This window comes from Vidua chalybeata, chromosome 13 (genome assembly GCF_026979565.1).
Source record: "Vidua chalybeata isolate OUT-0048 chromosome 13, bVidCha1 merged haplotype, whole genome shotgun sequence".
Taxonomy (NCBI): domain Eukaryota; kingdom Metazoa; phylum Chordata; class Aves; order Passeriformes; family Viduidae; genus Vidua; species Vidua chalybeata.
In genome coordinates, this window is record NC_071542.1 from 16,105,639 (window position 1) to 16,176,938 (window position 71,300).

At 44.5% G+C, this 71,300-nt stretch overlaps 1 protein-coding gene across 3 annotated transcripts; it reads left to right on the top strand.

The window, feature by feature from the left end:
* The first annotated feature begins 36,894 nt into the window (after window positions 1-36,894).
* On the top strand, window positions 36,895-50,663 carry NR2F2 (nuclear receptor subfamily 2 group F member 2). 3 transcript variants are annotated; one of them, XM_053954779.1, is made up of 3 exons: window positions 36,895-37,451; window positions 45,243-45,770; window positions 49,003-50,663. In XM_053954779.1, exons 1-3 carry the CDS (start codon window positions 37,409-37,411, stop codon window positions 49,275-49,277), a joined length of 846 nt encoding a protein of 281 aa, XP_053810754.1. In that variant the 5' UTR covers window positions 36,895-37,408; the 3' UTR covers window positions 49,278-50,663. The 3 variants fall into 3 exon arrangements, with proteins under 3 accessions (XP_053810754.1, XP_053810752.1, XP_053810753.1); XM_053954777.1 differs by lacking the exon at window positions 36,895-37,451 and adding an exon at window positions 41,378-43,412 and having other exon boundaries at window positions 45,222-45,770; XM_053954778.1 differs by lacking the exon at window positions 36,895-37,451 and adding an exon at window positions 41,379-43,412.
* The last annotated feature ends 20,637 nt before the right edge of the window (window positions 50,664-71,300 follow it).

Here is a 71,300-nt window from a genome sequence, read left to right on the forward strand (position 1 = left end):
AAATAATGGCTGCTTTGTCTAGTACATTTACTGATTCAGAAGTAAACTCTGTCTTAAAGATGCAGAGTGTGATCCCGTAGCCTTCTGGACACTGTGACTAGCCCCTATAAAAACTCACATCCTGCCCAAAGAAGTTGGAGACCATTTTTAGCCAGGTGATTCAATACTCTTTGCAAGACACTTTCATTTATGATGAACCTTAATTGGAAAATCCTCCTAATAACCTTGTGGAAAACAAGGTATGTCCATTTTACAGAAAGGAAAACTGAGGGGCAGATGCTGAACGCGTTACACAAGCCCACACAGGACCTTAATAAGTACTTAAGAAATCCTACCTCCTTGAAGGTTTTTTCAGGCAATCAGAAGCTCCCTTTCCTCCCTCTCGTAAAGTTATTAATGCTGTCATGGATGGGTCATGGAGTGGCTCTGACCTTAGTCTTCCTCAACGGCGTACGGCTCCGTGGTGTCACGGTTGCCTTCACTTCCACGTGACACACACGGCTAAAGCTCTTTCACCTGAATCCAAGGTGGATGTGGTCATGCCCGTTCTCAATATCGTGTGGTGGATGTTGGCTTTCCCAAGGCTCAATTTGAGCCGTCAGTCTGAGCCAAGGAGTGATGTTGTGCAACAGTGTTAGAACGTGGGGTTGGTGTTCGTGCAGTTGAGCTCCAGATAAAAATCTGGGAAGAAAACTGCCATGTGATGATAGCTCTGGGCATATCTGCCTGCAGAGGAAAGGTGCCTCTGCATTAGCCTTTCACTTTGGCCCAGGAGTGCACTTTTGAAGAGAGTCCTCCAAATAACCCTGCTTACCCCGTCCCACCAGGCCAGGCAGCTTGGAGCACGCAAGCGGAATTCTTTAGTGTGGAATTAAAGCAGGTGATGTGGTCTGGGAGCTGCAGCAGCTAACGGGAATTCAGTCCACAGGAGCATGATAGGGATAGTCTGAGTAAACCTCTGCCATGCAGCGACCTGGGGCCAGTCCCTGCTCCTCAGAGCATGGTGTAGACAGACCTTTCTTTGCCTATTTGCTGAGTGGAGCAGGGCTCCTATCCAAGTTATGACAATCTTGGGTAGTATGGCAGGGAGGACATGTGAAATGGCCTGAAAATCCTGCCTGAGGAAATGTACTGCTTTATGTATAACCCCATCAGTTTGCCTGCAATAGAAGTGTCTCCATTTAGTTTAAATTCTGTGTGAGAGGGGTTCTGTAGGGGAATATAACAGAGCTTGGAACCATTTCGCTAAGAAGCACTACCAGTGCAAACCTTCAAAGGGTAACTCTGTACATGGCTACAAAACCATATTCTGTTTAAACTTGTTCATCATTGTCTTCTTGCATGACAGCCCTGGCATTTAAAATATGTTAGGGGTGACACAATACTTTCACCTGGTGCAGGCATATATCACTGGAAGGATGTTCTCATAAACAAAGTGCTGCAGGCTATGATCTTATCATTCTCCTCTTCCTTCTTCTCAGCTCAGTTCAATGACAAACACGTATTTCTCTTCTTTGCTCCAGTTTCTGCTCTACAGGAGCCTGGTGTTGGAGCAACAGGTGATGTTGCAAATCAGGAATGACAAGCGTTGGTGGTGGCCTGGTGAGGGGAAAGCATCAGAGGGGACAGAAAACAAATGCAACAAATTCTATCCCAATTCAGCTGGTGCTGAATTCGTGGCACGGGCAGAAGAAGTGCACTCGCGTGCGTGCCCGCACACGCGTGAGTTTTTTGAGAAAGACAAAGCAAATTAGAGCGTTCATGTGTAATTAGCTGACTATTAGTGCGGTTCAGCCAAGGCAATAGGCAGACAGTTAACTTGAAGATAGCTCGCAGATAAAAGGGCTGGGAAGGGTGTTCTGGGGAAAGCTGGAGGTAATAGTTCAGAAGATAAAATCCTGACAAATTGAGCAGGCATCTCAGAAGTTCTTTCCCCACACCATTAGCACAGTGAAGCTACACAGGCCTTCCCTCTCTGCCCTACAAAGCTTAACCCTTCACGGCATCTGGGGCTCTTTTTCCTTGGATAGCTCACTTCTAAATTATTTAATTACCATTTCCTGTTTAAATGCATGAGTTTGAAATAAAAGGGTGAAGTTTCCTGCTCATGCTTCCCGCCCTCCTTCTTGTGCTAGCATATGAAACAGAGATTATTACCCCTGTAGAGGCTGGAATACTTCCAGCTCTTTATCTGAGAGTGTGGGTGACCAGGCCTAGTAAAAACATTATCATTAAATATCACACCTGGGGAGAAACCAAAAGTGTGTCCGAGTTCAAGTCTTTGCAACTTCTGTGAAGATGTGGGTGTATTAGTAAATCTCTGTGCTAAATGAAAATGTCATTATGATTTTCACTCATTTTCTAGCTGACAGGGAAGTGCTTTTTTCTGTCCTTTGGGAGTTTTCAGGATTCCATTTTTTTTCAGCTAATTCTGTGGCTAACCAATAAGCTTCTAAAAAGTGAAAAATCTAACTGAGCCATTTGCTTCAGTAGTTTCAAAATATTTCATTTTTTTTACTTTCACTTTTAAATTAAAAATTTAAATCAAAATACATTTCAAAGCAAATATATGTTCACTTAGAATAATATGTATTGGAACACTTGCAATTTTTTTTAAAGGTCTTTAACATCTTTTTTTTCAGCGCAGAAGCCTCATGAAAACTGCATTATTCAATCCAAACCTTTTTGTTTGTTTGGCATTTTCCAGGACAAAGTTCTCATGGAAAACCCTAGCCACAATCCACTTTTATCATTAATTCAGTATATCAGGGTGTTCCTGTTTGGGATGACTTCTGGGAAAGAATAATTGAGAACTTCATGCTGAGTTGATCCAGCAGTGAAATTCTCAAATAGTGCTGTAATTATCCATACTTCTGAGTATCCATTCATGAAAAACTTACATTTCTCAAAGGTCTATATGCCTATGCCCCCTTCCATTCCTCTCAAACGGGATGGATTAAAAGTTCTTTTGTTGAAGTAAAAGTTTATCATGGGTTTTGCACAACCTGTGCACTGTTTCTCTGTCAGTGTGTAAACTCTGTAGCAAGACTGTTAGAACTTTTTCCTGCAAGGAAAATGCACTCAGGGTATTTCAGGTGAGATGTTCTTTTCTGTCGTGCCAGACACAGAATTCACCAAACAGAAAGGAAAACCTGCACTGTTGGGGTGGGTAAAGCCATATTCACTGAAGAACACCTTATTTTTTGCAGGCAAAAAAACACCTCTCAGGGTACAACTTCTGGTTGATAGCTATTCTTTAACTCCCAAAAGAAAATTCCCACTGCTACTTTTAATGCTTGTTTGTCCAAGCCTTGTGTAGACATTTGTCACGAGCAAAATCTGGAGCAAATTCTCTACAGAAGAAATGCGGAATCAAGAGTGGGCAAGACTGTGTTGGTGTTTCTGTTCATCTTGAAGGAGGGAACCTTCTGCTGCAGATCTCAAGTGATGCTCGAGGGGAAGAACAGCACGTACATGGAGGAGAGCCAAGTGCCTGCTACTAGAGAGAAACCCTGGGGACAGTATCAAGGTAAGGGCCCTCACCAGCCACTCAGCAAATGCTTTCCTTGTGACTTTTGCTGCCCCACTTGCCTTCTTCCCATGTCCTGTCGTTTCCCTCATCCCATTCTGCACAATGACAGGAAAGCCTGAGGTTTCACACAGGTTTCTGGAGAGAGGAGCAAGCCTTCAAACAACTGCTTGCCTTGCCTAAAAATAGCAGCTGGGTTACACCAGGGGTCCTGCAAGCCCTTCACCATCTCCTCTGAGGAGCAGCTGAGGGAACCTGGGTGTCTATCCTGGAGAAAAGGAGGCTCAGGGAGGACCTTATCACTCTCTACAGGAGGTTGTGGCCAGGTATGGGCCGGTCTCTTCCCCCAGGTAACACGCGACAGGTCAAGGGGAAGAAGACTCAGCTTGCACCAGGGGAGGTTTATGCTGGATATTAGGGAAAGTTTCATCACTGAGAGGGTGGTCAAGCACTGGAACAAGCTGCTCAGAGAAGAAGTGCAGTCAGTATGCCTGAAGGTGCTCAAAAAATGTGTGGATATGGTGCGTAGGAACATGGTTTCGTGTTAGACCTGGCAGTTTTGGGTAATGGTTGAACTGATGATGTTAGAGGTCTTTTCTCACCTTAATGATTCCATGATTCTATGGCCCCCTGTGGCAGAAACTCCCAGCAGATACACAGAAAAATGTCAGAAGTCAAACTAATTCTTCTCATGAGGTATTTTCCTTGTTCCTATCACTCAGTGCATTAGAGACTGGCAATAGAAGTTGCATAAAACAAGAATGTTTAATGGTATTTTAAGTTGATTATATTTTTGGTATTCTTTTGGCAGAAAGTCCTGCAATTTAATTAACTAATTGTGCTGCATGACAAAATTTTATTCACTTTAAACCTCTTTTGCTCCTTGTATTAGCATAGTCTATAAATATTCCCCTCCTAAGAGCATTCTCCATAACATTTGCCATGGTATAAACCTCAGTCCCCTCCTTCCAAAGAGTTCTAAATTTATCTAGTTTATCCTGGCATGGAAGCAGATACATACAATTACTGACAAGACAACCACTATCAAACCCAACTGTTGTTACTGAGACTGAAATTCTTCCAAAAATTAATTATTTAAAATAATCCAAACGGTGCAAATATCCAAAGATCAGACAGATCTATAAAACTTGCCTGTAGCAAAATCATGCAATTAGAATCATGCTCATAAGTGTTGCAGTCTTAAAACATTAATGGAAGGAGTTATTAAAATTGTATTTGATTTGCATTATTACAACACTGAATGCACTGTGGAAAACTGAGTCCATGAGTGAGGTGCAGCACAAACCAGAGTCTTATTATCTGAGTTGGAACTTTAAAATAGACTGTGCTTTACAGTTCTGCCTGAATTTTCTTTAGTTTTTTTACTCTTCTAAATTGATAAGGATTTCTGGTTTTATATTAGAAATAGAAAATGAGGAGGAGGATAAGAAAATAGTTGTAGATAAAGACTCAGAAAAGCAATTTGAGAAAAAAACAATCCTTCCCAAAGTAAGTAATTTTTATCAGAAATGAGATGTGTTGTTGTGATCATAACTGCCATCAGAAGCCCCAAGAATTGCAGGGTTTCTGTAGACAACCTAGGGAAAATTTGCCCCAAATGTGGAAGCAATTATAAAGAAATTCATGACTCACAGTAAGAATTCCTGGTTTTATTTCCATTACAAATAGACTGTAATTTGTTCATCTCTATCTGACATCTTTTTATTGGGCACTTACCCTCCCTGACATGTTTATAAAATTACCTGTTTCATTAGTGGGACATCACCAGGAAATCTGATGCACAGATATTGCCTTTAATCCAGCAGGAAACAGAGTTTGCTAAAGTCAATGGAATAATTTCAATAATTTCCAACAGAATTTGAGATAAACCTGTGAGGGTTAAAATATATATATATATAACCACTAGTACGAAGTGTAAGAAGGAATACAGGGAATTTTCTTTGCAACTGAGATATTTTTAGGTTTTTTATTCTTTAGAATCCCTGTACAGGCACGTCCCTCATGCACAGTTGTCAAAAATAGTGTTTAGACATTTAGACTCAAGTTGATTTAATCCAGTACAGAAGTGCGCTCCAAATTTTTCAGGGCAGTGAAAATGTATAAAAATGGTGTCTTCATGTTCAAAAGCTCCATTTCATTTAGAAGAACAGTGCCAATAGATTTTAAAAAATGAGATTATTTCTATTAAAAATAGAAATAGTGTCTCGTAGAAAAAACACTCTTTCTTCTGAACTTAAAATATGTTTTAAAATTCAGTATTCAGATCCTTAGCAGGTGTAAATCATCACAGAAATTATGCTGTTACACTTTACATGATATTACCAAATTGTCTTGCTGGTAATTAAGAATATCCTCTACGGAATAAGGACCAATGACAGGAGAAAGTATAAGTTGATATTGTCTCAGCACGCATAAGTGGTAGACAGAAATATTCATGTGCATAATCTTGCACCTTCCCTACATGATACCCAGTGGGCTAAAGTAATAGTGTACAGAATTATCTTGGAAAAGGCAATTCTCAACAGTTTCGTTTCAACAGAAACTAAAAAATCTTATGAGTTGTCTGTGTTTCTCATAATTATACATGGCAAAAATGAAGATAAAATTAACAGGCATGCTCTTGGAAAATGTTTCTTTAAAATTTTTTTCTTTATAAAGTTTTTCTTTAAAGTTTCAGCATATTGTAGTCAAATGTTTTCCAAGCTCAAATTTTCTATATTTCATTCCAAGAAAATCAGTATCCCTTTCTCCACTTCTTTTCATGGCTCTGTCATGTCTATAACATACAGCCCAGGGAAACCAATGTCGTTCCTATTACTCAGGAAGGTAATGAAGCTGTTCTGATCAAAGATGAGATTTCTGAATTTCTGGTGTAAATTTCAGGGGAAAGACTTGAATTCAACAAACACTTCCATGAAGAGCCAAACAGCCACCCTGTCTTCTGCAGCACAGCTCCTCTAACTCACCAACTTTTCCAGAGAGAGTCTTTTCCAGAATCACACTTTTCTTTAAAATCCAGGTGCTCTCCTTCCTCAGTATTAAAAGTGATTCTCATGAAAATTATTTTCTTCTAATTCTCATGAAATTTATTTTCAACAGCACCCTTAAGGAGATGGCCATTATGAGCAGCAGAGGCTCAGGGCTGGAATTTCAGGTTGGAAATTTATCATGAAACATGCTCTGACCTATGTGTTCAGCTCATGGCCCTCCCCAGTATGCTTTGGGCTTTAGAAATCACTTTTCTTTAATTCCAGCTAAGTTACTGTGAGGATACAAGATCTAAATTCCATGTAACATGATGTTATATCTGTGGAACATCAGCATACAGCTGATGACCAAGTCCCTGTTTTCTCATTTTGGATAAAAAGGTCAGTATTGGTTTCACTATCCCCCCAAAAAAATTTGGAAATAGTCAACTGAGAGAGGAAAAAATACAATGCATAGTGACGCATTGGATGATGCTTGGATGCATGTGTTTAAAATGTCCTGTACATGCAGAGTAACCAGAATCATCATAAACAAATGACATTAAAAGACCAAACATATTAAGACCGAAAAATATTCTGTATAGATTTCTTGTGGGCATCCTTATGGCAGACACTGAGGGATATTCTAGATTCTAGCAGGACTCAAGAAAGAATTAGGCATGTACGTATATAGGAGGAGTTTTTGATCTCATATAAAATGTAGAAAGCACAAAATACTGTGTATTAGAGGTCCCCTGAGCAAGAACTATTATCTCAGAATCTACTGCAAACACATTACCATCAGAAGACTTATTCCAAGGTATGAAAAAAAATCCACTAACAGCAGGAAATAGAAACGTTTGAAAGCTCCTCTGGAAGCCCTCAGAACCAAACCAGGATGCCTCTGTGTAAGGCAGGCTCCAGCAGCACGGTCCCTCCAGGAGCTCTGATCAGGCACTTTCCTGATCTTCATGTCTGCACACTCCAGGTAAGGACATGCTCAATATTAGCATCTTTCTGAAGCTGCTTAATGTGTGAGGCTCTGTTTTAACCTCTTGGTATCCTGTCTGCTCGTGGAATGCAGAGAGCTGTAGTTTTTTCCTTATTAATATAGAACTTACAAATGAAACATCACCTGTTGTAGTGCAGGAAGAATTTTTTACAGAGGGAAAATTCTGTGTCCTGCATACTTAATGACAGGCACAAGCAGTTCCTTCTGTACAGCCCCCAGTGATCACATCCCATTTTGTGCACATTGGAGCTTTTCAAACCTCCAGAGTTTTGTGTTTAGCAAAGCAGATGTGCAAATGGAGATCTGGGTGACCTCCCCTCTGAGAAGCAGGCCTTTGACACACATTACTCCCCTGCTGACAGCACAAGAAGTGTGGATCAGTTGGCATTTCACACCTGCAACTAATGTAGAAGTTGTAACAATATGAGTGAGCATTAGGAAGAGAAGGGATCCTTTGGACATAAACCAGCTATATTTCACAGGAAAGGTGCAAATCCACATTATGGCTCAGGATATGTATTAGCTGCAGCCCTTCTGTAACCTAGAAAGAAAGAATTATATCCAAGGGAACTTACCTCAAAGAGTTTCTCTTTCCTTAGGCAGAAGTGATGATTAGGCTAAAACTGGCCATTTGTTTTATCTGTGGGTCGGGAATAGACAATTTAGTCCTTGCAGCTTCAGCTGTCTTGGCTCGAGATCCTGACCTACAATAAATACCTCTTCCAATCAATAGAGCACTGAACTTGGAGCAGAGCCGAGGACCTTTCCCGGCAACTTTGGCCTGGACTGGGCTGACCTGGTAAATCTGAAGGGTTTGGGGAGAGATCTCACTGAAAATCCTGAGTTCTCCAAGTCCTCTCTGCCTTGGGAGAGTCTGTGTCTCCAGTTAGGCTGCTGGGGACAGGAATTACAGCAGCTTTTCACATGCTATTTTCTCGGTGACAGATGCTCTGCACTGCTCCTTGGGCTCTTTGGACTTTCCTAATGCTGCAGCACATATCCTACAACACTCATCACTGCTCAGGGCTCTCTTCACTGAAGCAGATCTATCAACTGCAGAGCATTTGGGGTTGGATGTATTTGCTCCCCCATTTAAGAGTAGCAAATCTTGTTGTATGGATAGGAAAGCACCACCATCCTTTGTACCAGCATGGTCTAGCCCTGAGAGCTCATCTCCTCTGGATGAGTTCTGGAGGTTTCTTTGCCAGTGTCTAAAGGTGGCTGCACTGATCCCTCCCTACAGCCTGATCCCTTCTGCCTTTCTTCCTGCCTGAGAAATGTCACGGCTCTGAATGAGCAGCTTCAGCTCCTCCTGCCAGGGTGGGAAGGGGCCACAGCAGCACCTCTCTCCTTGAAAAGTCAGGGTGCAACCCCCACCAAAGCGGGCCCCTGGGCAGTTACGTGACATTTCCTTGAGAAAGGAAACCGGTTTGTCACCTCTTGCTTAACGGCGTCACCTCAAGGCAGAGCTGAGGAGGACCTATGGGCACGAGAGATAAGATTGCATTATTAACACTATATTCATCTTGTTCTGAAGATCATAGAATCATAGGAAAGCTTGAAAAAGACCTTAAAGATCACCTTGTTCCAAGATATTCTATTTTCCAGCCTCAAAATGTGACACAACATTAAAAATGTTGTGAGAGTCTCACTTACATAAATGTTAATTTATAGATTCTCCTACCAAAGAAAGTAAAGCATCTCTCCCAACTCATCTTCCTGATTTCTCTTAGAAGATATGACAGCTCCAAAGTAGATGAGAACTGTCATCACCCATGACCCCTTGGGCTGAGAACTGTATGAAAACATAGAAAAGGTGTTCTTAATCCAGAATAACATAAACTACAGATGAAGTATGTGTGAATACTTTTGTGTAAGGTACATACTCTGCAAAATGCATTTTGGGTGTCGTTGAGAATAGTAGTGCACACAAAGTTACCAGGAATATTAAAACAGGTGGGAAGGGCACAGAATAGACAAAGGAAATTGTAGATAAAGGCAGGAAAAAAGGAAAGATGTGGATAGATGTGGAGACAGCTAAGAGGATGACAGGTGTGACAGGCAGGATCAGGTAGGAAAAATCCAAATGGTTCATAAGATGGAAAAATGCCTCTCTGGCATTAGTTTGTCTTTCCACAGTGGTGTTACAGTTCTTTTTCTACTGCTATTACAAATGAAGCACTCAAGTTCTCCTGATTAGTTTTCCCCCCCTGTGTAAGATGTCCTTTACGCTGTGATGAGATCATTTGTGTATTAGTTCATTTTAATCTTTTCAGAAGGAATCCAGGAACTGTGGTGAGGTCATGGCTGCAGTAATGTCTAAAATGATGGTTTTATAGAAGAGGAGAGAAATATTCCTCTCATTTAGCAAAACTGTAACACAATTTGTGGCTCTCAAGTGTGTTGGAGAAGTTAGGGTTTTGGGGTTTTTTCTGTTGTGTGTTTGCAAAGGATAGCCTGCTTCATACTCTTGTTTTTTCCCTAAGTGTTGCATAAATCTAATAAAGGTTGCAGACAAAGCATCCTGTTAGAACTCCACCTGAACAATTCTCTAGCATCATCCCAGCCCATGGCACATCCCAGTCTTACTATAAAGAGCAGGGTAAAAAACCCAGATTCCTCTGATGGCCTGAATGTCCTCACATCAGACCTTCTGCACCACTGAGAAGGCAAATGCCTCACTGAGAGCATCCTTGCTCCCGTCTCTTTCAAGGAGAAAAATCCTTGGAGCATCCTCCAGGGCCATGGTATCACTCCTTAATATGACATATTTGTGCCTCATGGGTCAACAGAGCAATGGCAGGCATGAATTTGGACCGTGACATTTCAGGCAATGACCCAAAAATAAAAGTGCCAAAATTTCACTGCTACTCTAATTTTCACCTCCAGTCTTTTCCACTCTCTGTGGACATGACAAGACTTAATGATATAATTCTGAAAGGTCTCTGGATGGATTTAGTACTGGAAAGAGACATGTAGACAGACGGAATCACGTGCCTTGCTTTGCCATGGCCAATATATTGTATTTTAATGTGTTCTAATAAACTTTAAAATTACTCCCCAGCAGTCATTGGTCAGAGGGGTTATTCTGAGTGTGCCATCTTCCTTGAGATCGTTCCCTCTGGATCTGTTGGATCAACAACAGAGTGGTGATAACAAATACAGTGCCGCTTTAACCCAGCACTGTGCTTTCCCCCTCTTTGCTAAGTGGATTTGTGCATACCAAGAGTTACACTGCTCCTCTTTTAGCAACTTCAGGGCATTAGTCATGTGCTCAAAACCAGTTCCCCTTTCATATCTAGAGACCAAACGTCTTGGATGATCCATGGGACACAGAAGACACCACAGGCCTAGTTTTGCTCCAGGGGTTTGAGAGATTTAGTTACCCAGAGAGAGGAGTGGAAGATTAATGGTGCTCATTGATGGTGACAGGGACCTGTGTGCTCTAAATCCCATCACAAGCAAGAAGAACCCACCTCTACACACTACTAATATGCATAACTATGGAAAGCCTTTCAAATAAAAAAGACTAATTAATAATGCTTAGTGGTCTAGGTGTCTAAGTATGAATTGTCAGGGATTTCTGCAGGCTTAGGGAGGTGGGGAAATGGGTTAACACCGCATTGTTTCAAATTACAGGGTTTTAGCTTGCTTCAAACGAGAAGCAGAGAGGGTTTCCACGCCAGATTTGAGACGTTTGTTCTCCTTTATTTGTACTCAAATTTCGGCTTCAGCTCACATTGTCATTCTACCCAGGCTGCTTCCCAGACCAGCTAATTTGTCTACCTGTGCTCCATTTTAGGCCTTGGTTTTAATTTGAGGATGATTCCTGCTAATACCAAAGACTGGATAGGACATCCATTAAAAGTCTACACAGCAATTGAAATGGAAAATTCCAAAAGAAACCCTATTAGAGTTTTTCTCCATCAAATCAACATTACAGACTTCTTATGCATTTCTTAATTAGACATTGATATTAACTGGACTGTTGCATGATTTAAATCTAGCTCTTAATCTCAGCTATTCTATGCTGCTGTAGTTTTTATGACATCCAACTAGCGACTGCTTTATGCATTAATCTATCTGGAAAACCACCTTCACTTTTTTTTTGTCTTTTTTTAGAAGAATAAAGGCCCCAAGAAGGAAATGAAAGCTTTTGGGTTCAGCCATTAGTAATTTTCTGCTTAGTATTTGAAAAATTGCTTATTTTAATTGCTTCATAGAAGAAAAAGATATCAAAGCTAACGTTCTTTCTCTCCAAACTTTGTAATTATTTCTCTCAGACTCTTATTTGAAATGCCTTGAAAGGATTTTCATTGAAATGTAGATTTCTTCTCTTTCAAAAGTACTTTTATTCCCCTGTGCTTCTTTCCTTTTTTTTTTTTTTTTCCTATTGACTTCCTCTCTAGATTTAGAGCAAAAACATAGTCTCCAATGTCTGGACACTGCAGCATGTGTCACACGGATGTCCCTAAAGTGACATCTTCTTTAAACCTAACCTTCCCATGGCCTATAGACTGTGCTGACAATTTGCCTTAGGTCTTAGTCTGGTACCCTTGGGCTTCCTCCAGGGATAGCAAAGAAAAGTCATAGGTGTTAAAGGGGTTTGCTCTATCAGACTCTAATCATTCTTAAAAGTATTGTGTGATTTGCTAGTTAATATCACCACCAAAATTAGGAATCTAATGGAAAAAATTCCATAATATGAGTGAGGGTGTTAGTGAGCTGAAGCCAAGGCACAGGTAAACCTTGTATAGTTTTGGGTTCTGTTTCCAGCAGTGTAAATCCTGAATATCCTAATCCAGAAGGGAATTTACTAACCAAGCCCTGTAGTTAATTCTGCATTGTATTTAAATGTCAGTAGCACAAAGCCTCAGGATCATGTTGGCCTCCACAGTAATCCTTGATACCAATACAGCAATAGTAGCAAGTTCTTTATTTCACCTATACTTTCAGAGAGCATTATTTACTAATAGATTATGATCTGGTCAAAATGATCTATACATTCATTACATCTGGAGTGGGCTTTCATAACTCACAGGACCTAAGAATGAGGCAAAACTCACATTTGTTTATAGTGCTGCAGTTCTGCTCAGCAAGAAAAGGTGCAGAGAAAACACTGTCCTAAGCACTTGTGGTCTGCTCTGAGTCCCAGGTGATTTCTCGTGCCAGCTCACAAATATTTTTAAGAGCCTCAGAAGTGTGGGGACCTGGCTGCCTCCAAGCCACCTCAAATTACAGCTGTTCCTCTGCAAATCAGCCACCCCACAAGCCTCGTGCAGTCACGGCTGAGGTTATCTCCCAGGGGAAATCTTCCCAGTGGAACAAAACATTTTGAGAATAGAAGATGGAAATGAAGCTAAAGCATTCTCAATATCAGATTTTGCACACATTTTTTTTTGCAATAACACAGAAGGAAGAAAGAGAATAAGAAAATGAGTTAGAGGGAGATAGAGACAGAGATGGTCTATTAAGCAAAGCTACTTTTTTACTCTCTGATTTACAGTCCTGATAGACATCTTTTTTCAAAATTACTAATTTTTTATATTCAGATACTACAGCTTTCAGTACTAGGTCCTAGATTTGTCTGGACAGATTACCCTCTTATTTCCACAATGAAACTTAATTATCCTTTTTATGTCTTCAGATACTTCCAGTTATTTCCTGAACTGTTTCTGGGGACAGAGAGCAGCTGATGGGTCAGTCAGTAAAGTAAATACTGTGCATCCCTACTGTTTTTTAAGGTAAAAGCCCTTTGGTCCCAGGTCTTTTTAGAATATTTGGAGGACTACTACATATAAGATCTACTTTTCTGAGCTTTTTTCTTTTTGTGACTAGGCAGAGACTCATCATTTTCTCAGCACCTTTCTGTGTATTACTTGGAAGCATCTAAATGTGACTAACTCACCTGGAATCCATAGAGGGATATTTGAATGCGTCATCTCTGAGACAAGAATAACTCCTCCTGAAATCCAGGCTGGAAATGACTGCGTGGCTTCAAACACCCCTCCCTGCACCCCTGCTGTTGCAGCAGGAAGGAATGCATCCGAGCACTTAAAGCCCAAATGAATAAATAAATTGGTTCTAAGCAATGGTAGGAGCACAGAGGGGTGTGGAAGTTGCTGGTATTGAGTTGTGCCTGGATTTTAGAACACTCTGTAGATTTCATCTGTAAAGAAACCTATAACACATGATCCACTGTCACTGCCTTCTGTCTGAGCAGAACTAACACAGAGCAGTCAACATGAAAATGTCATCTAAGATAACCCAGGACATGCAAGTACTGAACAGAAAATTATAATGAGTATCCATTCAGACTTTGAGAGTTATTTTTTTAGCTTTTACTTTTTTTTTTTTTAAGTCTCAGTTGTTCAAATTAGAAAGTAAAGAAGTGTTACAACTAATTAAAATATAAATTGGCTAGAGAAAATCACCCAAATCATCAGGAAGTAGAGAGAGAGCTCAACTGGGCATGTGTTATAGAATTCTTTATGAATTAAATGCTAAATCCTAAAGGGCTGACCTGGCAAAATAATCTTAATATATAGATAGAGCAGGTGTTGCTGTGGTACTCAGGTACACTTTACTGGGTTGAATAAGTAGTGGTCAAATGCAATTTAACTAGGCTGGGATGAACAACAGACTTTGTATGGACTTAACATATTGTATACACCCCAAATTAAACAAAATTTCTCTTACCCTGGCACAGTATTCACACTGCAGTCACATCTCTGCACGGAAGTTTCTTCTTCCAAGTCCAACTTGTGGCCCCAGCCTGAAAGCAAGAACCAGGATGGTTCAGTATCACAGAGTCTGTCATACCAAAACCAGAAATTAAGATGTCACTGAGGTATAAAACACAAGTTTCTCTGTCACACCCAACCTACATTTTCTCCAGATGAGTTCATCATACTCGGTTTCCATTATCCTCAGAGAACAGATAATGTGTTTCCTATAAATACAATAAAGAGTGCTTCAAATGACACGACATTTTTTCAATTCATCATTTTGGTGATTCAAAATAAGTGTGAAAAGAAAACATGCCGAAAGCCACAAGCAGCAGGAGCCCAGGACTGAGGCCCTCAGGAGGCTGAGTCCCCATTTTTGTTGTTGATGGATTCTCCCATCTCAGACCTGCCACCTGAACCTTCAGCCTGGTGCATTTACCTGCCTCCACAGGGTCCTGCAGCCCCATGTGCTGCACACTCTGCACAGCAATAAACTGGGTCCTGATCTCATCCCTGCCCTCACTCCCTGCAACTGGAAAAAGAGAGATAAAAAATAATAATAAGCCCAGAATAATTATGTATTGTCTTTATAGTGAAACAGGGCTTGAGCATTGTGAGCTCTCCACTGGGAGAAGTCCCATTTAAAAAATCTCTCTGGCACAAAAATGAATCGGATCCTGTTACATGAATGGCCTGTGTTTACTATTCTTTTCACTTACCTTCTAGTCGTTCATTTTCTGAGTTGACTTGTGCCTCTTCCCCTGTTGTCAGCAGGAATTGGGTAACAAGAACTTGCTGGAAATGGAGTAGTAAACAAATAAACAAACACAGAAAAGAACCTGCTGACTTGGCAGATGCAATATTATAACCATGATGTAAAACTATCAAACAACAAATGTAACTTCTGAATGTCTCATGACTCACATCACAAACAGAAAGGGAGGAAACTGAAAGAGGATTTTAATCAGTGATGAATTTGGAACAACACTGGATTTTCATATCATAGGAAAATCAGGACGATTCTGGGTTGAATTCTTGGTCTGAATCAAATATTCTTCTTCCTGTAGCCATCAATCACTCCATCTATTATCTGTAAAAAGGCAGCACTTGGACTACCCCCATAGCAATGACCACTCTACTATAACCAAAAAGATCAGTCAGCATCTTTGCTCTAGGGTAAGGAAAATATTTGACACTTCAGAAGTTCTCATTTCTCCTCCCAAGAGCCCAACACCTCTAAGTATGTTACCAGGGCTCCTTGCTTCATCTGTTTCAATTTTGAAGCTCTTGGAAAAGGTAACAGTTCACAACTGCTGCAATGCTCTTGCCCCAGGGAGATGGACAAAAGAGCAGGGCAGAGGCAGAAACACCACAAGGAACCTAACGGATGTTTTCTTGGGATAAAGGGGAGATTAATTAAAGGGGAAAATCTGCTGGTCATTAAGTGTCCTGGAGCAACTATTGTGACACTGAAGCAGTGAGTTTCTGTGTGGCTTTAAGACATCTGCCCTAAGGAAACATTTGCAATTGAAACTGTGTCCTCTTTTTCCCAAGTCTCCGATTCCCATGGGCCAGCAGTTGCCTTGCTGAATGAAATGCTTCTATAGGGAGACTGGCTGGCCCCAGGGACTGGTAATGCAATATTGAGCCTTTCATCTCTCACCCATGAACCCAAGTCAAACAGAGTTTGGTAAATGGCCAATAACCCCTACCATTCCAGGGCTGTTTGGTGACCTGTGTGAAATGAGGAGGGTCATCTCTGTGTCTGTTTACTAGAAGGCAAGTGTCAACTTCACCATAAAAAAAGGACACAGTTACTACTCATTATCACCCAATTTAACATTCTGAAGACAAGAGAATGAGCCTGGAAAACTCAGCCATCTTCTGACCCAACCATGGCGGTCCCAGTACATCAGGGCTTGAAGAACATTAATGAGGACAGTTGCATTGTAGCAAACCAGGCTGTGCCTCTCCTGCCAACAAGAAATCCAAGTCTGAGCTACTCTCAGCTGCATGTGATTACAGTCCTTCCCAGATCCACATGGAAATCCACAGGGATTCAGGCCAATTTTTTGGGTGCATCAGGCACTAAAGCACAACCATGAAGTCACAGAATGCGGCAGACTTCTGCAAATCTGCATTTATGGTCTTAAATAGGCACAGGCAACTTGCACAGGGACCCAGAATCCAGCACTGACAGAGTTAATGTGCTGAGAAGCCCTGCACTGAAAGGCTCTGTTCCTTCACCCATCACGAATATACTGTTCTGGTTACCAAAATAGCTGTATTTGGCAGGGTTGAAGGCCAGAAGCTCACTGCAGTACCCACTCTTGCCCTGTGCACTGCTCATTTTAAGGTCAGACCTTTAGCATCAGGAATCTGTTAGAAGAAAGAGGAATCGCTTTAAAAGTTGTTGCCACTCTGGGGATTACCCTGGAAGGTCTGAGAGGGTAAAGGAAAGGGCAGGGGCAGATAAACACTTGGCCACATGAAAAATCAGCTGCCCCCAAATTTCAATACATCTGCATAAACCTCCCAAAACTGCAGCCAGCTTGTTCTTCCTCACAGTCACCACTCTCATTTTGCAGCCCTTCTTATGCCACAGCAATGCTAACTCTGTCGTTGTCAGCTGAGTTACTGTTTAATCCCTCCTATCTTGATTAATTGCATTAAATTGGTATACCTATGTTAATTAAACAGAAGATGGCAGAGGCAGTTTTACTTCTTGTTCTTTTGTGTAGATCATTTCACAGGGCTTCACAGGTTGTGGAAAAATAACAATACAGACACAACACACATCATATTTCAGCACAGCTGATAAAGCTATTTTACTCATACAGTAGTCCATGATTCTTTTTGCATATCACAGTATAGGTTTAATTACCACGCTGCTGCTGCATGGCAGCTCTTCTCGCTTTTTTTTTTTTTTTTTTTTTTATTTTATTTGTATTATTTGCAAGTCATAATCATGTTTTCCTGTCATCCCCGAGCAATGTGCATGCGTGCGTACAGGCAAATGCCAAGCCTGGAAAGGAAATTTGATGCGTGTCCATGAATTAGAGTTTTCAAACTTTGGCTGAAGATTAGTACATGTAAACATAGCTCTGCCCCCTTCATCTTGGATAATTGGCCACAAATGCTACTTGACACTTCTCAAATCAGACACTTTACATACTTCTGAGCATAGCTGAACTTTTTTGGCAGGAATTAATTTGCTTTGCAACTTAGCTGTTCATTCCTGGCCCGATCCCTGCTCCAGTGATTTCAGGGCAATGTTCTGCCAGTGTGAGGAGCACAGAGGCAGGACCGGATCTGTTTGCTAGCGCAGACGAGCCCGGCTTTGTTGACTCCCTCAGAAAAACAATTACTGCAGCTAATGTTCTGCCCTTTGCCAGCCTTGATTAACATCGGGATTTTTACCTTCAGGCCCCTCTTTCTATTCCAGTTACTGAGCGAGTTACAATGCATCAGGGGACATCTCAAAAGAAGGGAGAAGGTGATGTAGCATCACCAGAAAATGCAAATTCCGACACACCAAGACCCTTCCACAGCATTTCCAGCTTTATGGGAGATGGTTACAGACACCATCCGAGGAGACTCTCTCACTTTTTTTCCTACCCCTCCTGCAAACAGTGCACGCTCCAGCAGAGAAGAGAAATCCATTTCTGGAGTAGTGATGGAGTTTGAAGCAGGCACAGAATTCCGTGCTATTAAAGAGCCCCCTGTTTGCTCTGACAGTTCAGCGTGTTTACTCACCATGCACCAGTACTGCAAGAGCTGTGCAGACCATATGCTCACTTAGAAGGGCTGCCAGGTCTCAGGGAGCACTACTGTGCCTATTCCAGGAGGGGTTTGGGGCAAGAACACATTCCATAAAGGATTTCACTAGGAATATTGTATTTTATCTGGTGATTTATTTCTGTCCGGTCTGTGGACTAAATGGCAGATTGTCAGCATCTCCATGTAGATCTGTGAATAACCAGTGGAAAATCTCATTTGCCCTTTATTCACTGGGTTGTTGATAAGATGCAGCATATTAAAAAAAATTTGTCAGTTTGTTCTTCTCAGCTATCAAGTGGGGTATAGGCCAGCATTCCCTCCCCAAGCTGGCTGCTTTATCCAGAAAATGGAGAGAAAATGATGAAACAATGTTGGTTCTAGAGGAGGGTGACCATTTGAGTTATTTTAGGATTATTGCCTTGCTTCTAAACTAAAACTAAATCCATAAATTAGATTGAGCTCCTACCTGCAGAAGCAAAGGGTGGAACTTTGTGCTGTGCTTCAGGTGTAGACCATGAGAGGAGCAAATCCCTGGTGATGCACTCGTGCCGCCTTGGTTCTCAGGGCTTCATGCAGCTCAAAGCACTGATGAGGAGTAGCCAAGACAGAAACAGTCCCCACCTCTGGTCTCTGGTGGCTTGTGCCATGAGCAAGAGCTGACCACAGCCCAGGGCCAGGGAAGCAGCTGCATCAGCCAATTCCCTGAGTGCTTGGTCCCCATCCTTTCCAATCATGGTCTTGTGATGTTCATCCCTAGAAAAGAAGGGTAGCTCATGTTATCAGAAATATGGCAGATTCACTGTGGAGAAGCAATAATTGCCCCAGAATTTGCCATGGAATAACTCAAAAAAAGACATTGTATGTTAGTGTGTCTTGAGTTTTTATAGATTCATACTTTAAAATAAACAAATTGAGATGTATTTTGCTTCCTTCTGTTTGATATTTGAATCACTGTGGGAGTGGTGGGTATGATATTTCTAGGTGAACAAGAGAACAGTTGGCCAAGAGATGCAGAACAGCTCTAAAGTCTGAACTAAAGAGGATGCTTGGTTTCCATTACTATTATCTATCACTATAAATTTAGCTTTCATGTCCTAGACATTTTAAAATAACATGTCTAGTGTTGGAATAGGAGACTATCAGAAAAAGTGAATTACAGGTTACAGGCTTCCAGGATTTGCAGTAAAAGAACTATTACGGTAATTACACCTGTAGAGTACTCACTTATGTTGTTATTAGGGGAAAGGGATGGGATAATTAGGATGTATGGAAAGAAAACATTGCAGAAGGGGAGCTAAATAGTTTAGCTGGGACAAAGCTCCTGGTCACGCTTCTGTTTTCAGCATGTGACGTCACCATGTGCATGTGAACCTGCAATGTCCAGGGATTTAGGTGAAACCACTATGGATCACCAATATCTGCTACAAATGGACACAAACCTCAGGCCCCAGAAAGGCCCAGCCTCACACTCAGCCCCCAGACTGAGAGCTGATACCTTTTGTACCACTGAACATCTCCATGGTCTTTGCTGGGTGCAAATGGGGATTGATCAAGTGACTCCATGAGCTCCATTCTTCAGAGACAAAAGTCCTTCCCCATCCTCAAAGAAGATCAAACCCAGATTCTTGAACATTTGAAATGAGACTAGAATAAAGAAAAACAAAATCTTTCTTTTTGGGGGAGAGGTGAATCTCCATTTTGACTCATTATTTTGCCAGGGCTAAGTGAGTCCATTATTAGTCCATAGGTACTTGCTGGTGTCAATCCACTGTGTCACCTCCTGGATGTCATTACCTAAAGTCAGCAAACTTGTGCTTCAGTGGCTGAAGATTTGCTTGCTTAATGCCTGTTTTCGTCAACAAATCCAGGCTGGCAATGACTTCCTACTTGTTTAAGCTAATATACAGACTTGCACTGTCCTTGTTTCCCTTCCCATTCAAACTTATGGCTCAGCATCAGTGACTACCAAAAACCAACATTAAGCTGAAGAGAATGAAGTGATGAATGAACATCAGGTTTGCATGTAGATAATTAGAAGTCCGGCTGGGTAGATCACATTATTTAATGTATCATCATTATGTTTGTATTTAAAAAGCATTTAAGATATATTATTTCTTCTATTACTCCATCTCTTCAGTGCTCTGACTCCAGGGATGAATCGTGCTGTGTGTTTTGGTAGAGATTTGTTTTCTAAAACATGATGGAACCATGTGGATCTTAAATCATTGCTGTAATAAGTGAGTTGTCCCTACTTAAGGAAACTCTTGTGTCAGGAGTAAAAGTCCTTGTTTAGCTGTTCTGCAAGAAGCAGGATAATATTTAATTATGACAGTTGAAACTCATCTCCAAGTGCAGACAATATTGATTTGTTCTAATACAGAAAAGTTGGAATTAAAAAGCTGGTTTATTTAGAAATTTACGTATTCCTAAAAATGTCTGTTCAGCTCATTTTTAAATTTGATTTCTTATCCCAGGTGAATTACACTGCATTTCTGAATCTCAAGAACTGCCTGTGCCTGATAACAGCTGATCAAAGTACCATGATAATTCCATTGTTTTGATTGTAAGGTTTTTGTTTGCTGCTTTATTGGACAATGGTGTTTGCAAAAGTGAGATGAAAAGCACCAGAAATAGAATTACAGCCCACAGTAGGTGCATGACACTTAATATTAGGATAGGACCATGGTCTACAAGGTGAATGGCAAATTATACCAGCTAGCAGTCAAAATCAATGCCTGGTTCTGAAAAAAAAAAAAAAAAACCCGCAAGGAAAATCTGTGCCAGTGTCCCAGCATGACAAATGAACTTGGGCAAGTTGAAGATAATCATGATTATTTAATATTTCACAGTTTTACAACTTGATACTCTGTGGACAAAAGATCAGAAGTCTGCTGAATCCAAGGTTTTGAATCTTTGGGTCAATATGTTTCTCATGTCTTCAACATTGTTTAATTTAGGAGGAAACAGTTCTGAGCTAAGATAAGATCTCAGACAAAATTGACGTGGACTCACAACATGGCCTAACATAACAATTTAATCTACCCTGTGCTTCCCCTGAAAGAAGGCTTAATAACTGTGGTATGATTTCACCTGCTGCTTCTAACATTTGCTCATTCTTTTTTCCTGAGCAAATTTGGATTATCTGATGGCAAGCAGCTTTGTTCATGGTAGACAAACTTGAATTCATTTAGGATTCATAACAATAGGTTCAATCTTGGATTCAATGGCAGTTCTTAATGAATGGAGTCTTTGGAAGATAAATGTTTGTTTGTGTTAAAAGAGAAATAATTAATTCTCCATTTTTCTGGATATGAGGTGATTATAGTACATATCACAAAATGTTTTCCCTGTGTTTCCAGCCCTGGGTATAAGAACTGCAGGAATGTTCCCCAAGCCCCAGCATTGCAGATATGAGCCATTCTGACCTTGTCATTTCAAAATCTGAAGTTTTGCAATGAATTGTTTGGTGTGAGAAAAAAATGTATCTCTTACTCACAGTACTCTCAGTTCCTCCTGGTGATCTGATGCAGGGCAGCGAGGAGGGAGGAAGGTCCACGTCGCTGCGATCCATCAGCAGCCGTGGGTCAGCACAGGGTTACTTGGATGAAGGAATCAAGGCTGGATCTGGATTTTGGCCCAATCCTCACCATTGTCTTAGACATGGGCATCTTCCAAATTCCTGTGGGAAATCCCACGTTCTTCATTACTGTCCCTGTCTCTTGGGAAGCAGCCAGAGCACACGCGGTTGCCGTGCCCGGCCAGGAGAGGCTGTGCTGCCCAGCACCCGGTACCCGCTGACCTCAGGAGGGATTAACAGGCTGCAGCAACCGTACCCTGCAGGCAATTTTACCCTGGAAAAACATCGCCCACATTGCTAGAGTTTAGGACAACAAATTAGAGCTTTTAATATGCACTGGCTGCTTTTTTTTTCCCCCCCCTCCCCATCCCCACACCACCACCATCCCCCCTCCCAGCCCAGTAACATCCAGTTGCTTAATTCCATTTGAAATCACCCGGGTTAGGCACCTAAATAATCTTGTCCTTCATGCCTGTCAACATCTTGAGGCACCTAACCACCTTTAGAGATGTGGTGTGAAAGCTTGTGAACGATGCAATCGAGGAGGGAAACAAAAGACAAGTATCCCTATTTGCTGCCCAAGAATCCACAAAGAATGCTGCTTCAGCTCTGCTCTGATTTCTAATTAGATTATGAGTGATGTAGGACTCTGAAGCCAAGCTGGAGTTTGTGCTAGCACTTTGCATGTATGAATGACAAAGGGACACCACTTTCATATTGATTTAAGCAAGCCAGTGGAAGAATGTTTAAACATCAAGTGCTTGATGTCCCAGTTTGCCAGAGCACCTGGAAATATCAAATTAATTCCAGGTGTTCTGCCATTAAGACAGGCTTGCTGCTTTTACAGCCACACATACAAAATGTGGCTCCCAGTTCCACAAATAAAAACGGAATGGTTTCTGCTCCTAATGCCTCGATAACGCCGACATATTGCAAGTTCTGGAAAGAATTTTAATCTACATAGTTTTTTTTTTTAATGGGGAGGGGAGCAAGGGGGGAAAGATTTTAAATATGCTGCATACAATTTGTGATGGTCATCTCTAAAATGCAGCTCCATTATCCTTTTCCATTTGGAATGAATGAGGCTAATTAATTTCAGGCCATACTTGATGAGGTCAGCACCATACGAAGGGTGCGTGCTAGACATTGCTAATCTCTTTCAGCTGAGAGTGATGAATTAAAGATGAAGCATTCCTTTGCAGGCCTAATTTAGAATGTATATCAAAAACCTACAGCAAATAATACTATACCCTACAACAAAGGAAAACTTGTTCTCTCAGGCTCCCATGTAGGGTTGATTTTAAAGGCATTTTCATTTCGCTTTGGAATTCCAGCTGTGGATGGGTGAAACAGTTCAGAAAATTCAAGCTTTCTCTCTTTCTGTTGCTTTTATGGACAAAAGTAGGCAAGGGGGGGCTAAGGGGAGAGAGAAACTGGTCCGTGTTTGATCCTGTATATCCTGTGATTCTGACTGTACGCTCGGTGTTTGGGAAGCCAAGTACCTGTGACGTGACACCCCCCCACGGCCCACACTCACAACTTACTGTTGGGGTTGTTTAAATCTCAGGGGAAAGCAGTCAAGGGTCCCCTTTGGTTCAGCATCATCCCAAGAATGTTTTGTTGGACGTTGCAGGCGAGAAACAGGACGGGTCCAGCAGTTCTGCTGGGTCACCCAACAAGGACAGGAGGTTCCAAGCCCACACAGAGCTGCCATTCTCCTCAGGAATAAACGCCTCCCTACGCAAAAAGGTCCCATCATGTCTAGAAGTGCAAATAGCAAAACTGAATGGAACAAATTACTGCGAAAGCAACCAGGTCTGGGAGCAGGACAAATTGCTACACAGCTCCTGATCTGGCTGGAGTTGAGGCTCAGCCAAGCTTTGCCACCTTCCCCTCAAAGGCAAAGCCACCCACAAAGTCCATAGGGGTTTTCCCTGAGTGAGGGACTGCAGGATTTGTCCCTGTGGGCAGCAAGAAGCTGAATTGTCATTTTAGTAAAATAGGGACTTATGAAATCTTAAACCAGCCTTGGAAGAAGGCTGCAAACAATAGACCACCGGCCTCCCCACCACTTCTCTGTTCAATACCTGGCAGTTTCTTGGAATTCTTGACAGGTTGCTGCAGCGAGTCGAAGTTCCCAACTGGTGGCCATAAGCGGCTGCCGTCTTTGTATCCCAGTAGTCCTCATTAGAACAAAGCTGCTTCGAATTAAATCCAATCTACATGCCGAATCAATCTTTCAACCCTTTGATTGCTTCTGAAAATATTTATACTTCTTAATAATGCACATTTTGTCCCAAAGCCTGTGATTAAACCCAGACAAGGTCCGGAGAAGCCTGAAGTATATGTGGAAGGGGTTATTTTGGACAGGAAAAGAAAGATAAAGACACAGGTTTTTCCTATTGTGAAATCATTAGAGTGTATAAATCTAGCAATTGCAGTTGTATAAGCATCAGAGTGGGGTTGTAATAAATACAGATTGGAGTATTATAGTAACCAAATGGAGTTTATGGATTATGTTCACTAGTTCATATTTCTCAGCTACTACAACCTAACTAGCTTCATGCTGCACTCACCTCTGTTAATATTCCCTATTAATATTCTCTTTACGTGTTTGTGGGGGGAAAAAAAAGTTGGGATTCAACTGCTGCTCTGTGTAAAACAAATATGTTTAAAGAATCATGCCCTCCAAAGAAAAAAAATAAACACGGGGATGCTGCAAAGCAACTGTGTTCGAAGGGCACAGGCTGAGGCTGGCTGGAATCAGCCCCGTTCTGCTGAAAGTTAATAACTTCCATCTGAGGGGGATCTGGTCCTAATGCAGGGCATTTGCTATGTGAAAATTGGGGTGTAAAAATGAAGAAAATAACTTCTGCTGTCCCTTACCCTGGTGAATTTTTAGGGTGTTAAATAATAAGCTTTGGCTGGAGATGAGAAACACACAAAGGCTTTGAAACTGTGCTGTGTGGTAAACAGCGTATTGTTCCCTTCTCAAAAAACAACATGCATCACAGGTGAGACATGAGGAGATGAAGGGAAGGAAACATTCCTTGGCTAAGAAGTAACCCAGATAGGGCCAGATCTTCCAGAGTGGGGATCTGCCATCGATTAAGAAGGAGGTGGTGGCTGGGGATGCAGATCAGATAAAGGCTCTGTACCTGTCTCCCTCCCTAAACACAAATGACTGCCCTTGTCTTTAATAAAAGGGAAAAACTGACTTTGGAAAACACACCATGATAAATCTCCTTGGATATAGTATGCAGTGTCTGGGTGAGAGGGAAAGAAATCCTAGAAACTAAAAGTATGAAGTGCTTATTTTATATCATTGTCATCAGTAGCATCAGATGGCAAATGCAGGTAATGTTCTTCAGGAGTGGGCTGGTAAATGCTTGTGGTAGTTTTGCTTGTGACATTTTCTCCTTTCATAAAGGAGAGAAAGAAATATTCTCAGTCAAAAAATTATTCATTGAGTCTTTCATCACGTAGTTCATTATATTAAGTTGTTATTTCCTAAATATGTTGGGTGGTGGTATTATTATTATACATATATCCTGAGTCATGATGGCTATTTTGCATTAATGTCTGATTTGGATGCTCAGTCTTTAAGGTAGAGAGAAGGGGTGTGTTTATCATGACCATAAATAAGGGGAGAGCAGAGATTGAAAAAACCTCTCATAAATGGGGATGGATCCAAAATCTAATGACACACATGAAAATCCATTTTGAATCAGAACCCCATCGGAACTCTGTATTATATAACCAGCATTTTCTGAGTATCTTCTATTGTTTGACAACCCTGATTTCACACTGAACTTGGAGTTCATTTCCGAACAGAAGCTTTTTGTATAGAAACTTTTAATCATATCCCTTTGTGAACACACACATACCACCGAGGATATTGTCTTATTAAAGAGTTTAAGCCTAAAGGTGTATGCCTACTTTTAAAAGAAATTTTCTGATTGTAGATAACTGCTCAATTTGATTTAGTGTCCAATGATAGTGATGGGGTTGATAACTGAGCATTCATCGGTAATTCATCTTGTGCTAGTAGAAATTTACAGCAAAGCAGTGCTTTCCCAACACTGACAAGTCCTATTAATCTTCTTCAGACACATTTCAATAGGTGTCTCCATCTGTGCCCAACATCTAAACACTCTGGCATCACTGGGGACTTGGAGACACCTTCATTTCAGGTTACACTAGTGAAAATGTGATACTAGATTGTACTCTATTTTTAACCTAATTCTCTCTTTTCATTCAATTAGCCTTTCTTGCCTGCATTTTTCTACTCATGTGTAACATCCTTTTCCCAGGAATAGCTTAAAAATGAGATTTAGTTACTTAAAGAGACAGAATCTGCGAGGGCAAGAGCAACCAAGAGCTTAGTACAGAAAAGCAGAATAACAAAGCTCAGGGACACAGCGTGGAGACCGAATTGCCAGTCACCAACACGTCCCGAGCAGCATTCCCACAATATTCCCCTCGTGATGCACCTCTTGCAGGCACCACTGGGTTAGGACAGGTCTGAAACTAAAACTGAAAACAATTGCAGGATGTTTGGGTGTTGAAATCCCAAACAGCTCTGTTCATGCTGCACGGGGATCCCCACCATCCATCCCCACTTCGCTTTACATATACAACTAATGCATGAACAAACACAGAGCAGTCAAATTACAGCAATAACATTTATGGGTGGATTATGTTCCAACTTCCTCACTTATTATTAAAAGCGAGTAAATTGCGAAGCACATGGAAGAGGTAGGGTGCAAATGCAGGCGAATTTCCACTCTGAACCAAATGTTGTTTTTTCACTTTCAAAGCTGCGATGAGTTTGCGAGCAGACGCAGCACAGCTTTAAAGCTTACTCATTCAAAAATGTGTGTTTGGGTTCCTTTTTTTTTTTTTTTTTTTCTCTCCCCTCCTTACTCCATTTACGTTTCCCTTTCAAAGAGGAGCAGATGCACACCATTTGGGTTTGGGTGGCTCCTACTTGCTCTGAACTTTCTTCTGAAAAGAGCAAACCGTGAGCCGTGCGTCTGCTCCACGCCTCAGAGGCAGTTTCAAACTTTGTTTCTGGCTTTATGAAGTTCTCTCGTGAGTCGTATTATAGATCTAAATGACCTTATTGTAGGTGGCAAGTTTAAATGTGCCATATTAATAACTTGTTATCCAAGACAAATTAAGTCCTTATGTGTCAAAAGCACTCTGTTCTGGATTACCTACAAGACAAGTATTTATTGAATAAACGTTGGATCCAATTTCATTTTAATGTGACTGACTGTATGCTGCAGCCCCTTAGAACGAGATAAAAACACTCAAACCTACAACTGTGTTGCAACATTACACCTAACTTGTCTATTTCTATTATTGTCTTTTTAACATGGGATCTCAAAAGTGTTTGGGGGGTTTAAGGATTTATTATTATTATTGTTATTATTTTTTTCTGAAGAGCAAGGAGAGACGTAGAAAAAAAGACTGGCATTCAGCCTAAAGAGAAATCATTGAAACAAATTAATCCTATGCCGTTTAAATTGACATGGTAATCCATCATCAGCAAAGGGAAACTCTGAAAGCAATCTAGAATCTGCAGTGTTCTTTCACTGGCCCTCAGGCACAAAGACAGATAGTAAAAGAGGAAGGGGGGGAAAAATCATAAAAGTTAGCAGCACCTTAGCATAGGGAAGGGCCAGGGAAAGCGGCTTTCACTTTTTCCTGCTTTCAAGCACCCAGCTCAGAAAGCAATGCTGATTTACCTTCAGTCACTGCCTGCTAACATTTACTTGCGTGTCAGATCATCTTCAGCTGCTGGGATAGGAGTTATTTCAAATAGTGCAGAGCCCCCATCCTGTATAAACTCCACCATTGAAAACTCTGCCAAACATCAACTTGGGCATTTCTGCTTACAGAGGGCCTTTTATTAGCCTAAACTTGATCATTCCAAATGGACAATAAATTCTATCTGCAGAGCCCTGCAGAAAATAGCTGTACTATCCTTGGGAGTTTAATAGCCAGGATTTTCATAGAGCTAGCATGAAAAAAACTGGGGGGGTTTATTTGGGTTTGGACTCAGGGTATTTTTTTGTCTATTCCCTGTTTTCTCAGTGGGGCTATCCACCATAATATATGTTTCCCAAGAGATTTTTCAAACTAGTTTTAAATATCTAAAGTGATGAGACTTTGTGCACCTTTAAAATTTTATTAGACTTACGGTCAGAAGAAAACATAAACCTCTTGGGCCTTGAAAGCCCATTGCAATACAACCATTATCCCTATAATGTCAACAGAGCTACAAAATTCTCTAGAAATAAACCTTTTAAGAACAGCTTTCCCTGCTTCATGTTTTCTTTTAAGGTCAGTGGTGCATCACTTTTTTGGAAAACATTTCCCCTCTCTGGCCAGGTTTAGCAATGTGAAATAGAATGTATATTACTAAATGAATAGGTTTAATTTTAGACACTGAAAAAATAAATAGAAGAAGAGAGCCAGGGCAGGAATAATACTGTTCAGTTAGAAACAGACATAGTAGAAAGAAAAAGTCAGAACTTTAGTGCCAGGGGCAAAGGGGTGAAAGGCTGGCTAATATGAACCATATCCAACATCTGCCCTATTTTAATTTAGCAGGGATAAAGTTTCTTCTTTTTTATTATTAAGAAAACTTTATGTGGCAGAGAAACCCATGAGCTATGTTATCAAAACTGTTTTATTGTCACACTGAAACTTAGAACTATTAAGAATTGGCGGGGCAAAGAGATAAAAACTCCCCTTCTCTCTCCTTTTATACTCTGTGACAAGCCTGGGCTCGGGTCCTGCTGACTGGGATGTCCTTTTCATGTCTTTATGAAGTACTGCACTTGGGGCTATAATATAAAGGGGAGGTTAATTGTTCAGGATGGGTCCAAATGATTGATTCTCCGGGTTAAAAAAAAATAATAAAATTAATAAATAAAAAAATCTGAATATTTAAAACACAGTCCTGACGCGGTGGTCGCCCTCGGAGGTGAGCGATGGTGGTGGTGCACAACAAGTGTAAAGAAGGGCTGGGCTGGGAACCTGTATGAGAAACAGCCCAAATTGCCAGGCTGGAACATGATCTCATTCCATCTAAAAGTTTTCCACCTCAATAGTGCAAATTCCACTATAAAATAACAAAGTGTACCAAACCACATGTGAGTAGCTGTAGGAGTAAGAGAGCAAATTGGTTTCTGACAAAAGAAGGATGAATACCTTCGGATAATCTAAAGTTAAAATTTGATTGAAAGCATAACATTCCTCTAAGCATCAATATGCTTAGGATCTAAAATATGGTTATTTTATTACCAGTTAATACTTAGATCAAAGCAAAACACTGTAGCTGGAAGGGACATTCTCTCTGGAAATAAAGTTCCATGTAATTATTTCCTATTAAAAACTAAAACTGGTCTTAGATTCAAAAATTTGGGCTTCCTTACACGTGATATAATGCAAGCTTGTCAAGAGAGAGCAGATGTACCATTTTTCACTGTTTGCTGGTATCTCTTTGCTTTAAAGTTTTCAGTTTAGCTTTAACCCTTTGAATGTGAAAGATTCTCATCCAATTTACCTCGATCAGACCAGGGGGACTGTTTTGAATTATATTGACTCATTTCTTATCATAAGAAATTAGGATTTGATATGAGCCAACATCATTTTAAATAAAGCCTGCAAATGTAAGGAGGTGAAATCTAAAGAAAATGATATGGCGATGGGTAGGCAGCTGAAAGTTAAATATTAAATTGTAAACAAAGGTTTTATTCTTGGGCAAAACAGCTCATCTTAATTCAGTTCGAGACATGGAGTTTAAAATATGCACTCAAAATACTTCCAAGAAAGCTGCAACCTTTCAGAGGAGAGAGATAAGAATGTATTTTAATTATGAGGTTATAAATATGCAATAGATTTAATTTTTTTTTGCCAACTCCTAATGTGCTACGTAACATTGTTCAGATGCACTTAAACATTTATCTGTCTGTCTCTATTCCTGTCCAGGGTTTTGCTTTTATTTTATTCTTTCTCTTTTTTTTTTTTTTTTTCCTCCTGATAGCTCAATCTCTATTTATGGCATCATTGAGGCAGGCCCTGGGAAAAAAAAAAAAATAATCTCTCCTTCTGTATTTATAAACCACCACAGAATAAATAGGGAATGGTTCCTTTTTACAACTGAAGGGCTGGTATTATAAGTAGCAATATGAAATATTTAGCCACATTATTTCAAGCTTCCCGGCTGCTTGTGATTCTGCTAATTATTTTTGATCTGTCACTCAGAAATAAAAAAATAAATAAATAAAATTTTAAAGAGTTCATTAGGACTGCGGAAAGGAAGAAGAGTCAGATATAAGGCAGCAATTATAATTTGGTTTTAACATGTTTTTTCATTTTTTGCTGACTCCTCAGCCACATTGTTTAGTAGAAGGATGGCTACAATATACTTCTACATTAAAGCCTGTTAAATAGGGAAGAAGCTGAGACATTCAGCTGGGATATTGTTTGCTAGCTCAATTAGTATCCCAAGAATTTAAAAGTACAATAAATGTATCTGAAGATCATATCTAAACATACTTACCAAAAAGTACCCACCTCTCTCAGCAGTTCACATATTTCTGCCTTCTAACTGGGAGGGAAAAAAAAAAAAAAAAAAAAAGAAAAAAAAGGCAGCTCGATGTGTAGGTTAAGATTGGCGTGTGGCAAGGTTTGTGTGCGATACAAAGAAATCTGTATTTCACTCAACAATTTCATTGCTTAAACATATAGTATAGAAGCATCTTTTCCTTAAACATGTGGTTCAATAACATTTTCTTCAAAGGAACAACTCAGTGTGTTAAAAGATTTAAGAACAAAGAATGTGCTGCAAAATGCAAATTCCTCCAGTGTTACACTGTGTATGCAATTATGTATGTAGGCAGATAGATATAATTTGAGAGTTATTAACTTTCAACATCAATGATGTACCCTGAATCAATACAATGTAACTACCTATTAAAATATAAACCAGGTGTGTTCCCAGGCAAATACAGTCGGAGAAGCTTTTCTAGATTTTTTTTTTTTTCCTTTAAAGATTACAGCTCTACTGTGGACAAGAAGCTCAAGAGATTGGTGCTGGTCCTAAAGATGGAGATTGCTTTGCTTTTTGCTGATGGTTCTAGAATGTTTAATTTCCTCCACATTTTGGGAAAAAATAAATAATTTAAAAATAATAAACAATAATGAAATGGTGAGAATGGGATGAATTGCCTCACAAACATCCGTACGTTTATGCACCTCCGGATGCATGGGAAAGAGAAAAGTTCCCTATTTCCATATTTCCTTTGGCTGAAGGGAGGGAATGAAGGGAGCAGAAATCATTTTAAGCTTTGCCCTCCCGGCGGATCGACCCCTCTTGCAAATCCCTTTCTCCTGGCCGCCCTCCCTCGCTCCCCCGAGCACACAGCCCGGCGCAGTTAACCTTGGAGCGGCGCCGGGGAGGGAAGGGTTAATGAAACCCAGCTCTTTACGACCTCCAGGGTCAGACTCTTCCTATCTGCAATCTAAGGAATTAGGTAAGGAGGTTATAAGATTATAGTGAAAGGAGTTATAGGCCCTCGTAGCCTCACACCTGAACATATTGGGCTAATCCACTGGGATTCTTAAAAATCGCTTCAGCTATGGAAAACTGTTAATTAGGCTGAGTCTGTCCCGAGGTTTCCTGTTGCATTAGAGATCCAGCCGAGCTGCCTGCACTCCACAGGCTCACATGAAACGCTCTTAGTGTGCCTATGCTTTTTGTCCCCTCTCCACAACTGAAATCAGCATCAGCCTCTGATTTCGGGGTAAAAAAAAAAGGCAAAGCTGGGGGAAAATTCAGCCCGAGAGATGAACAAAAGTCAACCCCCTCCGGTCCCTGAGCCCTGGGTGCCCGGCAGGCTATTTGCAGCTGTTTCTAACTTCAGTGTTTGTTTACAGTAGCAAAATTAGCACTTGGAGGAGAAGTGAAAAGCTGTTTTCACATCAGTTTTACTCCTCGGTTCCTAGCTTGAGATGCCTTTCCTCCCTCCCAGCAATCAGCATCATTTAAAGTGCGGTTCAAACTTTCTCTCGCTGCTTTGACTTAGTTCTCTGCAGTCGCATCCTATTTTCTGCTAAAGAAAAATACGCGGAGAGAAGGTAGCATGTGCACACGGGCCAAACATCACGGATTCGAGGCAAAAAAATAATAATCATAATCCCGAGCATCCCCAGAGAACGTATTTCAGCGTCGCATGGCAGAGCCCTGCCCTACGCCCAGCTTTCTGCCCTTTGGCACTCAGATATTTGCTTGTCTCCAGAAAAGTTTTCTTTAATCTGCCGAGACACCCCAGGGCTGTACCTGAGCCACGGCTAAATTGCTCCCTACGACCGATAAAATCCTGCAGCAGCAACTCCCCAACTTCAATACTTAAAGCAAGGGCTGGTTTTAGCCACTTTGTCATTTGCAGAAATGCTGAATGTTTTTTTTTTTTTTTTAATTTTTTTTTTTTATGCCACTTGTGGTCACCCTCGAATGGCAGTAATCTGTAGATTACATATTACGAGCCTTGTCATTACGTGGATAAAATGAGGTGGTTAAACGCTAAAATCCATTTTACTCACCACATTTGCTTGTGGGGAGGGAGGGGGGCGGGAAGGAGAGGGGAGGACAAAGTTGTAGGAGAAGGATTTAAAGCCCTCGGATGGGAGCTGGATGTGCTGTTAGAGCTCTCTCTGCCTGGTGGGTACACGGGCTGGGGACCCTCAACTTCACCTCCAAGGCAGGCGCCCGATCACTCCAGCCCTCTCTCTCGCTCCTGAGCCTTTTGTCCCCATTTTCGTGGTATCCCAGCTTTGCTCCACAGAGGCGACTTTGCTCTGCCTCTCCTGGATTTGCTCTGTAGCATTTCTAGGCTCCTACTCTCCAGCTCTCCCCCCGTTTGCCTCTTTCATCTGTGTCCCTGATCCCTCTCCAGCTGATGTGATTCTTTAGAAATGTGGGTCTTATCCCGTCCCCTACCTTTGCCTGTTCTGATTAGATATTATTTTTTCATTGGCTCTGCTACAATGGGTTCCTCCCTTTAATCTCTCGGTATATTTTCCCCCTCCCGGTATAACCAAATCCATGAAATTCACAGCCTCTCTCTTTGACACGACTGGTTCGTCTAATCACTCCATATCGATTTCCCTAACTCTTTTCATCCAGCTGAAGACACATTTTAAAACACTCCAAGCCAGAGTGTGCTCTTTGCTTTATACACACTAATAAAATGATTTACCCTTCTCTCTCTGCTCTCCTCACAGGAGAAAATCGTTCAAGTCGCGGCTATTTGTGTGTGATCAGTAAATATTTAGTGTGGCGACATCCTCAGCTCCTCTCCTGATCAATACGCAGCCCAACAGGAGGTGGACTATTGTCCGGGTAGTGACTTGCTGAGATCTCCTTTAGATGAATTCTTTGCCCCCCATACTGTCTGTTATGATTTATCCTCGAAGGTGACCAATAAAGAAAACCTGAGTCTTTAAAAACCTCTGTTTCTAACCTGTTTACCGTGCCATTAAAGCACCTAAGCCAGGAATGGCTTATTCATCCCCGTCTCCCATATCCCTGGGATGGGTTGACACACGCAGGGCGCTGCTGGAAAATGGGGGTCAAAGCGGGCAGCCCCCGCAGCCCCGCTGTGCATCCCTGAAGCCCTGGATCCCCTTTTCCCCGACCCCTCGAGTACAAGCCCGGCCGCTCTCCGCGGTGCAGTGTCACGGCGAAAAGGCGATTCCCCGCTCGCACCCTGCAGCATCTTCGGCCACAGGGCTCGCTCCCACAGCTCAGCCTCAGCGGGTGGCAGCGATGTGCCCAGGGATGGAGGGTGCCCCAGCAACTTCCAGCCCGCCTCTCCCCTCCTCCTCACCGCATCCCGCGGCTCTGCCTGCCCCAGGACAGGGCTGAGGCAGGGCTGCTGGGGGCTCAGTGGTTTTTTTGTTTGTTTGTCTGGGGTTTTTTTTTGTTTGGGGTGGTTTTGTTGAACGACGTGGAAAAGCTGCAGTGAAGAAAAATAATAGTAATAATAATGGAAATGGAGAAGAGCTTAAAGCCCGTTTCCTGTGGTTAACCATAACGAGAGCTTTCCCAGAGTGATAAAATGGGCAGCAAGAGAAGTTCGCTTGTGTATGTGTGTGTTTTATGCTGAGCTGCTATTTCACTCTGGGGAACGCCAGTGCCTCCCCTTGCAATTACCCCAGGACGGTGCTGTGCCCGCTGAGCTGTCCGAGACAGCAGTGCCTGCTGTGTGGGTGCCTGTCTGATGCAGGCTGGGTGCCTCCACACAATGGCCACACAGTGATCTCTGCATCGTCTCTGTGCGCTCACTCACATCATGTCCTGCAGCCCACAGAGGTGCCCAGATATTTATTTTATTCCCGTGCGTGTGCGTTTGCACCTCAGCTCTAGGTCGAAGGCGTTTGTCTCTGCAAATGGACATTGCCTGCACAGGCGCTGCATAAATCCAGGGCTGTGTATTACAGATGTGCGACTGTTATTCAAATGTAAAACCAGCTACATCCACCTGTTAACTTTGTTTAGAAACCACTTTCACTAATGGCTTTTCTCTAACTTATTCAGCCCGTTACTCGAGTATGGGAGGCAATGGAGGGGAAAAATCCATATGAAACCCTGCTCACAGCCTCTCATCGAGAGGACACTTTCCACACCTTGCCTAGACAGGGCTCCTATAGAGCGCTTATCTCTCGAATATATCTTTATACTAATGCATACTTAATTGGTCTGTCTTGACTGTCCATATAAAACAATTTAATTAGGGTGCTTTCTGCTTTGGAAAGAAAGAAAAAAAAATCTGCCCAGCATTTATTGTATTTAGCACCAATACAGGCAGAAAATGTTGCACAAGTTTTTGGTTGAAAGAGCACCTATGTGTCCATTGAAGGGCGTTGATCCGAAAAGACAGAGAGGACAAGTAAAATCGATTTGAAGCAACCCTCTCTGTCCCTTTCACACCATTCAGACACTCCATTCCTTCTAAGACAAAGACCCAGCGCCTTGGGAATGCTGGCAAGGCGGGGGGGGGGGGTGGAGGGGGGGGGAAGGAGGAAAAAAAGAAAAAAAAGAGGGGGGAAAAAAAGGAAAAAAGCTTCAATCCCCCCAAGCGAAAGGGAGAGCTCTGAAATTCCTTCATATTGCTGTTATTTACCCCCGAAGATATGTTCAACTCCAGGATTTTCTTCAATTCGGCGTCTAACACTGCTGCTGCGAGGAATGTCCCTGGAAGGGGAGGAGGTAATTATGGCTATTAGTGCTGCGAGCCCAGCCGCAACCTTGGTCACTCGCAGGCTTTTAGGGTTAAAATAGCCCTCACCTCTGACCCCTGCGGAGCAAAGTTGTAGCTATTGCCACAAGTTGGGCCAAAGTTTTCAAATCCAGGGCTGGGCAGCACCGGAGGGGGCAAACTTCTCCCTGGAATTATTTTTGGTTGGGATTTAAATCATCTTTAGTCTATTTAATTGCCTTTCCCTCCTCCTTTGGCCAAATAATCCCTTTCGGAGAGGTGGGGGGATTTCAAAACGCCCTGCTCTCACTACCTTTCCCACTGCTCTTTCCATTTAGGTTTAATTTGGCAGATTGTTTTCAAGCATGAAAATGGTTATCATCAAACTGAATTACTGGGTCAGCTTTTCATCCAGAGATCTCAAGAATAAAAGGGGGGGCGGGGGGGGGGTCGGTCAGGGGTGTCCCCCCTTTAGGCTTTCCCCACCATGACCCGTTCAGCTTTACAACCAAAAAAAAAAAAAAAAAAAGGAGCATTTGGAAAAATGAAGAAAGGATAAAAAGCTTGGATTTGTCTCCTGTGCTTTCTGCACACCTTCACGATCCTCCTCTGCAAGAGGGGATTTTGGAAGGGGGGGGCGGGGGGCTGCTCCAATTGAGGAGGGGAGGGAGCCCACAGATGCAAGTACCCCTCTGGCAATAATAAAAATTCATTCAAGTGGGCTATGTCTCCATCTTCCATGTACTGATTAGACTTAACAAGAGTGGAAACTTGTGTAGACCATATTTATGGTATTAACAAGCAGTTAAAAGATTTATCCTTCTTCTGATCAATATTGTTCGTGCCCGGTCCTTCCCCCCCACCCCCCGGGCCCTCCCCGAAGGCTGCAATGACAATCGCCTTCATACTTTTTCATCACCGATCGAGGTGGCAAAACCCTTTTGTAATTTTCATTAGCCCAGTAAACATGCAATTAACATGCAGCACTGTGGTTAACTTAATTCCTGTTTTAAGGCAAGGACAAGCAAGAAATGGAAGAGCGTTTGTTCCATTTGTCAAGTATGACACACTCCCTACCCTAACAGTTTCTTAAAATAAAAGCTCGGCTCCCCACCACCACGACCACCACCCCTCTTTCCAGAAACCCCCCACACTGATACACACACACACACAAAAAGGAGCAGGAATCCATTAGTTGGAGAGTATTCTCCTGCCAAAGGCGGTATAATGTATTCCAAATTTTCCCAAGCCCTCACTGTACCGGGGTCCCGTTCCCCCCACTCCCCCCTCCCATCCCGGGGAAGGGGGCTGACTCGCTGATATTTCTCGTGGGTGAAAGATTCAGCCTTTTCCTAACCGTATTTTTTTTTTAATAAAATAAAACTAAACGTGCTTCCCATGACTAAAAGTTGCCATGTTTGTGAAGGGGGTGGGGAAAAATGTCTCCAAGGGTTTCAATTAGCAACAAATGATTATTGCAACGGATTTTTGGTAATGAAAAAATGTGGAGTACCTCTTTCGAGCTGGGATCTCAGGGGCAGTGAGAGAGAGAGAGAGAGAGAGGGGGAGAGGGAGAGAAGGAGAGAGAGAGAAAGAGATTGCTGATTAGCTCGGATTCTTTCCCAACTTGCTTTAGCGTGTGCTTGCGTTCCCTGCCGACCCTACACAGGACACTATATATTTTTTCCCCTTCGGTGCATGTGTTGATAGTCCAGCCTGTAGTTGTTTGCGGTTGGCTTTTTTTTCCCTTTTCGTTTTTTTTTTTTTTTTCCTGCCGGGGAGGGGGGAGGTGGGAAAGGGGGGGAGGGGGGGCTGAAATCCGTCGCATCCATCCTACCCCCACAGTCATTAACTTAGGAGATTTCCCTCTCTTTTTTTTTTTTTTTTTTTTTCCTCCCCAATTGGAAGGGTGGGTTGTGAATATTTTTCCCCTTTTTTTTTTTCTTTTTCTTTTTTTTTTTTTTTTTTTTTTTTTTTTTTTTTTTTTTTTTAAGTCTCGCCTTTCCAGCTCCAAACAAGGTGTAGCGAGACGCTCTTCCTTCTAAGGAATGAAATGAGACAAGGATCACTCAAAGACATCTCCTACCTTGGGCTTGGGGATTTTTTCTTAAAGGCAAGGCGCACATTCCTAAGCAGCTGTGTACAAAGCCCCCCCTGAAATCTTGTCTGTGTAAAGTTAGAGTGTGTTCAGGGTGTTTTTTTTTTTTCCTCTCTCTCCCAAGGCTGATCGCTAATAATACATCGAAAGCACTTCCCTTTAGGTTGTGGGAAATCTATTCCCTTCACCTTGCTTCCTTTTTTTCCCCCCCTGAAGGCTGTAACTTTACTTTTTTTTTTTTGCTCTCTCTTTTTTTTTTTTTTAATCAGTTTGCACAATCGCTTAGATAAACACCAAGAAGGAGACTTCTCTTTAATTACCCAACGCACATCTTTCTGGGGGGCAAACAGCGGTCTGATTTTTTTTTTTTTTATTTGTTTGTTTCACCTGCCAAACTAAAGGAGAGGTAGAAAAAGGAAGATGCAAGCGATTTGGGACCTTGAACAAGGCAAATATGGTTTTGGTATGTTTACTTATAGTTTTTTTTCTTCTTCTTTGACACTTTTTTCGGGCAATGTGTTGTGATTCTTGTGTTTCTCTTTTAAGGAAAACAAAAAATCCAAAAAAGCAAATGTTAGCTAACGTGCGTCTTAAACGATCGTTTCTAAGGTTACGTGGGTTGCTCTAAGGAGGGGAAGAGGGGAGGGGGGCAGACCCAAGTATGTGTAATTGCAGCACCATCAGTTAGCACGTCCTTTAGCTAAATAAAGCAAAGCAGCAAACAAACAAACAAGCGAACAAACCCAAGGAGCGGACCCGGCTTCCAGGTCCGAGGCAAAGCGCCTCCGAGTCATTTCCCCAGGAGCAGCGCCCGGGCGCTGCCGCCCCTGCCCGGCGCCGGGGCTGCTCGGGCGGAGCGCGGACCGACCTGCTCCGGAGGGTGGGAGGGCAGGACGAGGCTCTTAACTTAAATGATAGGTATTAAACTGCCCGGGATCGCGTCGCTGTGTGCAGCTGGCAGCGTTTATTTGGTGTGGGGGGGGGGGAGAAGGGGAAAAAATAATAATAAAAAAAAAAGGTCGGTGGTGAAGGTAGAGCGCCGAGATCCCCTCTCCCCCTCCGGTCCCTTCCCTGGCTAAGCAAGTACAATGGAAAGAAGCTGGAATATACTCACCATCCGAAGGTGTGGTTGGCAGTTCGGCTGAGGCTTTAAGGCAATTATTTATCCCTTTTTTTTTTTTTTAAATTTTAAGTATTATTGCAAAAGACGTGGATCTGACTTTAGGCAGCAGAAGTGTTTTGCTCTGACAACAGCAAGCGAGGCTCGGATCCTCGTTAAAAAAAAAAAATCACAAAACAGGATCTCCCCCCCCCCCCCCATCCCTTACCACTATCCCTTAAAAATACCTATTCGGCACAGCTCTCGCAGAAACCCTGATGCAGAAATCTTATAGTCCGGTCTAGGAGTGCCCAAGCCAATTAATTTTAAATCCTTAGGAATTAATCAGATTAAAATGTACAGAAGTTTCATTCTCGTATGCATACGTGAGCCAAAAGTCGTTTCCCTTTAAGAGATCCTTTTCTTTTAAAGTTGAATTTTAGGCAGATAAGAGACTTACACTAGGGGGCAGCCAGATACTGTACTTGCTCCAATCTTAAGCAATTTTTTTTCCTCTCTCACAGCATATGCTCTGATTTAGCACTGTAAATTTTTCAGAGGACCCAACTCTGACAGCCCCTGGTGATTTTCAAAGTACCACAAGCCAGTGGTTAAAAATTGCATTGACTTGGAAGTTCAGAGGCACACAATAGGAGCCACTTTCCCTATTCATGGAACTTCAGTGTGGTGGAAGAGAAAAACACACACATACTACATTGAGGGAGAAGAGGAATTCATTGAATTCTGTTAGACGTAACTGCTTTCCACTGAGTTCAGAGCGAAACTCGGTATTTGTTCGATGCTGTATTCATATTGCGATTTAATCTAGAAAGAATTAGAGGACTGTTAGGCAGCTTTCTGCCAGGAAAGCAGCTTCCCCCTCCTTCCTCCTCTCTTTTTGAAACCTAAAGATTTACACCGGCTCTATCCCCAACTCAATTTTAGCAAAATAAATCCTTCCACTCCCTCTCATTAAAATAAATTTACATCTGCAGTAAAATGGCAGGAGGGATGCGTTTGTTTATTTGGAAAACCAACACGGTCTCACTTTTAAACCAGAGCATTTCTATTGTCATTAGCCTCGGAGAAGGACAGTGGAGAATCTCCCCCTTCCTTGCGAAGCGCTCAGGTTTCGAGGATTATTTAGCGAAATTAGCTGCAGTTCATTTTTACATTCATCTCTTCTGTCTCAACCCACTCGCAGGGGTGTTTTCAAATAAATAGCAAAGCATCTAATGGTGCTAATAGATAGTTATATCGCTGCATCCCTCGAAGAGCAAATAGTTAATCTGGGGCATTCTTCATTAATGCTTGAGCAATCAGCGTATACGGCGGCTTTTAAGCGTATATCAATGGTTTTTCATTTTTACGATCATACGTTCAAACTATTAATATTGTGCGTCCTGTTAAAACCGCTTTCTCTTCTGATTTCTGCATTTGTTAGGACGGCGTTTATGTTTTTTCATATGGTGAATTAATCCTATTTACTTTGTCAAATTCGAGACAGGAAAGGTTGGTGTTGGGTTGTGGTTTGGGTTTTGGCTTTTATTTTTTTCCTCAGGAAACCCAACATCAGCAACAATCTGTGGCTATTCTGCATTTTGAACCCCCACCTTCTCCTACCCTACCCGAAAGGTCACCTCCTCAGCTCTGGGTTGTTCGGAAATCATAAGGCAGTTCCCCACGTTTTAACCAGGAAAGATTCCTTCCCCACTTTCTGTCTTCCCAGTCCCTCTTGGTCACTGTTTCGGGTAAAGGTTATTTTTTTGCTCCGTGAGGATCAGTGGGAATGCTGCAGCTTTGTCTTTGAAACTGAGCCGCAAAAACCTCTCCGCCCGTGGTGTCTGAACACACCAGGTTTCCAGGCAGGACACTCGAAAGTCGAGGTGCTTTTTACAACTTTCCAACCATCTCCGCACCTGCGGCTTTAGCCATACTATTATTTCTGTGGCAGAAGTGTGTGGGCATGTGGCAACATGAAAAAGTGTATGTGAGGAGGTGAGGGGCAATTAATCCCTTACAGAGTTGTGCCCAGGACTGTGTCCCCGCGGCCGTGCTTGGTGACCGGCTGGGATGTGAGCGCTCACAGCCGCCTGTGTTCGCAGAGGAGGAAAGGTCCGGCCGGGCATTTATCTGTCTATGTTAACATGTTTTCTATTTTATCTCTCCGTCCCTTCGCTTGTTCGAGGGTCTTTTGGCCATTTTCACCGGGAGACGGACTCGAGTCCCCGCTCCGCTGGCCGTAGCTCCATTCAGCGGGAAATAAACACGTCCCCGTGCTTAGCTCTGTTACCTGCTCGTGGTACAGAACGGAGGTCGTGTTACAGTGTCGGGGTACGTGTGGTCATGAAACCCCCGAACCCGCAAAACCCCGAAATAAAGTTAAAGGGGTTGAGGCGAGCCACGCCGTGGCGATGCCGTGCGAAAGGCACGGCTGTCACGCTCTGCGGAGCGCCGTGCCGGGCTCCGGAGGTGCCTGGAGCGGAGCCGCGGTCCCCTCGCTTCGGGGCGAGCGGGAACCGGGAGCGCTCGGGCGGAGCGGCGGAGGCTCCGCGCCCCGCCGGGGCCGGGCTGTGCGAGCGGCCGGTCCCGGAGCGCCGGGCGCGGGCACGCTCAGCTCGGCGCGGCTCGGCGCAGCCCGGCCGGGCTCGGCGCGGCTCCGCGGGCGGCCGGGGCACGGCTCGGGCGGGCGGCGGGACACGGGGCGGCCGCGGCCAGCGCAGGTGCCCGGAGCGGGGCCGGGGGGGGCTCCGCCGTGAGACCCCCGGCGGGCGCCAGCCCGCACTGCGCTCCCCGACCGCTTTCGGGCAACCCGCGGCCGCCCCTTCCCCGCGGCGGCGGCGGCGGCAGCGCCGGGGCTCGGCTTTACTTTTATTCCGTGGAGTTTTACCTCGGTTTAGCGCCTGCTTTCCGCTTTGCACCCGCCGCCCCCTCCGACCCCCGAGGCCGCGCCCCGGCGGGCAGCCCCAGGTGAGGCGGCGGCGGCGCCGCGCTCCGCACGCCGGGCTCGCCCTAACCCCTGGCCCCGGCGGGGCGGGAGGGCGCGGGGCGGCGGGCGCGGGGCGGCGGGCGGCGCTAGGACCGCGCGGGCGGCGGCGGCGGCCATGGCGGGCCGCGCAAGGGCGGCGCGGCCCAATGAGGGCCGGGGGGCGGGGCGCGCGCGCCTGGCCACTCAGGCGCCGGCCCGGTTGCCTTATAAGGCGCGCGGTCGCCATGGCGACGCGCGCTGAGTTGCAGCAGCCGTGTCAAAGTTCACTCTCCCGCCAGCGGGGCGAGCGGCCGGCGGGGAGCGCGCTCGCCGCTCCTCGGCCCACACGCCGCCCGCACCGCCCGCCCGCCCCGCCCCGCGCCGCCCCTCCCCGCCGCCGCGAGGGGAGGGGAGCGGGGGGGAGCCCCTGCTTCTTTTTATTTTGGGGCGGGGGGGGGGGGGGAGCGCTGGCGCGCTCTCCCCTTGGTGATTTTTTTTTCCCCTCCTCCCTCCCTCCCCGGCTGAGGAGCGATGCTGCGCGCTGGGTTATGATCCTTCCCTCTCTCTCTCTCTCTCTCCCTCTCCCTCCTCCTCCTCCTCCTCCTCCTCTCCTCCTCCTCCTCCTCCTCCTCCTCCTCCTCCTCCCGCTCCCCTCTTTTATCATCCTGGCTGGCTGGGCGCTGCTGCGCTGGCGAGTTGACTCCTTCCCTCCCCCCCGCCCCGCGGCCCCCCTCCCCCTGCCCGCGCCGTGAGCACCGGCGGCGCGGAGGCGAGAGCCCACTTGCGAGGCGGCAGAAGCAGCATAAGGCAGCGCGGCGGCGGCGGCAGCGGCGGCGGGAGCGGCGGCGGCGGCAGCGGCGGCAGCGGCACCCGAGCGGCGGCGGGAGCGGGAGCGGCGGCGGGGACGCGGCGCGGCGGGAGCGGCGAACCGGCGGAACGGGGCAGAGCGGAGCAGAGCGGCGGCGCCGGAGAGGAGGAACAAATAAACAATCATAATAATAATTCATAATAATCGTAATCGTAACGATAATAAGAATTTTTTTATAAAACAAAAAAAAAAAGAGAGAGAGCGAGGAGGAGGAGGAGGAAAAAAAAAAAGCCAACAGCCCCCCCACACCCCCGAGCCCAAAAGAGGGAGCGAGAGAGAGCAAGAGCGCAGCGGCCGGGCGGAGCGGCGGAGAGGAAGAATTAAAGCGAGCGAAGGAGGGAGGAGAGACAGAGCAGAGAGAGAGGAGGAAAGAGGAGGAGGAGGAAAAAAAAAAGCCCACAAAAACAAAGCGATCGCAGTTGATGTTGCTGCTGCAAGCTGGACTTCCAAAAACTACGGCGAGACCGACCGCTCTCCGCGCCGAGAAGAGTCTCCTCCGCTGTGCGTGTTTTTTTCCGCTGTGTGTGTAATCTTTAACCTTTTATTCATTCTTATTTTGATGGCTTTCCTGAATGGCTGACTGCGAGCTTCCCTGGACCTGGCCCCCAGACACCCGCCTCTCCTCCTTCAACTACTCTGCTGCAGATCAGCTCTAAGAGAGAGAGAGGGAGATCTTTGAAGAGATTTTTTTTTTTTTCTCCTCTCTCTCTCTCTCTCTCTCCCCCTCTCTCCCCCACCCCCACCACCCCTTTACTTTGCTCTCCTGGAGCCCAGACAATCGACTCGCACCTCGCCCCCCCGCACACACACCTCCATCGCCCCGTGCTTCTGCACCTTCGCCGGTACCGGGAGATCCCCCCCACCCCGACCCTCCTGAAAAAAAAAAAAAAAAAAAAAAAAAAAAGGCAAAACAACAAAAGAGAGAGAGGGAAAGAGAGAGAGAGAGAGAGGGGAGGACAAAAAATAAAAAGACTGCTGCAAAGCTGATCTGAAAAGCAAAGCAAACAAACTTTGAAAATAAAGGGGGAACAGGAAGTTTGGCAACGGTGTCCAATAGATATGGCAATGGTAGTCGGTGCGTGGCGAGACCCCCAGGACGATGTGCCCGGAGCTCAGGGAACGCAGCCTTCGCAAGCCCCGCCGGTGCAGGGACCCCCGGCCGGGGCCCCGCACACCCCACAGACCCCGGGGCCCGGGGGCCCTCCCAGTACGCCAGCCCAGACCAACCCGCCGAGCCAGCAGAACCAAGGAGACAAGCAGCAGCAGCAGCAGCACATTGAATGTGTGGTTTGTGGGGACAAGTCTAGTGGCAAACATTATGGCCAGTTTACCTGCGAGGGTTGCAAGAGTTTCTTCAAGCGGAGTGTAAGGAGGAATCTCAGCTACACTTGTCGTGCCAACAGGAACTGTCCCATTGACCAGCACCACCGCAATCAGTGTCAGTACTGCCGCCTCAAAAAATGCCTCAAAGTTGGCATGAGACGGGAAGGTATTGGGATTTCATTTGTTTTGCAATTTTTTTTTCACTCGCTGCGTTTTGGGGTTTGTTTGGTTTTCCTTTTTTTTATTATTTTTAAATAATATATATAATTACTCTTAGTATTTTTAACTTTCCTCTCCAAAGCCCAAACCCAACCAGAACCTTTCCTCCCCCCCACCCACCCCCCTCGAATAAACCAGCCAGAAACTTTCTCGTAATGAAAGAAAGCGGTGTTGGGGAGGGTGGGCAGGGAGGCAGGGGCTCTCGCATGCTTTCTCCTGCACTCGTAATTGATTTGTGTTTGTTTTGATTTTGCTGATGGAGGTTTATTGAAAGTGGATTTTTAGTTTCACGCTGCTTAGGAGCGAGATGATGATTCTGACGTGTGGTTACTTTTCCTTCGTGCTTCCTCCTGCATGCTCAGCCTTAGCCCCCGTCCCCCGAGCAGCCCTGTGTGTGTCTGTGCGTGTGTGTACACACACACACGGAGCCTCCCGAGATGCACACACACACACACACACACACACACACATACACACACATATATATATCCTCCAGCACCCTGCCTTAGATTGCAATTTTACACAGGCGGTTCAAATTACTATTACAATGGGACTCACCCTACCGAGGCTCTACAGCACTCCACTGTGGATTCCCAGCCGGATTTTTCCTCCTTTAAAAATATAAATACATACACACACACATCTCCACGCGTGTGTGTGTGTGTGTGTGTATATATACACACTGCCGTGTGCCTGCCTTTCCTGGTTGTTATTACCTCACTTTTCTCTTCTTCCTCGTATTTTCTTGTTCCTCCGGGAGAGGCAGGAGGGGGTAGAAGGGATGGGGTGGGGGGTGTAAGGAGCAGTCCAGAAGTAAGTGTGGGGTGCTCGGATCTCTGCAAGTGGAGTCTTTGTGATATAAAATTAGACGGGAAATGTGAGCCTGCAGTTTTCCAGTGCGTGCTCTGTGTCTGGACGCTGCTATGTAGGTTAAGGGTGAGGGGGCTTGGGACTCGCCGGGCTCCTCTCTTTGTGTTTCTGCAAGAGTAACTAACCTTGGAATACAGGCGATAACAAATATAAATCAAGCACATTTTTAGGCGTTCTCCCTTCTTGTCGTCTCTCTGCCTCTGAGCCCTTTTTCTCTCTCCCTTTTCTCTCGCTGTCACCGTGTAAATTTATTAACAAAATGAAAGGCCCACTTTCCATGGGCAGCGGGGGAAGGTGCCTTTGGATAATGCCCTCAGCCTCACCAGGGGACCTGCCGGGGATGTTGTGGGGTGATTTTGCCTCCTTTGGTATTTTTTACGAGAGGGGGGGATGTATAATACCAGCAGCAACGATGTATTCAGTGGGCGAGAAACGCGTGTGGGACCAGAGCCGGGGATTTCGAACTGAAGTGTTTCTTCCTTCTCCCCTCCTCCCTCCTCATCCCGCTCCCCCAGCCTCAAATCAATGAGCTGGTTTAGGTGTAATGGAGAAAAAACACACAAAGACGTATCCTGCATCTCTTGAAGGAGGGGGTGGCGGTGGAGGGGAGGGGGGATAACTGGACTGTGGTGTGTTTTGGGAAGTGAGGAGCTGGGCTCCCACAGCAGCCCTGGCCGAGCCCACAGCGTCCTTCAGCTTTTGTTGTTGCTTGACTTGACCCGAGAACTGCGGAGCCTTAGAGCGGGGCTGGGGCTGAACTCTGCCTGGGAAAATGCATGTGTTCCCCCCGAAGCTGGCCGGGTGCGGGGTCACACAGGCACGCACAAGCACACAAAGCAGGCTGTATTTGAACCGATGGTCGCAATTCAGATATTAATAGCTGTAGTTTCTTCTTTATTTACTGCAGCGGTCCAGAGGGGCAGAATGCCACCCACACAGCCAACTCATGGTCAGTTCGCCTTGACAAATGGGGACCCTCTCAACTGCCATTCCTACCTATCCGGATATATCTCCCTTCTTCTGAGAGCAGAGCCCTACCCCACCTCCCGCTTTGGCAGTCAGTGCATGCAACCCAACAACATCATGGGCATCGAGAACATTTGTGAACTGGCAGCTAGGATGCTCTTCAGCGCGGTGGAGTGGGCCAGGAATATCCCCTTCTTCCCAGACCTCCAGATCACAGACCAGGTGGCCCTCCTGAGGCTGACCTGGAGCGAGTTATTTGTCCTCAACGCTGCCCAGTGCTCCATGCCCCTCCACGTAGCTCCGCTCCTGGCAGCTGCTGGCCTCCACGCTTCGCCAATGTCTGCTGACCGAGTGGTCGCCTTTATGGACCACATACGAATCTTCCAAGAGCAAGTAGAAAAACTGAAAGCATTGCATGTCGACTCTGCAGAATATAGCTGTTTAAAGGCCATAGTCCTCTTCACCTCAGGTAGGCGGCATTTCTTTGCTCTTTTTTTTTTTTTTTTTTTTTTTTTTTTTTTTTTTATTTCTCCTTCCCTGGGCCCCCCTTGAGAACTGTTTGCTCTTGCAAAGTGTTATTGCCTGCACCCCATCCCCGCTCCCTGCCCCCCGAGAACCAGCGCGGTCTCTTTTCCTTTTAGGAAGCGGTGCCCTGTGCTCTCCCCTTCAGGGCCTCGGATCCGAGCATCCCATCTTCTAGGGAGTGCAAATCAGAAAAAAATAAAATAAAAATAAAATACGCACACACCTTTTTTTTTTTTTTTTTAAAGAAAAAAAAAACAGACAGCCAAAATACACCCCAACCCTAGCTGAATAATGCTGGGAACTGGGAAAGAAGGGCCCAGGAAGAGGCACCCATTTGCCACGAGAGACTGCACTCTTCCCATTGAAAATAATATTTTATTTAACAGTATAGCTCTGGGTTGTTGCATTTAATGACACGCATCCGAACAGCAGCAAAATCTGTTTGATGTTGTTAAATACAAGTCGTCCTATCAGTGAAACCACTTTAAAAAGAGGATCATTTTATGGGCAGCCAGGAAGGGAAAAAAGCCCTGCAGGATTAAAAATTGAATTAAAAAAAAAAAAAAAAGTTAAATGCGCAAATCTGAGTTTAAAATATGTTCCCTGCCATTCCATAAAATAAAATAAATCAACTTTGCAAAGAGCTGTCTCTGATTTAAACAGAATATGGCAGTGAGCAGTTCTGTGTCATTTAAGCTAAGGGGAAAAGTTTGCATTTGTACCCAGCAGGAACTGCATAGTCCAAAGCGAGTAGCGGGTGCGAAAAGATCATTACCATAAGTAGACAGGGATAGTATGGAAAAGTAAGAGGAGGCTGAAGCTGCCGCTCTGCAGTGTAATTCCGGGGTGGCACAACCATGACTCTCCCGAGGAAAAGACCTCGAGGTGTTTCTTAGATAATCAAAGAGGGGAGGGGGGGGGGAAATATGTGTCAACTTTTGCTGCCTAGAAATAGTGCATGAGTTATAAAGCAATAATTGAGTGCGTTGTGAAATCTAATTAGCTTGCACTAGAGTTTAACCTGGGTGAGTAATAATCCTGATATTAACTCTGGAGGCTAAATTTTTTTTTTTTTTCCTTCTGAGGGGAAAAAAAAAAATCTGCTCGCTAATTTGTGCAATACGTTATCTCAGATCACTAACTTTGAGGCTGCACCGGCAACCCAGTGTGCTGGAGCCCTCGAAGTTTGGGGATTAAATTTAAAAATACATATATTTCGCCTGTAAGTCCTTCGGATGCTTGGGAAAGTGGCCACGCGATAAACATATGAATGGAAGCAGGACCTGCAAAATAATTACTCATCAGAGTTTTTTAAAGCCTGATATCAGGAAACAGGAAAAAAATGTAGTTTATGTGGGAAAAGAAGGGCTCACAATCCGTTCCTTGTTGTGTTAAAGGGGGTCTGGGGAACGAAGTCATTTTCTGGACTTTGTCCAGGTTCTGGGTCGTGACCTAAACTTCCTTTTATATATTATTGCTTTACACATAAAAAACTTCTCCTTTTTTTTTCCTCCCCCCCCAATTACTGGTGCTAAATCCTGAGGTGATCAATGAGCAGGGCGCATCTAGCCACAGGGAGACAGGGATCCCGTGTGGGAAGGGGTGTCCGTGGGGTGCTTATTTTATTTTTCTATCGTTTTTCTAGGATGCATTTTCCTCTCCCTCGCTCAGCCGCTCAGCGAGGATCCCACACACGCTCACATCCCTCCCCAGCCCCTGCCCAGCTCACACCCACACCAAGGAGTTTATTTCCAATCCTGCCTTTTCTCCCAAATCACTTTTTTTTTTCTTTTTTTTTTTTTTTTTTTTTTTTTTTTTTTTAGCCTTCTGAGAAAACAATCGTCCGATCCTGTCGTAACTGTTTAATTTATGACTATTTTCAAAATGGGAGGCCTGGCGTGTAAATTGCCTCCCAACTAGATAAACGTTTCTTGTTATCTGATTCTGGGCAAGACAGCCGCATGCAAAAAAATATAGGGTGATGCTTGCAGCTTCTGCAGCACCCCAATAACCCTCCCTGATGTAAAACAGACGCACATAGATGCATATAATGTTTGCTGCAGCCTCTTTTAAGAGGGAGGGGGGAAAAATCTGGGTTCTAATGACTCGCAGAATATGCATGTGTTAGCCCTGTGCCTAGGAAAGCCACAGGGAGGTCAGGTCACAACCTGTGCTCTTTCAGCACAGACGTCTCTGATTTAAAGGGAACTTATTGTATTTTAGCGTATCAGGGAAAAAAAAAAAAAAAAAAAAAAAAAAAAAAAAGAAAAAAATGTCCAGACCCTATCAGGGAGTTTTCTTCTTGTAAGGGCCTTTAGGTTTAAAAAGAAGAAGAAGAGGAAAAAAAAAAAGAGGGGGGAGTAGAGGGGGGGGAAGAAAGAAAGAGAAAAGAAAAGAGGGGGGAAAAGAAACAGCTCAAATGAACAGAGAGATCACAGTTTGCATGGCTGCCTCTGAATAGGCTAAACTGACAAGATCAGTTTTAAAGGGCCACTTAAATCAGTTTCAAAGACTGAAGAAAAACGCGTTGTCTTCTTTGGGGGAGAATCTGTTGCTGGATCCGGGGCGCCATTATCTTTGGCTGGGCCAGTTTTTTATTATTATTATGATTTCTATCACTGTGAGTAGTAGTCCTTCTCTTCTCAAGGTTAGGCTCCCCCCAATTATTTTCCAAGAAGGGGGGGTGTGGAGAAATAGTGGCTCCCTTTCCCCCTTTTCGACTCAAGCCTTCCCCGCCCCCCCAGCCTTTCCCCCAAAAAATGCAGAGATATGAAATTAGGCTTGGCCAGCACCTCCTTGCCACCCCTCAGGTCTGTCGTGCCATTAGAAATCTCGACTCTGGGAGCTGTGCTCAGTCCTAAAGGAGACCCTCTAGAAGAGAGAGAAATACAGACACACACACACACATGCACAGAGAGATTGTCCCTTTTGGTAAAACCCACTTAAACTCTGGGGGGCAAGGTGATGGCGCACGATCGACTCTTAAACCTAGAAATTAAAAAAAAAAAAAAAAAATCAAATTAAAAATTTAAAAAACAAACAAACAAAAAAACCAACCCACAAACCACCAAAACCTTTTTAATCTGATGATTGCTTTCTTTTTTTTTTTTTCCCTTTTCTTTCTTTTTTTTTTTTTTTTTTTTTTTTTTTTTTTTTTTTAATACACTTTCTTCTAGATGCCTGTGGTCTCTCTGATGTAGCCCATGTTGAAAGTTTACAGGAGAAGTCACAGTGTGCTTTGGAAGAGTATGTTAGGAGCCAGTATCCCAACCAGCCAACACGATTCGGGAAGCTATTACTACGTCTCCCCTCCCTTCGCACTGTCTCCTCTTCTGTCATAGAGCAATTGTTTTTCGTCCGTTTGGTAGGTAAAACCCCCATAGAAACCCTAATCAGGGATATGTTACTGTCTGGCAGCAGTTTTAACTGGCCTTACATGTCCATTCAATAAAACATTCAAGAGAGAGAGAGAAAAAAAAAAAAAAAAAAAACCAAGGAAAAAAATAAAAAACGACAAGACAAAAATTTAAAAAAAAAAAAAAAATTTCAAAATTGAGAAGGGAGATGAGAGTGAAAGGAAAGCAAATGACATTTGGGTTCTGGTTGTTTCTTAAATTTCCTTCTGCTAAGAAAGGATGTAAAAGGATGTTACAAGTTTGCTAAGAGAAGACAGGAAAAAATTAATGGACTGTGAATTAAAAAAAGAGACTGTCAAATGAACTTTTACAGAATGCATTAAAAACTCCCGTGTCGTTCAGAAAAAAAACTTGCTACTTATCATTTTTTTTGTAAAAAATAAAAAAGAGGGAAAGAAAAAAAGAAAGAAGAAGAAAAGAAACGATGGTGGGCTTTTTCTTTTTTTCTTTTTTCTTCTTTTTTTTTCTTTTTTTTTTTTTTTGGGGTAAACTTTTTAAAAAATCTCGCTTAAAGTGCATTTAAAGGAAATTTGGAGAAAATTAGCAGAACGGAAGAAAGTAAGTCTTTTTTTTCCAAATTATTAATTGTCCTATGTGTCTATGTACCTATAGCTGTTCTTTTTTGTATTTTTCTGGTTTCAAACCAGTTTATTCTGTGGTTCTATAATAATTTTTGATATAACCTTGGCTTCTTTAAAAAAAAATAAACTGTGTATCCTTAAAATATATGTTCTGAAAGAATTAAAACTGAGTCCACGAAAGTATCATAGGAAGAAAGGAAAAGAGAAAAAAAAAAAAAAACCTCAACAACACAATGATGGAAGCGCACTTAAGGTGGTGACCCAAAATCTAGCTTGAAGCTGAGAGAGCTATAATTATATAGACCCGAATGAACCACACGTGTCATATAACTCCCCCCAAATCTAGGTTTTTTTTGATATTTCGGACAGAAAATGAACTGTGGGGATTTATTATAGGTAGAAGGATTTTGTGTCCAAGACACACTACGGTTTTGATTAAAAAAAAAAAAAACAAACAAACAAGCAAAGTGAACTTTTGTAATTTGAATTGGGTTCCACATAGTTCATCATGAATTGTTATTAAACTCCTCTATCTGTTTGTATATTTGCAAGCCCTTTGTATTATAATAATTGTTGATATTTTCCCTTTTTAAAAAATACCATTGAAATCAGCATGACAAAATAACACTGTTGGCACTTATAGATAACGTGATTGATTCAGTATCTTAGAGTTTACAGTTTTGTGTTTAAAAAAACTGAAGGTTTTTTTTTTTTTAAGTGCAACATTTCTGTATACTGTAAAAGTTATAATAACTGAACTGTTTGGTCGAGTCTTTGTGTGTTATATTCCAAGGAAAATTGAAAGTATTCAGAAATTAAAATATTATTTGATATCTGAAACTTGTTTGGCTGTCATAAATGTCTTTCAGAAACCACATTACTTCTCTATAGTTTGCAGTCATTTAAGTCCATAGGCGATTGATTTGTTTACTTGTCACAGTAAGTTTGTAGCAGATGTATTGTAGTGTATTTACCTGTTTAATTCCGGGATGGGGGTGGAGGACTTAAGTTCGTGGTTTATCTCTGGTTTTAGGAAGTACTATGCTGAAATGGTAAACCATCAACCCCCATTCATCTAATCCTCCTGTTAATTAAAAATGGATTTTCTGGGAAAAAAAAAAAAAAAAAAAAAGGCCCTTATTTTTGTCACACTTAAGTGCCTGCGTAGGAAAGGTATTGTTGTGAAAAAGTATTAGAAATCTGGAGATCAGTATCTATTTTATGATCAGAATGGGGCGAAAAATCTTTTGTAAATGTCTGACATACGCGCACAAGATCATTCAAGCAAGGTAATAGCAGTATTGTAAATATAGGTCAGTTGTTTGCAATGAGTTTTCTTTAAGTATGTGTGATTTTTTATAATACTCCGTAGTTGCCATCTATCGTTGTCATTGAGAGGTCTTCAAATGGAGTGGCTTTAGCTTCTAGCACTGAGGAGTCGGTTTTTAATGTATATATACTCTCAAGTGGATTTTTTTTCTTCTCTTTTTTTTTTTTTTTTTTTTACCTTAGACTGTGAAAGCATGACCACAGGTCATCTCTCTCTTTTACATATGGGCTACATGTCTGTGTGTATGCTGGCACACAGGCACGCGTGGGCGTCCATGGATGTCCCTGTGGAGGCACAGGGCCCTCTCCTGCAGCCCTGGCACCGGGAGTGGGACCTGCCTGGGCGGGTGGCATAGGACCAGACACACCACTGGGGAATTGAGTGCTATCCCAAGCAGGCAAAAAAAAAAAAAAAACCACAAAATAACCCAACCCAAACCTGAAGGAAGGCAAGATGATGTGGTTTTTGCAAGGGGTTGATATTTTATTTCGTGTGTGTGCGTGTCATTTATTTTTTTTTTCTTTTCTTTCTCTCTCCCCCCGCCCGCCCTCCCCTTGGTCTATGGCAGATGCTTTGTATGTGAAAGCTTACAATTTTGTTCTTGTCTGAGGCTTCCCCCTCTCCCTTTTTACCACACGTAACTACACCATGTTGTGGTTTCACAAAAAGAGAGAGAGGGAGGGAGAGAGATCATTCTGTAAAGTCGATTAAACCCTGATCTTTAGTGTGTTCCAGTTAGACACATCTGTACTGGGGGCTGAGGGGCGTATGACTGTGAATTTGAGCAGAGTTTTACATCTGAATCATGGCTCCTTTTCTATAAATATATAAATATATATAAATATATAAATATACTATTATTGCAGGGGAATTGCTGACCTCTAGATTTAGCTTTTTCTATTGCAAGTGCTATCCATGTGAGTGTGTGTGTGTGAAGTTTTTATGCTTACTAAGAACACAGGATCTTGACTTGTTTGTTTTGTGTTAGTTTATTGTAAACAACCATTTGTTGTAAATTGTTATTGGCATTAAATTATAATTTATGATTTTCAAATCCAAAACATTCTCTGCTTTTTATGTTTTAAAGCCTGTAAGCTATCTCTGTATTTATAAGTTTCTTGCAGCGAGCTTTGGTTCACAGAGAATAATATTAAACAGAAAATGCACCAGGGTTAAATAAAAACACACACACACACACACACACACACACACGCACACACACACAAGCCCCGTGTATATATGTTTGGAATGCTCAGAGGAGGATTTGTTTAGGGACTTCAGTTAGTTTTAAGTTTATAGCGTTTAAAGAAAGTTTTTCTTTTCATGCTGAGTTAGAACAAAAGATCTATCCAAAGATTGAATTGGACAAAAGAGGAGGGTTGGGATGGAGAAGCTTGTTCTATGTTGAATTGAGGAGATCCTTTTTTTTTTTTTTTTTTTTTTTTTTAAGAAAAGGAAAAAAAAAAAAAAGCTGTTAAACATGGCGACTCTTTCCCTCTAAGTGTCTAATTTATTTTTTTTCCTTGCGGTTCCCCCACTTCCCAACCCTCCCTTTTATTATATTTTCTGCTTTAATCTGATCTTAGCTCGCTCTATTCCTTCCCCCCCACCCCTGCCACCGGGACTGGCGGGGAAAGACCCAAAGGCGACCCGGAACGACAGCGAGAGCTGCGGAGCCGCCCGCGGTGCAACCCACAGCTCGGGAAAGGTCTTCTTCACCCCCCCTTCCCCTTCCTCCTCCTCCTCTCCTCTGCTCTCCCCTCCCCGCCGCCGCTCTCCCAAACCTCCCCCGGCCGCGCCGGGGGGGCGGCGGCCCCGCGGGGCGCGGAGGGGGCGCGGGAGGAGGCGGCTCCCCAAGTTCAGACAAAAGCGGGGGCTGGGGCCGGAGGAGGCGCCGGGCGGGCGGTGCCAGCCCGCGCGTGTGAGCGTGTCTGTGTGTCTGTGTGCGTGAACGCGTGTGGAACCGCGCGTGTGAGCGCGTCCGCGTGTGCAACCGCGCGTATCTCCGTGCGCGCCCGTGCCTCCGCGGCCGCGGGGCCGTGCGCGGGGCTCTGCCGCGGAGCCGCGCCGCCGGCGGCCGGGCCGGGCCGGTGGGAGGTTTTTCTTTTTTTTTTTTTTTTGGAGGTTTTTTGGTGTTTTGTTTTTTGTTTTTTTTTTTTTTTTTTGGAGGTTTGGAGGAGGAGCGGGAGGCTGCGCGGCCGCGGGGGCGACGCGTGGGAAAGTGCGCGGCGGCGGGTCCGTGAGCTCAGCCAACATGGCGGCCCCGCGCCCGCCGCTCGCCCCGCGCAGCCGGGGGGGCCCCGCGGCCCCGCTCCGCGCCCGGCGCAGCGCCCGCGGCCCGCCGGAGCGGCCGGGCCGCAGCCGGGGCCGGGGCCGGGGCCGCGGCCGCGGGCGGCGCTTCCCCCGGAGCCCGTATCCCATCCGCATGTCAATGACCTGTGGAAGCATCTCCCCCGTGCGAGCGCGGCGCGGTGCAGCGGGGTCACGCCGACCCCGGGTGGGATAGCGGGGTCTGCGCCCGCAGGGAGCGCGGCATCCTCGGGATGGGCCAGAAAAGGGAAGGGGGGAAAGGGAAAAAAAGAAAAAAAAAACAATAAAAGAAAAGGGGGAGAAAGACGGAGGGATAGCGAGGAGAAGGAAAGGAGAAAATGGGATGTTTCGAGGCGCTCCGTAACCGCCGCTGATAACGAGCGGGATGTGGGAATGGAGATGGGTTTTATTTTTATTTCTTTCTCTTTTTTTTTTTTTTTTTTTTTTTTTTTTTTTTAATTAAAACTTTAGTGGGTCCTGGGGATCGCGCTCGCTTCGCTTTGCTTTGTAGAATGGAAAGAGATACACGGAGAAATGCAGGCCTTGTCAGGATTTATTGAAGTTGGGTTTAAAAAACGTGCTTCAGATGATTTTTCCCATTTTCTCAGATTTCAAAGGCTCCCCGCAGTGCGGCTGCCTAATTAATGGTGAAATTCAACTAAATCTAATTATGCAGTAATTTTAAAGCAGTTAGTCCTGGGCGCTGCTTTGTAATAGGAACCCAGTTTTTAAAGTTTGCTTAATGTGTTGGTTTAGGGAGCTGGGGAGGAGAAGGGTGTAAGGGACAGAGCTGTGGGGTTGTTTTTTTTTTTCCTTTCCCCCTTCTCCCCTTTCCCCCCCCCCCCCTTTTGTAAAGCAAAGAAATGCAAAATATAAACCCAAAACAGCCAGCGAAAGGCAAGGAGAGAGGCTGTCTTATCCCCTCGTATGTGATACGGGTATTGAGTGAGAAGCACCAGCGAAAGTGTAAATAACACAGTAGTTAATAGGGACCATAAAGGTATTCCTGGCCTGTGGATTTCCAAGTGCCGAGCTGTTTTAGAGAGGATCTTGAATCCTGCGGTAATAAAGGGGCAACGGAGACACACAGCGTCTCTTCTTGGGAAATAGAAACCAGATTTCTGCTATTGAACATCTATTGTCATTAAGAGGAGAGGCTTGTGCTCGCGAAGTTATAAATCTTATCACCCTTTTGATAACACAGTTGTAATCAGTTAGCATCGCATTCAAACCCAATTGTAAAACTGCCTAATTTAATATGTCATACATGTCATTAAAACTTTATTTTTCCCACTTCTCTTTTTTTCCTCTCCTCTCTCTACCCATCCCCCCCCCACGTAAAATGTCAACAGATCTGGCTGGTAACGTGCAGCAGGGAGAGCCCGAGGTGGCTGCGCTGCTCCGGGGGCGAGCCCGGTGCTATGATGAAGAGGGTTTGCTTTCTTCCCATCTAGGTAATCGGAAGCGTTTCTATCATATTAGAAGTATAGGGGGAAAAAAATAATAATAAAAATAGAGGGGGGTGGGAGGCAAGGGAGAGAGGAAAATGAAATCCTTCTCCTTCCTTCAGAATTGCCATCGCTCAATGAAGTTCTTTGAAAGAAACTTGTCTTATGATTAGCTAAGCAAACACATCTGCTTTCCTAGTTTGGGCTTAGCTAATTATCAAAACAAAGGGGCCGTTTCTTCTTCTACCTTGCTGGAAAGAAGATGTTATTTCAGGAGTCCTGTCCCTCCTCCTCCCCCCTCATCCTCACACACACGCAGCCCCCGTCCCAGCCCTTCCCAGCGAAGCACCACGCTCCTTTTATTGGGATTACCGATGGGGAAATGAGTTTGCGCACTCCTCTTCCTAATGTTAAGCTTTATCATTACCTTCCTTGGAACAATATTTTTCCAACCAAATGTCCCTGCGGCAGGGCGGAGGGTGGAGGTGGGAAGGGGAAGGGAGGAGGGGGAAGGTGGTTTTGAATTGCGGACCAACTTCGCAGCTATTTGAATCAAGGCTGCACTCGGTTGATTTTAGTTGACAGAGCGTGTGTTGAAGCTGAACTCTATAATTTGCACTTCTGTTCTTTTATTAGACTTGGACAACGAACTAATGAGCTTTCCCCCACCACTGTGTCACTTGTATTTATTTTCTTTCGGAAACTTTTAGATAGAAGAAGTGTTCTCGCAGAAGGGCAGAGGTGGAGGGAAGGTTTCGCGTGGTGGCTATTTATTTATTTATTTTCCTGGAGGTGCAGGGATCAGCTCTGTGCTTGTGCGGATGTGTCTCTCTGTGTGTGTGTGTGTCCCTGTCCCCGGTGAAAGGCGACCCACGCGGTGTTAGAGGAGGAGAAGCTCCGAGCTACATGTGTTATCGGGGCGATGCTGCCCTTGGAGTGACTCGGGTGGTGGGAAGGTAACGCGGAGGCGAGCCTTGCGAGACGCCCGAAAACAAAATAAATATATGTATATGCGTATAAATCATTGGTCCTGAGGCAGAGTTTCCGCGGTGCGGGCGCACTGTGGAGCGGAGGGCAGTGAGCGGCGTGAACCCGAATTTGATCAGATCTCTGCAGGAGCGGGTTAACTTTATAAAAGCGAGAGGTGGCTTTAAACATGTACCTGAGAGACGCTGGAAGAAAGGGGTTTGAAAGCAAATAGAAAGGTTTTAAATATACGTATATATTTAAGAAAGGGAGAAAAAGCCCAAATGAAGGGTTTCCATACACAAAAAAAAAAAAAAAAAAAAAAAAAAAAAAGAGGGTGAAATGTTTGTCACTACATGACCACCAACGCACGAAGCCGTATCCATCGCTCGGAGCCTGCTCCATCCGTGCGAGTCGTGAGATATTTTGAATTTTGATTCCAGCGTGTTTTCTTTGAACTGGGCCTTTCGGTTTATTAAGGCAGGAAGAGGAACTCAGCAATCCTCTTTGAAACACGCTTGGTTTAACTATTTTACACAAGTTTGCCCAGGTCCCTGGAGATTCTCCAGTTGAAGAAGATTGAAATTAGAGTTAAAAGCTGGCGGGGGGGTTTGGGGGGTTGGGAGGGGGTGTAAGAGGGGTAAGGGGGTGGAGGGCGAGAGTGGAAGAGGGTGATGAATCTATTGTAAATGCTCTCCTGTATTCTTGTGTGTTGGGGAATGGAACAGAAATCTGCGTCGCCTTGTTTGATCCATACGCGCGCATCTGCGTGTGCGAGTGCATGGCTCATACTCTGTATGGAGACATGCACACACATCTCTAGGCCACGATTAATATTCCCAGAAATGCAGGAGAAAAAAAGCGTATTTAGCGGCCATACGGAGAGGCTCACGCTGCCTGGTTCCCAGCAGCTTCACTCCCAAACTTTGCCTTTTCTTTTGTTTTCTTTTCTTTATTCTTTTTTTTTTCCCTCCTTCTTGTAAATTGCTGTTAACGTGTGTCTTTATGTTCTGTCTATAACTAGGATGTAATCAGGCGCCCCATGTCTCTCTCTGAAAGCATTTAATAAATGTCTATTAAAGCGCTACAAATGTAAGATAAATTTAGTGGCGCTGCTGTCTCCCTGTATCCAAACGGTAATGATGGATTTATCAACAGGGATTCGCCTTCAGCGCGGTGAGAGAGATTTACTCAACAAATAAGTCGGAAAAGCACCCACCCAAATACAATCATTTATACGGAAACTGATTTCTTTACAGCACCACAGATTCGAGGGAACATACAGCTTATTGCCTTTTTTTCCCCTTCGCTTTTTCTTTTTTTTTTTTTTTTTTTTTTTCTTTTCTCACCCGTCTTCCTTTTATTTCCCTCCTTTTTAACATAATCAGTGGAGCTGGGAGCGTGTGTTTGTCTCTGTTTTGGGAGTGTTTGCCTGCTTATTGCTGGTGGGAGCTCCCAGACTCGATCAAACCCGGATCAATGCCTAATTTCTCGGCATCACCCTCTCCCTTCTCCCCGCTACTTTCACGGGTTGTTTTTTTGCCTTCAGCCCCAAAATATCGAACATACGTGTATTCGGTATCAAAACCCGTCGAGTTTCGAAGTCCAAGATGAATAATAAAAGGGGGGGAAATTGTCCCTGAATTATCTGCGTGTCGCTTCATAAATGCTTGCGAGCGGCTCTCATGAGCCACACCACCTCGCAGAGATGCTGCCTACCTCTGCTGAAATTTCTCTCTCTTTTTTCTTAGCCTTTGCTTTGAACCCTACCCAATACCCTGCATGCGTATAAAAGGAATGAACTCAGAAAGAAGCACCATTCATTGTTGGATTCAAGCACTGTCAAAAAAAAAAAAAAAAAAAAATTACTGAAATGCAGCCACATAGAGCCCTTAAGATTATTTCCCTTTCCTAGAAAGTAGCTCCTAACCTCAGATTTCTTCCCCCTCCCCCTTCTTCCCAGGTTTTATTCCCCCCCCTCCCCCCCCCACGCACACACACCCTTGACCACATCTTTCTCCGATTCGCCTTGGAAAAAAAATTGCATGTGCTGATGTGATGGAGCCCTTTAAACAACGGGCATGCGAGAGCTGTATTCACTCTGAAACATTATCCCTATTTTCTGAATTTCCTTCCTTTCAAATAGCTGCTCGTATCTTACTATCCTGGATCCCTGATTTAAACATCCTCAGTTCTGGGAGCTTGTTAGATACATCTACATTTTAATTTAATTTAATTTCGGTATTGTACTTAAAACAACAATAAATAAACCCGAGAACTTGTGTTTTCCTTTGCAGAGAGTTTTTTATTCTTCTCTAGAAATTTCATTGAGATGTCTCTGTACTTTGTTTGTCAGTTATCTTTGTTCCTTTTAAATAAAGGGCTTTTAAATGGACTTATTGCTCCCAGCGTGGGTTCTTCTCTCTAAATGTTAGAAAATTGTGCCATCTACCCGCTATTCTAAGTACTGTCACACTCGGAGACCTCCAAGGACCTTCCAGCCCCAACTTCAATACAACTGTGTCAAAGGGTGCCTAGTAGCGAGAGGAGAAAGGTTTGCGTGGATTTTACAGATTTCCAGCCTGAATCGCTCTCTGAAGCGCCAAAATGATCTGCAAAGATGCAGTTGGCTCCCTTTGATGGCTGGCGCTCCGGCCCCAGCTCCAACCCAAGCCTTTGCAGGAACTAATGAAGCCTCCCTGCCTTTAGCTACATCGCACTTTCTCTCCAGTGCATAGTTTTCCTGCTAATTTTAGACACGAAAAGTGTGGGTGTGCAGGGAAAGGGGGGAGGGGGCAGTCAGTCTTCTGTCGTAATTTTTTTTTTTTTTTTTTACGAGAAATAGTCAGATATTTATAGCCATGGCCTCTAATGCTGAAAATATAGTGTCGTTAATTGAAAAACAAAAGTTCGCTTGCTGAGGTTGGTTCTGGCTGATTAGCTGGGGATGCTGCTGGCTGTGTTTCCAAGGGCGGGATGAGCAAAACAGAAATGTATATAAACTTTACAGGCCTTTTTATCTCCACCCCAATACTTTGCACAGTAACCCAGTTCTACCTCATTAGCCCAAGTGGAACATTAGTGCTCAGGTTTAAAATTAGATTTCAAAACCTTTCTTGCTTGTGGGTAAGTAGAAATAGTTTGGAAGGTGTTTTAATTTTATTTTTTTTTCTTTTCCCACTAAAACTTAAAATCAGAAGTGCCTTCTCAATCAGTTTAAATGGATTACCAATTTCCAGGTGTCTGTAGTGGTGGAGTTACATGTCTTCGAAATTATTTTTGCACCTCTTCAATTCATCAGGAGAGAATTGAGGGTGTTGGACGAGTATTTATGTGTGGGAAAAAATCAGTGATACGCCTTATGACTTTTATGACTTGTTCCACACTGTTCGAGAAATGGAGTTTTAAGCAATGTACAATTAAAACTACGTTGCTCTTTGGACAAATTCCAGGAAACTTCTGAATCAATTAGTTTAGATCCTTGAATACTTGTTGCTAATACATATAAATAAATATATATATATATATGATATCAAACAGCAAGAACGACTTGCCAAAGACAGCTCTTCTCCAGATGTAATTTTTAAGTCCATGCCATATAGCTGCACAGAATCGCTTCTCCAATTTCTCATTTTTCATTCATTCCTGTCGGAATATCCAGGCATCACAGAATCATTTTTCTCTCCCTTTTTTCCACTCCCCCTCCCCTGCTCAATCCCCTCTTTCGTGCCCTTTCGAGCTTTCCGGGAAATTTCGCCATTTGTTTCTGTTTGTTTGTGTGTTTGTTTGTTTTTCCGTTTGATACTTCCCAGTGTCTTTTTAACCATTCCCGTGATTATTTCTCTTGGCCAGGTACTAGGGTTAAAACTTTATCCTTCGCTACCCACAAACTCCCGCCCCGCAGGCGAAGCCACATTCAGCCACTCTTAATTCCCAGGTTTAAAGATAATCCTAATTTTGAAAGCGGCTTCACCAGCCGCTCTCTTCCCTTGATCACAAACTGTTTAGTCATCTTAAGTGAGATTTTCCATCCTTCTCCAATATTTTTTTTTCCTTGCCCCAGAGCCTTTTTCAGACCACATTTCTGCTGCCTGAGGTTGGCGGTGGGAGCGGGGCTGCTCCCCATCCGCTGCAGGGCTCTGGCGTTGGGGCCGCAGCGGCTGGGGCTCAGCTCCGGGCATCCCAAATCATCCCAGCGCCCTCCGTTTCTTCCTTGGAGATCATTGTCCGTCCCTATTCTTTGCAACGTTTATTTTTCTGGACAAGAAAGTCGTCCCCCGCTGCACATGTAATGGATTCCACTCGCAGGTTTTCCTTCCTGTAGAATCTAATGTCAGCCAACAAGTTTCTGTCTTAACTCCTGAATCGTTACTAGTGAACGACCCCTGGAAATTAGCTGTACAATGACCTCAAATTTCATCCTCTCGGCAGACAGTTTCACTTAGCTTTAAAAAGAAGCTAATTTTTTTTTTAAGCTCACTAAAATAAATAATTATAATAACAACAACAATAGCAATATTATTAATAATAAACTCTGACAGAAGCATATGCAAAATATCTTGAGGATAAAGCCTTAAATGAGACATTGACATCCAGACTAGTTTTTGCATTGACACTGCATGAGGCTCAAAGGAGCAGTGAGAGGAAGGGCTGCTATCCAGCAAAGTTTGCTGGACTTTATTCAGATAAAACTCGATCTTTCCCTCGCTGAAGCCAATGGCGAACTTGTACAATAGGAGGCAGGTCAGAGCACATCACACTGCCCATATTGTCTTCTGAAACATGGGAAGAACCCTGCCACCTTCCTCAGCTGCCTTTCAAAAAAAAAATTTTTTATTATGTTCCACGCCTGATAGACACCCGCTCCCCGCTCGTGTTTTGTGTTTCCTAGTCCCTTTATAGGAGGATGATTCATTTTGCACTGTTACTATTTTCAATTTTGTGGGTTTAGTGATGTCTTACTAAAAAAAAAAAAAAAAAAAAAAAAAAAAAAAGTACACTTTTCCTACCCCAAAGGTCTCATTAGCCTGCGCTGGCTGCTTTTTAGACAGCAGCTCAGTCTCTCTCCTCCAGCTGAATTTGTCCAACCCCTTCATCTTCTCATGTTTTATTTCGAGGTCTCACTGAAAAAAAAAACATTAAATCCCCAAAAGGTCAGCTTCTCCCCGCTCTAATATCCCCGCAAGCTTCCCGCAGCCCCGAGGTTCCGTCCGTGCTCCCGTTCCGATCCCGTTGCGGGGATGTGGCAGCCCCGGGGAGCGGCGGGGCCGGGGCGCAGGGCGGGTCGGGCTGCGGGCTCCGCAGCCTCCCCCGGGACAGCCCCGGCCGCAGCCCCAGCACCGCGCCCGCGCTGCTCTCAGCGCCTTCCTCTCTCTAGCTCCTCGCACGCTCTGGCGAGACCTTAATGTTTATTATTATTATTATTATTATTATTATTATTATTATTATTATTATTATTACTGATATTCAAATGGGTGCCTGTTTGTCCCCACCACCAGTGTGTTTCAGAGCGATTATCTCATATCTTTCCTGCAGCAGTAAGCTATCCTTCAGCCCCGGGTCAGGCATTGATCTCTCTGCAATGTAACAAACGGCCGGGTTAATTTTCCCTCATTACCATTTCCATAGCTCAGGCTCCACACACAGGACGGAGCCCTCCAGCCCGCAGCCGCTGTGTGCGGCTCGGGGCGCGCACACGGACGCACACCCGGACAGACGGACACGGGGACATGTGTCGTGACAGCACCCCAAACCCGCACAGCCCGCTCCGAGCACCCCCGGCAGCGCGGGGCGCGCTCGCTGCCTTTCTCTCCCGTGTCACCTTGCCTGACCCCCCTCTTTGTACGGATTTGGGGTTTTCTTTGGGGCTGTATTATTTTTTAAACGTTGTTCTGCTCGCTATAAATTAGAAGGATTTTTTGTTGTTGTTGTTGTTCACCCCGTTTACTTCTTAATCTTTTTTTTTTTTTTTTTTTTTTTTTTTTTTTTTTTTTTTTCCATCGAGTCTTTTCATTCACTGGTGCAAAAGAAAAGGGGGTTGGTCAACACCAAAATGGCAAAGTTCAGCTTGGAGAAAAAAAAAAAAAAAAAAAAAACCTCCAGCTACCTACAAAGGGGCTCAGGGCTTTGTAATGGCAGAAAGAAACAAAAATGAAAAGAAAATTGCAGTTGAGGCTAAAGTGTGAGAGTGTGTTTGTGTGTATGTATATCTGTGTGTATTTTTAAAGGTTTCTTTGAACTGCCTTTGTGCTGACTAGGCAAAGCTCCTTGCCAATGCTAGTCACGGTTTAAGGAACTTTGAGTTAACCTCTTATATCGAATGAATCTTTTCATTTGGAAACCAATAAATCTCAATCTCTAGCCACCTTTTGTAGAACAGGCTGGGGCTTACCAAGGCGAGGCTGAAGCTTATAATAAAGAAGAGATAAAGTTTGCCAAAGTTTGGGTTGGTTTTTTTTTTTTTTTTTTTTTTTTTTAACCTTCCCCTCCTTCTTCTTCCTCTTCTTCTCTTGTAAATAAAAGTTTTGGAGATGGCAGCATTTGGAAGCAATCCGGAGAAGGACTTGGATCTATGCATTGTTTCACAGTAAGCCTATTTACTTAAATAGAGTCTTCAGGGATTGAAACACGAAAATGATTTATAGTTTTCCAACAAGTCATTATTTTGGTCAGTTGTTGAGGGTGGGGTTGTGGAAAAGGAGGGGGGTCCATACAGTCTAATAATCAATGTGTGTCTATGGAAAGTGAAAAGGGAGGGGTGGGGAGGGGAGGGTTCTGTAGATAAGTAGGGTTAACACTATAAACATTGCAGACAATTGAGTTTTCCCATCTGAGCGGGAGTTGGGGAGAAAAGGGGTCTTCACATTTATCAAGCATGGAAGAGGGGGAGTGTGGGTGAACGAGAGAGAGGGGGGAAAATACATTTCTCAAATCACTCCGGACTCACTCCTTTGGTTTCTGCCTTGCACTTTTGCATTTTGGGGATCATTTCTTTGAAGTACTTTGAAACTCAGCGTTTCATCTAATCTTTGGATGGGAGACGTGACCACGAGAATCAATGTTTTGATTTATTTTTTCAGTATTTATCTCCTGTCCAGTCTCCCTCTCTCGCTCGCCTGATTATTCCATATTTATACTTGTGTATACATTATGTACATATTATATATATAATGCCCCCGTAGACATCTTTTAAAAAATCATTTGCAATTTCTCTTCCACGGAGGCGCAGTTCACTTCTCAACCCCTCTCTTTATCCTGTTTTATTTCAAGACGCTGTCTTCTTGCCGTCTCCAAATTGTTCCCATCCAGGAGTTATTAATTACTCTTACAAGGCGGGAGATTCTTAACTAATAACAAAGTTGTAAATTACCACCTTCCCTCAAATATTTCTCATTTGTCAACCCTGATTGATTTGATTAATATTCCACCGGCTGAGATCATTTCAAGTTGCACTATATAATCAGCAGCACCGGGCTGCTCAGCAGAGCTTCTGCTTGCGGAGAAGGATTTTCTCCAGCCCTTGAGCTGAAGTGTATTTTGCACTTGCTCCAAAGGAGGTATAAACGTGGACCTATCGCTCAAAGGACTTTAAAGTGCAGAGGCTGAATACGGTGTCGGAAAATTAAATGAGCAAAGCGTATCTGTTTGGTTAAAAAAAAAAAAAAAAATTAAAAATCAGTAAAGAAAAAAGAAACTAATGCTAAACCCTCCTGTAAGCCTGGAAGAAAAAGAAGAAGACACAGGTTTCAGCCCTGCTTGCGGGGCTGGTTCAGCCCTCGCCTGAACTCTCCCACACTCCCTCCTCGCCTTGCATCCAGACTATCACATCGCCTGGAATAAACACCCAGCACTTCGGTTTGTGCTTTGCTTGTGGCCTCGGACGCAGAGAAATAATGCCACTAGCGCTTAAATTAACCCCCCATCCCTTGAAGTGATAGACAATAAACTTGGCTTCAGCCCCTCTCGCTCCACCGCGAGTGGGACTGGAATTCTGGTTCGAGACCATCATATTGACTTAATTACGTGGCTGTAAATAACGGCCCAGAGATCATCTTTCTCTGCTTTTAAGGGGGGAAAAAAGGTCATCTGGGTGAGCTTTCTGCCCAGTGCCAGAGCGGAACCTACGCGCACCGCCGCGCAGATGCGCAGCCGCGCCAAAAGACCGGGATATGGGAATTAAGGTGGAAATTGCTAAATAGAAGTGACCCCTGCGTGCCTGAGCCGGGGCAGCAGATCCCGCCGCTGTCCTTGCGACCCAGCGACACCCGCTCCCTCCGCCAGCACTTCAGTTTTAATCTTAATTATATTAAGTGAAGTAGCGGGCTGGCCGTGGGGTTGAACGTGGTGCGTGACGGCTGCCTGGGAAAGCATCGATCGTGGCTATCGCCTTTCTGTCGCTGTTCACGATACACCTTGTCTGCGGCCGGGGACGTGGTGGGCTTTTTGCTTCTTCCCTTTTGCCCCCACCCCACCCCCCTCCCTTTTTTGTTGTTGTTGTGGTTTTCGTGTGAGTGTAAATGTAAAAAGGAGAGACACGAGTGAAATAACATTCCGCCCAGTCACCTGCAATTCAATATGCACACAAGAGACGCCGATGTATATGAGACGATTTTAATTATGATTAGAAGACACACTCTGAGCAAGAAAATAGATTTGGAGGGAGGGGAGGGGGGGAAAAGGGGAGCTGGAGGAGCATTAATGAAATCTTTCCCCGCGATACTAAAAGAAACAAGTGGTTGATACAACGGAGGTGATTTGTCACCCAACTGCAAAGAGGGGTCGGCGATGGGATCTGAGCATCATTCCTTTCCTCCCCCCCCCATCTTTTGAAGCACATGATATGCCATGATGCCTCGCAGGCAGAGCTCGCACCACGCCTTTGCCGGGCTCTCCCAGCCGGGCGCTGCCGGAGCCCCCCCTCCCCGCCGCCCCCCGCCGCCCCCCGGCTCACCGGCACGGAGCGGCCGCCAGCCCCGGCTCCGAGCAGCGCCGTGCTCAGGCCTGAAGGAGATTGTGTTTGTGCACATGAAACCTTTTGTCTCGGCCCGCGGATCGCCGGCCTTTCCGCAGACAGCCGGGAACAGTTCAGGGTCACCGGCAATTTCCAGCCCCGGTGGCGGCGGGGTGGGGGGGGAACACAGGCAGAAGGTGACCCTGGCCCGTCGCCTCCCGGACAGTTGTCGCCTTGGGAGCCGGAGCGGAGGCGGTGGAGGTGCGGGACGGCAGGGGAGTGGACAGGACCTCTTCTCCCCCCGGCTGTGCCCCTCCAGCCCCGCCGCCCCGGCGCGCCCCCCGCCGCAGCCCCCGCCCGCCCCGCGCCGCTGCTGTGCGAGAGCCGGCTATTTTTCTCAGGATGTGACTTCCAAGTGGCATAATCTGTGGGAGTGTGAATCTGTTCTCGTTATGTTTGTCCCCTTCCGTATTTCTACAGGCTCTTTTATTTTTTCCTTTCTTTCCTTTTTTTTTTTTTTTTTTTTTTTTTTTTTCCCATCTCTCTCTCTCTTTTTTTTTTTTTTTTCGGTATAAATTAACTCCGACTGAAACCACCAGATTGTTCCGAGGAGACTACCTCCCTAATGACTTCATCTCCAAAAGTTGACTGACACTCTAGCGAACTGCCAACACCTGTTTCCCAGCACCCAGACTCCAGAACCCACCAGACCTCGTAAATTTAGCTTTTCCCTTCTCCCCCCACCCTCCCTTAATAGATGACGTGAATATCTGAAGGGAAGGGGGAGGGGGAGATGGAAGTAGGTCACATTTGAAACTTTTTATTTTTCATCTCTTCTGAGCGAAATGCGGAGATAAAAGGGCCGGACAGCTCCTGCCGCTGCCCGTCCCGGCGGGGTGCCCGGGGCTGGTGGCAGCCGTGGGGTCGGGGTCGAGCTCCAGGGCTGGCAGCTGCCCGCGGGTCCTGCTTAGGCGGGATTTAGGGGCAAAGCTCATGCCTGCCCGGCAGATCTCAGGAGCTGTAACCATGACCCGAGCCCTTTCCTCGCCTCTGCCTTTTCCCGTGGATGCTACAGGTCTCGGGCTCTTTGGTCCCACCTGGCCCCGCAGGTTCCTCCCCAGCGCCCGCCGGGCCTGATCCGGCCCCGCTGCAGGGGTGACGCCAAGCTGGGCCGAGGGGACAGGGATGGGACCGGGCAACGAGTCACTCCGAGGAGAGGGGCAGACCGGAGCGGCTGCCCCCGGGGGAGGAGGAGTAGGACGGCGGCCAGCATCGCCCCCGGAGCCTGCGGGAAGGATGGAGGTGGCTCCAGCCCATGGTGGCCGGGGCAGGGGAGGTGGCAGCGGTCCCTCCCGCCAGGTTCCCGAGCTGTCTGGGCACTGCCCGGCTCCCCGGGACGCCCGTCGTTCCCTGCACAGGTTTCAGAGGTTCATTCTCAGGAGAAAAATTTTTAAAAAATTAAAAAAAAAAAAAAAAAAAGAAATTAAAAATAAATCTATCTTGTCAAATGGGGAAAATCTTTTCCAGCCGCAGCCTTGCTGGAGAGGCTGCGGGGAGCAAAGACCATGAGGCCGGGAATGGGCACCCCGAGCCCGGCGGCTCTGCAGCCCCTGCTCCGGGCGGCCGACCCCCACCTGTCCCTGCTCACCGTGCAGGAGGGCTCTGCGCCCTGCCCGGGTCACATCCCTTCCCACAAACCTCCCACCCTGCCCCGGAGAGACTTTGCGACCGGGCCTAGAGCCCAGCACAGGAGGAGGGCGAGGAAAGCCCCGCAGCGCCGGGTGGCATCTCGGCAGGATCTCCTTAATCCCGACATCTCTCCTTCCACCCCTCTCCTCATCTCCCCAAGGGGCCTGCACGCCCTGAGAGGAGCCGGTCCGCACCCGGAGCAGCCGGGACAGAGGTTTTGCATATCCTGGCCAGAGGGGAGAGATTCTGGGGGGCAGTGGTAGGGTGACTTTGAAGCGGTCTTCACCCCGAGCGGAAATCGCCAGCCCTTGGAGCATCCCGCCCCCTACACGGATACAAAGTTGGAAGTTGTCTTCTCTTGAAAAGAACCTCCTGAAATTAATAGTCTGCAAACATAATTAATAGGTGGAATATGCAAAACGTTTGCGGTGTTTAAAAGGCTCATGGCAGGTCCGCGTGTCTGTGCGAGATACTGAGATGTCGCAAGGGCTGGTTATTAATGGGCAGGTTTTACGTAGTTTAAGAAGAAGAAAAAAAAAAAAAAAAAAAAAAAAGAAACCAGGTTTTCTTTTTCTCACTTCTCGCTCTCCCTCTCTCTAATCCAGGAATCATTAGCAACCCCCTCTGGCTACATGTTTTGCATCAGTGAAACATTATGACATAGTTGTAATACAAACTCCGCTGACTTGCTCTGCATCTTGTGGTAGGAAGTGCAATAGCAATAAAAGCATTTAAAAAAAAAAAGACTCCGGGCATTAAGTTGTCTACCTGAAACAGTATTTTCTAAACAAGAAAAAAAAACCCCACAAAAAAACAACAAAAAAAACCCAACAACAACAACAAAAAAAAACCCAAAACCCCAAAAAAGCAACAATAAAAACCAACCACAAAAAAAAAACAAAAAACAAAAAACAAAAAAACCACAAAAACAAAAACCAACCAACCAACCAAACAAAAAAACCCAATAAACCCCCAACCAAACAAAAAAAAGGTGGTGTTAGGACGGATAACTTCTCAGCCTGGGGGATCCACTGTCCGCACTGGACAGGGGGAATTTCTTCCCAATCTTTTCACCCTCCTGTTTTGTTGAGTTTTTTTTTTCCCTTTTCCATAATTCTGAGTGTTTTTCATATTTTCTGATTCTGCTGCATTCCCCGCACTGCCTTTTCGCATCCCCGGGCTCTTAACAAACCCCGACCGGGGACATTATCTCCCCGCGATATTAATTGTCAAAAGCAGCCTTTGCTCAATTATCTCTCTTCCACCTGTCGCAGCTGTTGGGTTATATTGTTCCCGGTTGAAATTCTCGCTGGAATTAAAAAATAGAGCGATTTTCCCTCTTCTTTTCTGCTTTCTTTGAAAGAATCCAATTGTGCTGGGGCCGGCCGGGGGCCTGCCGCCCCGCACCTCTCTATTTTCTCCATTACTCATTAACTAATATTCGCTACTTTCTGGTAAAGTCAAATGGCTCTTAATAGCTCTTTACATTCTGGGAATAACATGTGGACGCTCTTGATCAATACTTAATAGCACGTTTCATGCTAAACAACTGCCATGTGTGCTGGTGGGCAGGAGTTCTCTGCAAACGGGAGGGCGAAGAGGATCCGGGGGATGTCTGCCCTCCGTTGTCACCCCAAGCCACCAAAAGCTTGGGAGATGGGGTCTTTCCTTTCCTTCCTGCCTGTGCCGCTGCTCCCTTCTCAGTAGGACCCAGAAGGGATCCCCCCAAATCCGCCTCCCCGCGCACCACCTGCCTGCGAGCCGGCCCGCGGAGAGATCCGCGGGGTGCTTTGAAATGCGCATGTGACATTGTCCCTATTGTGAGCCTGCAGGGGCCTTCCTCTTCTTTTTTCTTTTCTTTTTCTTTTTCTTTTTAATAATTTCCCAAATGAGTCCTCCAAGTGCTGAAACTATTTGGAGACTTTACGTTTTCATCATCTTCTTTACATTGCATTATTCACTGCTTCCTATTCCATTATTATAATGATTATTCCCTTAAGCGACGTGGGAATTTCGAACTATATCAGCTAATGCTGGTGTTTGGGGGTTTTACCATTTAATTTTTTTTTTTCCTGGGGAAAACAAACAGATTAAAAAATGTAAAATTATCTTGAGAAATAGAAGTTGTACGTGCTCCATAAGGAAATTACTCTGCCTTCTAAGTACCATTTTGGTTCAAACAAAGTAGTTAATAGTAGTTAATGCCCTTTTTTTTTTTTTTTTTTTTTTTTTTTTGGTGCAAAAATTGCTGCCTGAGCGCCCGGGCCATAGCGGGCAGAGAGATCTCCTTCGATTTTGCTCTTTGTAACCGAATGTCCAACCCTATAGCAGTAGATTATGCTCCGGGACACTTCCGAGCTCAATCTCCTTGCGAGCTCAGGCACCACCGCGCAGGGAGGGGAAAAAAAAAAAATTATCTTGCCGAGAAAGAGAGAAAACTCTTTCTGTTCTTTTTGCGGGCGGCCCGAGGCCGGGCGGCGGGAGTTCCGCGGGGGCTGTGCCCCCGGTGCTGCCCCCGGTGCTGCCCCCGGTGCCGCTCCCGCTCCGCCTCCCCGCGCGCGGCCCCGCAGGTGCGCGGGCTCTGCGCGCCTGCAGTAGCGCCCAGCGCAGCGAGGTGGCGCTCGGGAGCGCGGCGGGAGGCGGCGCGGGGGGACGCGGGCGCGCAGCGGGCGCGCAGCGGGGTCACCCCACAAAAAAAGCACCATCCTCGCCGATAATGCATATTTTATATTAAAATCCAGCCCGCCCCGTGGCGGTTTGCCGCGGTCTGACCGCCCCCCCCCCCCGATTCCCTTTGCTGTGCTCTGGAGCACGCACCTTCCGCACCCGCGCTCTCCACACGCCCCTGCAGGCATCCCTCCTCCTGCGCGGCCGCGGAGCGGGGTCTGGCTCTGCCGGCACCTCTGCTCCGTTTTTAGGGTGGTCAGTCTTATTTTAGCGCTCACGCGCCCGGCGTTAAGAGAGAGCAAAGGTGGGGAGCAACCTGTCTGCTTTGTTTAAAAAAATTCCCCCTCTCCCACAGCTCTGCCCCCTGGAAGCATCTCTGGCGCGGATTTATTAATAAACGCAGGTTATTGGCAATAGTTTTATAGAGCCAAACACGCTGCGGGAACCTGGACGCGCAGGGAGAAGAACTCCCACAAAGGTGAATTCCCAGCATGGGGAGCAAACACAGAGCCGCCAGTTTTTATGTGGCCAGGGAAACTCCTGAGAGCTTTGACGCGTGCTGTCATTGAGGAATGCATTTCTGTGATTTAGATTTTTTTTTTTGTTTACTCTTTTAAGGTCTCTAAAAAACGTGGAAAAAAAATTCCTTTATGGGTCTATCCTTTCCCTACAATACCTGCAACCTTCTCAGAGATGATCGCTTGTCGCTTTTAAAGACATTTTTAAAGAAATGTCTTAATAGTGTATGAAAATTAGCCAGTGAGCTAAAAGGATCCGAGATACCTTTCCTTTAATGTTTTTTTTTTAATATGATGATGATTACTATTATTACTTCCCCCTCACACCCCCCCCCATATTAAACAGCCGCGATAGGAGTGTGAGGAAGAAATGGACACAAGAGAATTATTTACGGCTAACCCAGTGCTAACTTCCACATCTCCGTGCGTGGGCACATGTGTGATCATATATGATGCTTCCTCCATGTGAGTGCAGCTTCTCAGTCCTGCTCTTCCTCTGTCCCCACTTCCTCGCCTTCCCTGTAACTTTTGGAGGCTGGTGGGTTGATGTTGATTTTCTTTTTATTATTGTTTTTAATCTCGGCGTTAGGCACGCAGGTTCCCCATGCAGGTCAGGTCATTAGGAATGTTAACGTCGAGACAAAGAATTATAAACACGATCTCCAAGTCTCTCTCAATTCATTTCTTCAACCGTTTATTCGGTTTAAGTGATGAAAAGTGACAGTTCTGAAATAGACAGCTTTTAAAAGTAATGAAGTCAGATGACGCTTTAACCTGTCGATTGCTATAAATCAACTTTGAAAAAGATGAATGAACAATATTATTTGCTGGCTTAACTAGGAGTTAATACAGTGTCGCAGTAGGAGCTGCGGGAGCGCAGCGGCGTTGGGTGCTGCCGCCTTCCCCGAGCCTCACCCGCCGCCAAAAATAACAATGTTAAAGCAGCGAAACATTCCTCCTTGTGCGGAAACCAGTGTCATTGTCACCGCTTTTATTATGGACCCTCCAAGGGAAAAAGGGGTATTTAAACGATCCCCAACATCCAGCTGGGAAAGGGAGGCATCAGCTATTTTCTCTCTTTTTTTTTTTTTAATCTTTTTTTCCTTGTCATTTTTAGAGGCCTTTCGAGCAAAAGTCTCGCCGCGTTACTGGTATTTAAGGCCAAACTGATCCTTGTACCGAACCCACAACCTCCACCAGGAAGGTTTTCAAAATAAATATGGGCCGTTTCCTCCCCTTTACCTGACTCTTTTACTACCTGCATGCTTGTAGGCACAGCGTGCAAAAAAAAAAAAAAAAAAAAAAAAAAAGGGAAATAAATGAAAAAAAGAAAATCGGGAGGAATAACAGGAGAGGAAAAGGTCGATTCTTTTCGGGGGGAAAAAGATAATTTTCGTGGGTGAAACAAGTGCAAGCATGAGGGGGATATCGCCCGTTCCTCCCGTCCCTTCCCGGCCTCGCGCGTAACCCCAAAAGTATTGCAAAGGAAGGAATCGACGCTCCCTTCTAATGAATTATTAGGAATGAAGCAATGACTGGTTTTATGTGCGGAGGGTTCGCTCCCGCAGGCTCTCCTTGCGCTCTTCCCAAATATTGCTC

Excerpts from the sequence above, each read along its gene's own strand:
- NR2F2 (XM_053954777.1), top strand. The coding sequence starts at position 42,983 with ATGGCAATGGTAGTCGGTGCGTGGCGAGACCCCCAGGACGATGTGCCC. Across the intron at positions 43,413-45,221 it reads AGTTGGCATGAGACGGGAAG|TTTCTTCTTTATTTACTGCA; the intron begins GTATTGGGATTT and ends TAATAGCTGTAG. Across the intron at positions 45,771-49,002 it reads CATAGTCCTCTTCACCTCAG|ATGCCTGTGGTCTCTCTGAT; the intron begins GTAGGCGGCATT and ends ACTTTCTTCTAG.